Genomic DNA, 72,089 nt, shown 5'->3' on the forward strand with positions numbered 1-72,089 from the left:
TTCAAATTTTTTTTCGTTTCCTTATTCGGTTTCTTTTTCCTTATTCGATTTTCATTTCCTTATACAGTTTCTATTTCCTTATTCGATTTCCATTTCCTTATTCGATTTTCATTTCCTTATTTGGTTTCTTTTTCCTTTTTCAATGTTCATTTCCTTTTTGGGTTTCTATTTCCTTATTCGGTTTCTATTTCCTTATTGGATTTTCATTTCCTTATTCGATTTCCATTTCCTTATTTAATTTCCATTTCCTTATTCGGTTTCTTTTTCCTTTTTCAATGTTCATTTCCTTTTTCGGTTTCTATTTCCTTATTGGGTTTCTATTTCCTTATTGGGTTTCTATTTCCTTATTGGGTTTCTATTTCCTTATTGGATTTTCGTTTCCTGATTCGATTTCCATTTCCTTATTCGATTTCCATTTCTTATTCGGTTTCTTTTTCATTTTTCAATATTCATTTCCTTTTTCGGTTTCTATTTCCTTATTTGGTTTCTATTTCCTTATTCAGTTTCCATTTCCTTATTGGATTTTCATTTCCTTATTGGATTTTCATTTCCTTATTCGGTTTCTTTTTCCTTATTCGATTTCTATTTCCTTATTCAGTTTCCATTTCCTTATTGGATTTTCATTTCCTTATTGGATTTTCATTTCCTTATTGGATTTTCATTTCCTTATTCGGTTTCCATTTCCTTTTTCGATATTCAAATTTTGAAAAATATTACAAGTCCAAACTGAATTTTTTTCTCCTTCAAAATTGTTTTCCTCAAATTTTTTTTCCTCAAAATTTTTTTTTTCCTAAAATTTTTTTTCCTCAAAAAGTTTTTCAATTATTTTTTTTTCGTTTCCTCATTCGGTTTATTTTTCCTTATTCGATTTCATTTCCTTATACAGTTCCTATTTCCTTATTCGATTTCCATTTCCTTATTTGATTTTCATTTCCTTATTCGGTTTCTTTTTCCTTTTTCAATGTTTATTTCCTTTTTCGGTTTCTATTTCCTTATTCGGTTTCTATTTCCTTATTGGATTTTCATTTCCTTATTCGATTATCATTTCCTTATTTGATTTCCATTTCCTTATTTGGTTTCTTTTTTCCTTTTTCAATATTCATTTCCTTTTTCGGTTTCTATTTCCTTATTCGGTTTCTATTTCCTTATTGGGTTTCTATTTCCTTATTGGATTTTCGTTTCCTTATTCGGTTTCTTTTTCCTTATTCGATTTTCATTTACTTATGGTAGCAATACACAGTTAGGAAAAAAACTTAAAATTGACACTCATAATTTTTAAACATCCTCTTTCCCCTCCTGTCTAACAAAGAAGGCTTTATATGTGTGTTATGCATGTATATACTTATAGAAAGAGAATCTTCCATAGATTTCATTTCTAATGGTCATAAGGGTGAAATATAATCCCTCTTGGGTGTAACCATAGCAACAATCTGCATTTCTTGGATACAAAATATAGCAAAAAAGGGGGGTGAACATGTCACAAAAGTCTCCAACATTTGGTCTAAAGGAAAATTTCAATCAATTACAGTGATACCTTTCCTGAATCCATAGGTTTATATCTATCAAGTGGTCCAAAAAAAATCATATGCTTATCTGCTCGTTTTTCCATAAAATTGAATTGAAAAGATCGAGCGCAAAATCTTTGTTGATAAACACTACAATAATTTATGGACCTATGAACGGTACGGATAGGAAAATACGGACTGTCAATCATATAAATGGCCTATAAAACATGTTAAAAATAATCAAAATGTTCATATAAACCCACTAAGAAGGCTATATTATTCTTCAATTATCTAAAAATCAATTTTATTGTACAAAAACTTTCATATTTAAAAAATTCACAGGGGCCATAATGCGAAACTAAACTTCTAACTGTGTATTGCTACCTTAAGGATTAACAATTTTTTTCCCAATTCCACTTTAAATGGATTTCTGTTTTCTACTAGCTAAAACGAGCAAATTGGCCTGCTAGTTTTGAAAATCGGTTCAGAAATAAATATTTTATGAAGGTTAGCAGTTGACACTGAAATGCAACAAAAAAGTGATTTTATGAAACATGCCATGTCAAAGTGCATTTTCTACTTTTTTTGTCAAATTTCTAAAACTATACCTTCTAAGCCTGTCTTTTCTAGTTTAATAACTTAAATTAACCTTAACAGTAGACAAATTATACAAGTTAAAGCTATTTTAAAGCTCTATAATGTCAATTTTGTTGTGTATTACCATACCAAAGCCTTGGTTAAAATTTAGTAAATACTGAATTCATTTATAACAGCGGGAAAAAAATTAGGCTTAATTCATGCTAAATTGTGACTTTATACTTGCTAAAATAATAAATTTGATTTAGTCGCATGAAAAAATATAAAGCATTCCCTTCTAAGGTTTCTACATAACGCGCAATCTTCTTTTCCAAGGGGTAGCCAATAAAGTATCAATTTATGACGGAACCAAGTCTTTGTGTCAAAATGTCTATATTGGTTGCTAAGGACAATAAACAACAAAACTAACATATATTGTCATTCTAAAGGTTGTTTCTCCCTCAGCATTGTATCTATAACCTAATTATCAATAGATTTGTGGTATGATTTGTCTTAAAAAAAGCAATTCTTTGCTTTGCCAAATGCCATAAGGTAGCAATACACAGTTAGGAAAAAAACTTAAAATTGACACTCATAATTTTTAAACATCCTCTTTCCCCTCCTGTCTAACAAAGAAGGCTTTATATGTGTGTTATGCATGTATATACTTATAGAAAGAGAATCTTCCATAGATTTCATTTCTAATGGTCATAAGGGTGAAATATAATCCCTCTTGGGTGTAACCATAGCAACAATCTGCATTTCTTGGATACAAAATATAGCAAAAAAGGGGGTGAACATGTCACAAAAGTCTCCAACATTTGGTCTAAAGGAAAATTTCAATCAATTACAGTGATACCTTTCCTGAATCCATAGGTTTATATCTATCAAGTGGTCCAAAAAAAATCATATGCTTATCTGCTCGTTTTTCCATAAAATTGAATTGAAAAGATCGAGCGCAAAATCTTTGTTGATAAACACTACAATAATTTATGGACCTATGAACGGTACGGATAGGAAAATACGGACTGTCAATCATATAAATGGCCTATAAAACATGTTAAAAATAATCAAAATGTTCATATAAACCCACTAAGAAGGCTATATTATTCTTCAATTATCTAAAAATCAATTTTATTGTACAAAAACTTTCATATTTAAAAAATTCACAGGGGCCATAATGCGAAACTAAACTTCTAACTGTGTATTGCTACCTATACAGTTTATTTCCTGATTCGATTGCCATTTCCTTATTCGTTTTTCATTTCCTTATTCGGTTTCATTTCCTTTTTCGGTTTCTATTTCCTTATTCGGTTTCGATTTCCTTATTCAGTTTCCATTTCCTTATTGGATTTTCATTTCCTTATTCGGTTACTTTTTCCTTATTCGGTTTCTATTTCCTTATTCAGTTTCCATTTCCTTATTGGATTTTCATTTCCTTATTGGATTTTCATTTCCTTATTCGGTTACTTTTTCCTTATTCGGTTTCTATTTCCTTATTCAGTTTCCATTTCCTTATTGGATTTTCATTTCCTTATTGGATTTTCATTTCCTTATTCGGTTACTTTTTCCTTATTCGGTTTCTATTTCCTTAGTCAGTTTCCATTTCCTAATTGGATTTTCATTTCCTTATTGGATTTTCATTTCCTTATTCGGTTTCCATTTCCTTTTTCGATATTCAAATTTTGAAAAATATTACAAGTCCAAACTGAAATTTGTTTTTCCTTCAAAATATTTTTTTTCCTCAAATTTTTTTTTCCTCAAAATTTTTTTTTCCTCAAAATTTTTTTCCTCAAAATTTTTTTTTCCTCAAAATTTTTTTCCTCAAATTTTTTTTTCTCAAAATTTTTTTTCCTCAAAATTTTTTTCCCCCAATTTTTTTTTTCCTCAAATTTTTTTTTCTTCAAAATTTTTTTCCTCAGTTTTTTTTTCCTCAATAAGTTTTTCAATTTTTTTTTCGTTTCCTTATTCGTTTTCTTTTTCCTTTTTCGATTATCATTTCCTTATTCGGTTTCTTTTTCCTTACTCGATTTTCATTTCCTTATTGGATGTCTATTTCCTTATTAGAATTCCATTTCCTGATTCGATTTTCATTTCCTTATTCGGTTTCTTTTTCCTTTTTCAATATTCATTTCCTTTTTCGGTTTTTATTCCCTTATTCGGTTTCTATTTCCTTATTCGATTTTCATTTCCTTATTCGATTTCCATTTCCTTATTCGATTTCTGTTTCCTTATTCGGTTTCTATTTCCTTATTCGGTTTCTATTTCCTTATTCGGTTTCTTTTTCCTTATTCGGTTTCTGTTTCCTTATTTGATTTCTTTTTCCTCATTAAATTTTCATTTCCTTATTCGGTTACTATTTCCTTATATTTTCAACTATCAAACATCAACACACACCAAACTGGATGTAATTGAAAGATATCTAGAGGTCAATATACAGGCTCGAACAAAAGACAAAAAAGGAAAAATATAGCGAGCTTTTGGGGATGAAGATGTAGTAAAGACCGAACGTCAGTTTTAGTCGGATATACTTTAATGTTAGTCTTACATGTTGTTCTGGAACTCATTCCTCATTTATTCGTCAAGTGATCATCATTTTATATTGCTAACGTTCCATTGAGTACATCGCTTAATGTGCGCCAGTTTTAGGAGTTTTATACAGGACAGTGTAGGAATCCATGTTACTTTCCCCTTTCTCTGAATAACGAAAACTGCTCAGCGGGTCATGTGCACAACTACAAGGAACATTCAGCGGACAGTCACACGTTCTTCTTCTTCTTCCGGTAAGCGGCCACCGTCAACTGGTTGTCCAAAGGAACAATTCATGGCTAACCACAGCGTGAGTTACATTTAAAACATTACAAATTTTGTATTTACATCAGCCATGAACTGTTTTAATATCTTTTCTTATGTTATAAAGAAATTATGAACATTTTACCGTTCAAACTGTTCGTATCTGCGATGAGACAACTTAATTCCAGACAGAACCCGACATGTGCAAGAATATTTATCTGTTTATTATTATAAAGAACTTTAACGGCTTTATATATCTACGAACTGTTTATCCGTATATTTTATGGACTTTTATGGATTTTATGGCAGAATGTTGCCATGGATACACATAAAAGGAATTAATTTTCACCCTTTTCACTTTTGAAAATCAAATCTATGGAAGATACTGATTACATACATATGCACATGTACAACACAAACAGTTACGTTAATGTATTAGAAATCCAGGAATAGGAGATGATAAAACATTTTGTGGCTCATTTTTAATTTTATTTTTTAACTGTGGAGTGCTACCTAAGGAAATAGAAACCGAATATGGAAATAGAAACCGAATAAGGAAACAGAAATCGAATAAGGAAATGGAAATCGAATAAGCAAATGAAAATCCAATAAGGAAATAGAAACCGAATAAGGAAATAGAAACCGAAAAAGGAAATGAATATTGAAAAAGGAAAAAGAAACCGAATAAGGAAATGAAAATCGAATCAGGAAATGGAAATCGAATAAGGAAATAGACACCGAATAAGGAAATGAAAATCGAATATGGAAAAAGAAACCGAATAAGGAAACGAAAAAAAAAATTTGAAAAACTTTTTGAGGAAAAAAATATTTGAGGAAAAAAATTTTGAAGGAAAAAAAAAATTCAGTTTGGACTTGTAATATTTTTCAAAATTTGAATATCGAAAAAGGAAATCGAATAAGGAAATGAAAATCCAATAAGGAAATGAAAACTGAATAAGGAAATAGAAACCGAATAAGGAAAAGAAACCGAATAAGGAAATGAAAATCCAATAAAGAAATGAAAATCCAATAAGGAAATGGAAACTGAATAAGGAAATAGAAACCGAATAAGGAAATCGAAACCGAAAAAGGAAATGAAGATTGAAAAAGGAAAAAGAAACCGAATTAGGAAATGGAAATCGAATAAGGAAATGGAAATCGAATAAGGAAACGAAAATCCAATAAGGAAATAGAAACCCAATAAGGAAATAGAAACCCAATAAGGAAATAGAAACCGAATAAGGAAATGGAAATCGAATAAGGAAATGGAAATCGAATAAGGAAATGAAAATCCAATTAGGAAATAGAAACCGAATAAGGAAATAGAAACTGAAAAAGGAAATAAACATTGAAAAAGGAAAAAGAAACCGAATAAGGAAATGAAAATCGAATAAGGAAATGGAAATCGAATAAGTAAATAGAAACTGTATAAGGAAATGAAAACCGAATAAGGAAAAAGAAACCGAATAAGGAAACGAAAAAAAAATTTGAAAAACTTTTTGAGGAAAAAAGAATTTGAGGAAAAAAAATTTTGAGGAAAAAAAATTTGAGAAAAAAAAAATTGAGGAAAAAAAAATTTTGAGGAAAAAAAAATTTGAGGAAAAAAAAAAATTTGAGGAAAAAAAAATTTGAGGAAAAAAAAATTCTGAGGAAAAAAATTTTTGAAGGAAAACAAATTTTTAGTTTGGACTTGTAATATTTTTCAAAATTTGAATATCGAAAAAGGAAAAAGGAAAAAGGAACCAACTTGTGTCTGGTCTTAAAACAAACTACACGGACAATACTCGCGGAGATGCTTCAACTTCGTACTTTATTTGGCCTTTTTAACGTTTTTGAATTCGAGCGTCACTGATGAGTCTTTTGTAGACGAAACGTGCGTCTAGAGTAAATACAAAACTTAATCCTGGTATCTATGGTGAGTTTATTTTCTTTGTATGGTCTATTCTAATGTTTATTTATCAAATAAAAGAATAAAAATGTGCTATATAATTATGACAATTGATGAACTGAATAACTGCAACAGCCAGTCTAAACTTGTTGTCATCATAAATTCTTTGATATAGTACAACATTATGAACAGTACTTGTAATTTCGATTTTTGAAAGATAAAAAAAAGTAACATTGACCGAAGGAAGTGAGTAAGCATTACATATAACCGTTCTACAGTTAATACGGACAATATTTTCAGGAGTACCATAATTTGATACACGCGATAGCTATTATTTTGGAATAGAAAAATACATTTTAAATATCGCTAAGGAGGGCAAAGATATAACGGCAATTATATACAAACTATATACTTTGTCGCACCGATTGTTACCGAATTTGTGAGAATGAAATTGTTTTTTTTTAATGGAAATAAAATACATGTACCACTTTATAAGCTGACAAAACAAATCTGACAAATATATTCCCACATCTAATTCGCAATACTTGCACTATTGATAATCTTAAAAAGTTATTAGTGTTACCTAAAATTTGGAAAAAGGTATATATCAAGCTTTAAATATAGATTTTTATAGAAGAAGTGCGTATTGGCACCATTACATTATGGATAAACAATTCTTTAAATTAATAATTTTCAAAGGTGCGCTATACATTAAAGGCGTTTTTATTTTAGATGACAGAATTGTGACCTTTATTCATCCTTTTTAAAAGCGTCTCTGGCGATAAAGATGTAAGATAAAGTGAAAAATACACACCGGACGTATTAATATGTAATTCGATAAATCTTGTATTGTTACCTAACGTTTTCTTGAGATGAAAAGATCTCGTAATACAATTCGACACATCTCCAAACATTTCCTGACGAAAATGACACTAACGACCACACTTGAGACGTTGGAAAACCTTTTTTCAATTACATATTGATAAAAGTAATTCATAGTTAACTATGAGAAATCGAGCACATTGGATATGAAGGTTGCACATGAACAGAACAATGCATGGTTCACATCTAGAGCAGAACAGATTTTTGACATTGATAAAATTCTAAGTTTAAATTTTATGATGTTGTCGAGATCGTAGATAAAAAATAAATTGTTCGACGACTTAACTTAAAGTCTTTCAGCCCTTTTACTGTTTTTCCTAGTAAAAAAAATTAATCAAAGTATATTTCGTACTTATTAAGTTATTTATTGCACTAAAATTTATACTTACTATCACGTAGTAAACATACTTATAAAGAGAGAAAAAAAACAAAAAAACAAACTAAAACAAGACAAATGAAATGAAAGAATGACAGTATTATAAAAGTGAACCATTAATTATCAACTTCATTCTGAAAATCATGAAATATGAAATAGGCAAATGCATCATGTTGGAAACTCCCCTTTCCCCCATTGTTTTCACAGTAAACGTATTGCAAACAGTAAGCTCCTTTTACTCCCTGAAGTCGTACTGGCATGTTTTACGTGATCCATGTTTCTGATTTACTTTTAGTTGTCAGTGTCGATTGTCTTTTGATTGAATTATGTGTCTTATCTGTACTAGGATTTGTCTTTTGTTCATTTATTATCCTACTTTATGACTATAGTCTAAGTGTATTTTTTTATTTGTAAATGTCTGGTTTCGCAATTTTGCATGTCCACCGATGTCCAGACATTAAGCGAAAAAATATTTAAAGAAGATATGATGCTACTGAACACAGAAAAATGTTTCGTTTCTTCATGAAGAATTGAACTTTAACATTAAACAATATAAACCTGGCTCTCTTTTTTGTGTTTTGTCATATGGCCTCTTACATTGAAAGATTAAACTTGCATTAAGTCGTGTCCAGAAGAAAATAAAGGGAAATGGAGGAAACGTGTACGGGACTTAATCGCACACATAGTCAAAGCATAAAAAACTACAATTTATAAATGTTCAGGGTTTTAATTCCTGTTCATCTTGATAGTCGCTGGAGAGTCTTCAACAATTAAAGAATCATTAATACCATAAAATAAGGCCAATATGGTCCCTAGTGTCAAGGTATAATACTACACTTTCACTATACTTTAATTCAGTCATAAAGATTTTTGCTTTATTCTACATATTGGTCTTCTGATGTTGTCCCCTTAAACCTAAAAGTCTTAAATTGCAATGAATTTATCTATATTGTCGAAAAATATAGCTATAAATTAATTGCTTTTCAGAGTAAGAAAGAGTCAGGGAAGAGCTCAAAAGCACGATTTTGCGTATTTTTTCAGAGCTTCTGGGGGCCGACCGCCAGACCCCTCGCCATTTTTTTTTTGCCTCGCTCTCGTTTCGCTCGTCTAATATATTTTGCCTCACCTTTAAAAGAGGCTAGTAAATAACGGCCTTGCTTGGATTTAGTACTGACAAACTTGAAGCATTAACACTGAATGAAATAAATTTTAATCCGATTAAAATCAACTTATTTACAAATGGGGTTTTGTTTGAACTAAAATTTTCGAAGACCATAAGTAAATGAATATTTCGTTTTTCAATGTATTGTGCTAACTAGTTCAATTTCCCATATTTTCCTGTGCGAACTAAGATTTGTATGTACAATAATCATACGCTATCAAAAATAGGTAATTTTTTAAATCATTCTGTTCATTATGTGTATGAGGTGTGCTGTGGTAGTTATATTGCTGAGTCTTTAAGTATTCTTAATGGTAAACTGAAATGTTGACAGAAAAAATGTATATATTCATGAATACCATGCAGATGCTTGGGGTCAAAGGTCAAACATATAAATAAAAACTTTGGTCCTATTATATTTCTACCACCTATATATATATCTCAAAAGATTTACAAGAACACAACGAACGACTTAAAAAAGTTTTAGATAGAGTAAGAGAAAACAATCTAAAATTGAGTACTGAGAAATGTGAATTCAGAAGAAATCAAATATCGTATGTTGGACACTTACTTACATCTGAAGGAGTGAAACCTGATCAAGAAAAAGTTAGAGCTGTAGAAGCTATGAATCCGCCTGAAAACAAAAGCGAGTTGTTAACGTTTCTAGGATTTATAAACTATCTTACCAAGTTCATACCGAATATGTCAGAAGTTAGCGCACCACTAAGGCAACTTCTTCTGCATGGCATTGAAACGAGCAACAACAAACAAGCTTCCAAAAGCTGAAACATATGGCCACGAAATCGCCAGTACTTAAATACTTTGATCCAAAATTACCATTAACTCTTTCAGTTGATGCAAGTCAAAAGGGATTGGGTGCAGTGATTCTTCAAGAAGGAAAACCGATTGCGTACGCGTCGAGAGCTATGACAATAAGTCAGCAGAGATATGCACAAATAGAAAAGGAAACACTAGCAATAGTGTATGGTTGTGAAAAGTTCCACCAATATATTTTTGGACGAAAGGTACTTGTTGAAACAGACCACAAGCCGTTACAAGCGATATTTAAAAAGCCGCTATACCAAACTCCGCCAAGATTGCAACGTCTACTTTTGTCATTACAAAAGTACGATCTCAATGTACAATACAAGCAATGAAAACTAATGTTTCTAGCAGATCACTTGAGTCGAAATTACCTGCAGGAAACCAAAGAAGACTTGGTTCCTGATTTAACAGTTAACGAATTAACTTTATTAGCGTATTTGCCAATCTCACAACAGATGTATGATAGATTTCAAAAGTCAACAGCCGAAGATTTTGAACTCAAAGAATTAACAAAAACAGTTATCGAAGGATGGCCGCTAGACAAGTCAGAATTAGTAAAGATTATGACTCCTTACTGGACATTCCGAGATGATATTTCATGTGTAGATGGACTACTTTTCAAGTCACACAAACTCTGGGCTCTTAAAAGCAATATTTCCTTGCAAAGATATAGCAAATGTGCATGTCGACCAAATACGTATGATCACCGACTTCTAGATTTGTGTAAAAAAATGAATATATATGTAAGACTCTAAAGTCCGATGTGGACGCTAAAAGCCTGAAGTGCGATGGTCACGCTAAAGTGCGATGGTATACGCTAAAGTGCGATGCCTCCATACGCTAAAGACCGATGGTCCGCGAAAGTATAGACGTAAGAAATGTAGTTGGATTATGACGTTACAGTCGTTTATACATACTAAAAATGAACACGCCGGAAGATAAATTACAAATATTTGATTAACAACTTTAAACTAATTTGAAATGTCAACAATGACTTAATTAACTTAAACCTAATCGTACTTTGTCGTCTGTGGCAAATGTTTTCTTTTCTCTCGGTAGCTCGAAGAAAAACTTGTATTATGCAGTCGACCATTTTACTTTTTAGATACAAAATGGTCATTCGCATAAACCTCCTGTTTTCTTTTTTTTTTAAGTGAACAGATGCATTAAAATAATTGTTTATATTGCAGTTTACTTTACGATTCCCTTCAAATATTGTAACTTTTATTGAAAATCAGCATCCCTCGAACCTTATCCCATTGGTCCGTCGCACTTTAGCTTGATATACCTCCGTCATTTAGCAAACAAACAACCATCGCACTTTAGCGTAAGACACCATCGTACTTTAGCGTACAGATAGACCATCGCACTTTAGCGTGACTATCGTACTTTAGAGTACCATCGCACTTTAGATTCCTACATATATATTGCAAATTCAAGAAAAGGTAATGACAAAACAGTAGGAAAAATAACTTGTAATTACGTTAGTGTTGTTGATTATCTAATACTTAGTTCTGATCTTTTTCAAATGACAGAGAATTTCGAAGTAGAAGAATTTAATCCTATCCTATCAGATGTCCACTGTAACCTTAAGTTTACTCTGGAATTACAACCACATACTAATATCAACAATGTGAAAACCGTCGAGAAACAAGTTATAAAATGGAATAATAATAAACAAGATAAATTTGTCAAATTTGTTATTGGAAAAAAAGTCTGAAGGAATACGGGACATAACAACTATTCTTGATAAATTAGGTAGCAATACACAGTTAGGAAAAAAAGTTAAAACTGACACTCATAATTTTTAAACACCCTCTTTCCCCTCCTGTCTAACAAAGAAGGCTTTATATGTGTGATATGCATGTATATACTTATAGAAAGAGAATCTTCCATAGATTTTATTTCTAATGGTCATAAGGGTTATATATAATCCCTTTTGGGTGTAACCATGGCAACAATCTGCATTTCATAGATACAAAATATAGCAAAAAAGGGGGGTGAACATGTCACAAAAGTCTCCAAAACTTGGTCTAAAGGAAAATTTCAATCAATTACAGTGATATCTTTCCAGAATCCATAAGTTTATATCTATCAAGTGGTCAAAAAAAAAAATCATATGCATTTCTGCTCGTGTTTCCATAAAATTGAATTGAAAAGATCGAGCGCAAAATCTTTGTTGATAAACACTACAATAATATATGGACCTATGGACGGTACGGATAGGAAAATACGGACTGTCAATCATATAAATGGCCTATAAAACATGTTAAAAACAATCTAAATGTTCATATAAACCCACTAAGAAGGCTATATTATTCTTCAATTATCTAAAAATCAATTTTATTGTACAAAACTTTCATATTTAAAATGGGCCATAATGCGAAACTAAACTTCTAACTGTGTATTGCATTAATCGATCGAAATGATACTGTACAACAAACCGATATTGATACGGCAATGAATAAAATTTGTGAAATATTTAACAGCTCTTCCATCTCAGTGTTTGGAACAAAATGTAAAAACCAGAAATATGCAAAGCACAATGAAAAACCATGGTGTAAAAGAGGATGCAAAGGCAAAAGAAATTTATTTCATCAGGCTAGACAAAGATACGGGAACTTAAAGAGTAAAGAAAATAAAAAAGCTTTAAAAGAAGCAAGTATATCTTATAAAAAGAACTAAATCGGAGTTATATTGATTTACAATTGAATACCGCAAAAGATCTTAGAAAACTGGCTAAATCTGACCTAAAACGGCTATGGCAAAAATTAAATAGTATAAATACAAACAAATCAAATAAAACTGATGCAGTTAAAATTGAAGACTTATATGGACATTTTAAACGTCTAAGCCAAAATGAAGTCATTGAAGACAACTCAGACATAGATTTAACAAAGGTACCACCAGAGAACATTAACAGAATTTTAAATTCTCCAATCACAGAAGAAGAAATTTTGAATGTCGTCAAAAAACTTAAAAACAATACGGCTTCCGGATATGATGGTATTGTGAATGAACATATTAAACAAACGGTTAAGGAAATGTTGACCATCTATCACAAGTTATTCAACATTGTTTTAAATACTGGGAAGGCACCAGATTCATGGACAATGGGAATTATTCAACCTATCTTCAAGAATAGAGGCAATATATATGATCCTAGCTCGTACAGACCAATACCATAAGTGTCATGTCTTGGGAAAACTTTCACATCCATCTTAAATGAAAGACTTGGGGAACTGTCAACTGAGATCAATCTGATTTCCGAGGTTCTAACAGGTTTCAGAAAAGGTTATAGTACATTGGATAACATATTTGTATTATATTCATTAATATCAATTTATCAAGCACTTGGAAAAAAAATCTTTTGCACTTTTGTTGATTTTTCGAGAGCCTTTGATACAATCTCTCATACATCTTAATGGATAAAATGACAAATGGCGAATATTTCCGGGAAAATTTGTAAGGTAATATATAGTAGGTATAGTGATGTTAAATCTTGCGTAAGGAATGGGAACGAAGAAGACAGGGAGAAAACTTATCCCCCTTTTATTTACTGTTTATCTAAACGATCTGGAGTCTTTCTTTGCTGAGAATGATGTTCAGAACTTGCAAGTTATCGAAAATATTTTAAACTTTTCTTTCTTTTGTACGCCGACGACACTATAATTATATCTGAAACGGCCGAATCAATGCAACACGCCTTAAATGTTTTTGAAAGATACTGTGTCCGATGGAAGTTAAACGTTAATTTATCGAAGACAAAGTTTGTTGTGTTCTGCAATCGGAAATCAAGAACATTACCAAAGTTTCAAATATTTAACCAGTCTATTGAAATTCAAGATTCTTATCTATATCTAGGACTAACCTTCAATTACAATGGTTCATTTGCAACAGCGAAGAAACGTCTTAGCGAACAAGCACAGAAAGTTCTTTTTAGTCTCTATACAAAGATACGTAATCTCTCAATACCTGTCGACTTACAATTTTCATTCAACAATGGCATAGTCAAATTGACAACTCATGCAGAGGAGAATTTTATGGACTTTTAAAAAAAATCTTTGGCTTAGAAACTTTTCTTTTAAAATTAACACCATTCGAACGTAAATATATTTCTAAATTAAGATGCTGCAATGTTAAAATTCCAGTAGAGCTGGGAAGATGGTATAACATTCCAAAAGAAGAGAGGACATGTAATTTGTGTTTAACTGCAATTGGCAATGAATACCATTATTTATTTGAGTGCAATTCTTTATTAGTAAAAAAATATTTGAAATAAGCATATTCCAGAGTACTATGTGAAATATCCAAGTGAAGCAAAAATGAAAGGACTACTGTCATTGACTAATATTAACGCACTTAAAAATGTGTCTTTATTCTTTTCAAAGTTAAATAAAATATTATAATACAAAGTAAAGTAATTTTCTAAATATTTCATTTCTAAGTTGTTTTATTTATTTCTTTAATTGTATGTGATTGTGTTTTGTAATTTACCTCTTGTTACACATGTCAATGTGACGGAGTGTTTTTGAAATAAAACATATTGTATTGTATTACTTATATTAGAAAATCATGTTTACCTTTTTCTATATTTACATTTTGCAATACTTTATGATTTCTGTTTTCCAATAATTAATAAAAAGGAATGTAATTTAAAAAAGTGATAGCAATATGCTTCAGAAAAGCATTTGCTATATATATATATATATTATTGTGTGTTACCTTCCATCTAAACAATATTGTTTTTGTATTTAATATACTTTGTAAATTTTCCATCGATCTATCTTGAAATTATTTTTGTTCTAGATAGTATTTATACTAAAACAAATAAAGCTATACATTTATTTCAAATGCAATTTTGATAAAGTGGTCATACGTTCAACTATATATTTATACCAATCTGTTTTACAATTTTGTTTAACCAATTTATTTTATAATAACTTATTTTACTAAAACGAAATGTCTTTTTAATTACCACTTATTGACAAATATTATCGTTTTGAATTGCCTCTTCTTCTGGTGGTATTCTCTGATCTAAGACATTGTACCATCATTTTAAATTGCGTTTTAGGAATGTTAACCGAGAAATCCAGTTGGAGTTATTTTCTATTTCTTTGCAAAATTTAATCTTATGAAGTTTCCCATTTTTATCTATATCTTATTCTATTCATTTTTATTTTATATATAAATGTTATTACCGTTAATTCAATTTTTAATCATAGACTTTTGTATATCGTTGATATTATTTTTTTTGAATGAATGAATGACTTTATCCTCATAAACTAGTACATAGCTACAGAGAAAATAACAGTTCATATACATGTATAATACATATTTTGTTTCGCATGTGTGAAAATAAATAACAATATAAAAGTATTACAATTCCTCTAACCAGGAGGACAGACTTTCAATGATATGTATCGTATAAATCTACATATTTTTTTCTAGTTCTACAACATTTTCAGATGAGAATACATTTTTAAATTTAATAATATTAGCATTTTTGTTACAATAATGTGGTAAATATTTGTCTCTTAAAATGTTAAAAAAAAATGCATGACATACTGTAGTGAAATTCATCGCCAATATCGTTAGAGCTACAGAGATGACAAGACCTTTCCGATTTCGGAATAGTTTGCCACCTTACCGTCTCCAATGGCAAACGATGATTTCCGCATCTAAATTTACACAGAGTATATAAAAAAGTTAAAAGGCAAAATCGATAAATACTTTTTAAATTAATTCAGTCTTGAAAATTCTATAACATAAACCTTTTGAAGATTGGTGTAAATCTGCACACCACTCTTGTCGAAATTGGTCTTTAAACTTTTGCTCAATACTTAATGTTATCCATTTTTTGTTACAATAATCTTGGCAACGCCATACATTTGACATGCCACATTCATCAAAAAGTTTCTTAATACATAAAATCCATTAATTTCCAATACCATAATTGTTACAATTAATGTATAGTAATTTATATAGTATACAGGATAATTTATCTTCATTTGTATTATCAAGAAGACGACACCAAAAGTTGACCATTCGTAGTTTTGCATATAAAAAAATGGTGTATCTCCCAAGTTTTCCGTAAATCATAAAATTTGGAGTCGAGTTTTTAACTTTTAAAATGTGCTTACAGAATTTCAAATGTACTCGCTCAAGTACATAAAATTTTTCGTATCCCCAAATTTCAGTCCCGTATAGAAGAATGGGTACAACAGCTATATCAAACATTTCTAGTTGGCATTCAATCGATAAGTGATTCAATCTGCCCTTCTTAATAACACTATAGATAGCCTTAGTTGCTTAAGGTAGCACAATACAAAGATTTTTCATCCCCAATCAGATATCTTTAAACTGATGTAATTCATTTCATCCTTCTTTAAATTTTATAAATGAGGTACCAAAAGAAAGAAGAAGGATTAATCTTTCAAATTGTGATAATTTCATTATGACATAATTATAACATAATTAATTGTTATGTAATTAGTTGCCATTCTGTGATGTCCATACTTGAATGAATTTAGCTTCTTTGTTCTTCATAGCATTCTAAAAAAAAATATAGATTCTTGCACAACACAGTTTGACCTCCAAAACTGTGTCTCAGATTTTTCCTATTGTATTTCATTCTCTCATAAATCTTTAATGAAGTTTGCAACATCAATTAATTAGAGACCACTAAATTCAATTGGGTATAAAATTTGTTCTATTGATGTTTTCGAAAATCTGAGACACAGTTTTGGAGGTCAAGCTATGTTGTACAAGAATCTATAAAATATTTTGGGATGCTATGAAGAACAAAGACGCTAAATTCATTCAAGTGTGGACATCACAATATAGCGACTAATTACATAATAATTAATTATGTAATAATTATGTCATAAAGAAATTATCACAATTTGAAAGATTAATCTTTCTTCTTTCTTTTGGTACCTCATTTATAAAATATAAAGAAGGATGAAATGAATAACATCAGTTTACAGTTGTCTGATTGGGAGTGAAAAAATCTTTGTATTGTGCTACCTTAATCTTGTAAATATTTTTTAGTTTCGAAAAAAGATGCATTTTTAGAGAAAATAACACCAAGGTATTTACACCACTGGGTCGATACCCCTGCTCTTGGACGTTTCGTCCCGAGGATATCACCAGCCCAGTAGTCAACACTTCGTTGTTGAGATGAATATCAAGAATGCGGTCATTTTTTTTATTTTTAAATTTCCTGTTTACAAACTTTGAATTTTTTTCGAAAAATTAAGGATTAACTTATCCAAGGCATAGAACCTTAGCCGTATTTGGCACAACTTTTTAAATTTCGGATCCGCAATGCTCTTCAACTTTCTACTTGTTTGCCTTTATAATCACGTGATTAGAAAGAAAATGAAGTGTTGTTACTCTCTCAACAAAAATATGGATTTCGGTTAGTTATACAGGAGATTTTGGAGTAAGATTTCAACAACTGTAAATATTATACTTTTTGAACTTATTGTCTAAATTTCGGAGATCTTGAACCCATATTAGAAGTTTTTGATAACAACGAAACTATTATTTTCACTGAGACCTGTCCTGTATACCCTGGGGGATAAACAGTGTATATATTGAAAACTGTTCATTAAACATTGAATGAAAGTGGACTTTGGACTATAGTAAAATCAGCTGTTTTATAGTAAATTTGACCTATTCACCTATAAGAACAACCAATCATATCAAAAAGAATGTCGATGAGCGATACGTCGAGGTTGATTAAAGAGAGCCGAAGAATAGTTGACGCTTCCAATGATGTAAATCTGAACTCCGGCACATTGCTTAACATGATTTTGGAAATAGGTACGGGTATCAACTCTACAATGAGACGAATGGAAACAAGTATGGAGAAGCGCCTTGATGATTTGAAACAAGATTTCTTAACGGTGTCAGCTAGGGTTAGAACATTAGAAAACCAGGCGAGCGATTTCAACAAAAAGCTGTCAGACTGCGAGACTAGCTGCCAAGGTGTTAGCAATCTTTTCGATCAGGTATCTGGACAAGTAAAAACTAACATACGTAATATAAACAATCATGATACGAGAATTAAGAAACTTGAAGACAACACCATCGTCCGACCGGGTGTTCCATCAGTCATCAATTCAAAGGAAATTGAGTCCTTAAAGTCAGCCATTCTTGACTTGCAATGCAGGTCAATGAAAAACAATCTGATCTTTACGGGATTGCATAGAGTTCCGGGTGAAGATACGGAAGAGCTTTTGCGATCATTTCTATACGATGAGCTGAAGATCGACTACAGGATCGAATTCGGCAATGTCCATCGATTCCGAACAAAGGGGGACAACAGAAGAGCACCGATAGTTGCAAGATTCCTATATCACCGTGATCTTGAATATGTTTTAGCAAATGCTACCAGACTAAAAGGTAGACCATACGGAATACGGGAGCAATTTCCTCATGAAATTGAACAAAAGCGGAAGGAACTGTATCCGGTATTAAAACAGGCCAAACAGCAAAATAGACAAGCCTCTCTTGTGCGTGATAGGCTATACATAGACAACCAGCTCTACATTCCTAACACGGTACTAGAGGACACTAGAACGGAGCATACTGGCTCTTCATCAACAAACCATGACACGAGCCCAAAAGGTTCTTATTCTAGTGATACCCCTCCTAGCAAAAGACAGCGACAGGGACCGTCTCCTGGCCCACCGCACACAGATGATTCACCAAATTCTGGCAGATAGGGGAATGGTGCAAGAGGACAACCTCAAAAGAAATCGAAAAATTATAAAACTGTGAATAAGAAATATACAATTAACAATGATAGTTTAAATATTTGTTTCTTAAATGTTTGTGGACTTAAGAAAAGACTATTGTCTCCCGATTTGATTGACATTTTGCTTGAACATGATATCTGTATTTTTGTTGAAACGATGTTAACTGATTTAGATAATTTAAACTTACCAGACGATTATATTTATGTCACAAAAAATAGAAAAAAATTTAAAAAAGCATCAGGTGGAATAGTTGTTATTTATAGAAAGAGTTTAGAAAAAGAGTTGAATTTCTATAATACTGAGAGTCAATTTGTTTCATGGTTTAAACTTTCGAAATCAATTTTGTCACTTAATTCAGATGTAATTTTTGGTTGTGTTTATGTACCACCTGAAAACTCTAAGTATTCTACTATAGAAGCTTTTGAAGAATTGGAAAATGAATTGAATATCCTTACAAACACTGAAAATTTTTATATTGCCCTAGTTGGCGATTTTAACTCAAAAACTGGGTCTTTACCCGATTATATTATACCTGATGAGTCAGTTGTTAGTATGTTTGATTTAGATTGTGATGCTGATATATTAGATTATTTGTATGATTATGAGAATCTGACTCGAAACAAAATCACCTTACAAAGAGTGTCTCAGTGTACATGTCGACCTAATAAGTATGGTCATAGACTGTTAGAGTTGTGCAGAAAAAAATAATTTATATATTGCAAATTCAAGAGTTGGATCAGATAAAGATATTGGGGAGAAAACATGTAACGATTCAAGTGTTGTTGATTATTTAATTATTTCATCAATGCTCTTCCCGTTGATTGTTTATTTTGAAATTGCTGACTTTATACCGTTATATTCTGATTGTCATTCTTTTATAAATTTTAGACTTCAGGCCACATTTAGTAAATCAGATTCAATTGTTATCAACAATAGAAATGATAAAACTTTTGTCAGGTGGAAAAGTGAACAGAAATCTGAATACGTTGATCGAATTCACAATGATCCCAAAGGTATTTTGACCACTGTTATGAATAAACTGGACAAATTGTCCGTAAATAATGATGCAACTCAAAATGATATAAACAATATAGTTTTAGATATCAGCAAAAATTTTAAAGATGCGGCAGCAGAAACGTTTGGGAAAGTAAATAAACATAAACATTTTTACAAACATGAAAATTCAAAACCTTGGTTTAATAGAAAATGCTCGATGAGTAGAAAAAAATTTCATAAAGCTCGAAAGAGATATAGTTTTTTGAAAAATGCTGAAAACAGAAGTAAAATGAGACAAGCTAGTAAAGAACATAAAATAACATTAAATCAATCTTTTGCAAACTATCAACAGAGAGCTGCTGATGAGTTGCGTAACATCTCTAAAAAGGATACAAAAGCTCTATGGAAAATCCTTAATAATCTAAATGATAGTAAAAAAAAAGATAACAATGACGATATATCTCTAAAAGCATTGTATGATCATTTTAAAATATTAAATGAAACTGTTGAGACAGAAAATGATTTCGAACAAGATTTGGAATTTGATACTCTACCAGACGATGTTGGGTTATTTTTAAACTGCCCAGTATCAGAAGATGAAATTAAAAAAGTTGTTTCAAACTTAAAAAATGGCAAAGCTTCAGGTAGTGATGAAATTTTAAATGAGTATATAAAGAATACAATTGACGATTTAATGCCAATTTATGTTAAGCTATTCAATTTGATTTTAGATACTGGAATTGTTCCAGACAGTTGGTCTAATGGAATCATGATTACTATATTTAAAAATAAAGGATCAAGATCTGATCCCGAAATGTACAGAGGAATCACTTTGAATTCATGCTTTAGTAAAACTTTTTCTGCCATGTTGAATTACAGGTTAAATAATTATGCAGATCACGTAGACCTGATTTCAAAGGCACAAGCAGGTTTTCGTAGAGGATTCTCTACTGTTGACAATATATTTGTATTGTATTCTTTAATTACTATATATTTTTCATTTGGTAAGAAGCTATTTTGCACTTTTATAGACTTTAAAAGCGCCTTTGACACTGTATGGAGGTCAGGATTGTGGCAAAAAATGCAAAAATCAAACATTAAAGGTAAATTATTTAATGTGATCTATAATATGTATCAAAATATAAAAACATGTGTCAAGAAAGGAAATGAATTTTCCGAATTTTTTATATCTCATACAGGAGTAAAACAAGGTGAATGATTTAGAAAGTTATTTTGTGGAAAATAATATAGAAAGTCTAAATAAGATTTCAAAGCTGTGCTTGGAATCATTAGAAATGTATGTTAAATTGTTTATTATACTGTACGCAGATGATACTGCGCTATTGTCTGAAAGTGCAGAAGGATTACAAAAAACCCTTGTATGTTTTGAAGAATATTGTAAAAAATGGAAGCTAAAGATTAACACAAGCAAAACCAAAGCAGTGATTTTTAGTAAAAGGAAAGTAAAAAGAAATCAGAATTTTATGATATATGGTGAAAAAATTGAAATAGTTGATTCCTACTGCTACCTTGGTGTACTTTTCAATTACAACGGTAGCTTTTGTACAGCACGAAAAAAACTTCTTGTTCAAGCACAGAAGTCTTTGTATGCTCTATACCGAAAAATAAAAAATATATGTATTCCCGTCGATTTGCAGCTAAAACTTTTTGACTCATTGGTTAGTCCTGTTTTATTATATGCTTCAGAGGTATGGGGATTTGAAAATAAAGAAAGCATTGAGAAAATACACCTTCAATTTTGCAAAAACATTTTGAAATTAAGAAGCAGTACACCAAATTATATGGTGTATGGGGAACTCGGAAGATTCCCTTTGGAAACCATTATTAAACGTAAAATGGTGTTGTTTTGGAATAACTTGGTATCGGAAAATAACAAGTTATCTTCCATTATGTATAAATTAATGCTCAAATTACATTTTCAAAACCCCACAAAATTTAAATGGATTACGTACGTTAAATCCATATTTGATGAAAATGGAATTAGTTTTATTTGGCAAAATCAACTTCCATTGGATAAACTGGGATTAAAGAACATTATTTCACAAAAACTGAATGATCAATTCATCCAACATTGGTTTTCACAAATGAATAACTCTTCAAGAGGTGCATTTTATTCATTTTATAAAGAGGAATTTCGTTTGGAAACCTATTTGATAAAGTTGAAGCTGTGTGACAGGATTTATATGGCAAAACTCAGATGTTCAAATTTAAAAATTCCTGTAGAAACGGGAAGATGGTCCGGAATTCCAAAAAATGCACGAATTTGTCATCTTTGTGGAAATGGAATAGGGGATGAATTTCATTATCTTTTTAAATGTCAAAAACAGGAAATAAAACTGCTTAGAAATAAATATATTCCACAATATTATACTGCAAATCCAACGGAGTACAAATTGAAACAGCTTTTAACATTTTGTCATGTAGAACTTTACAAAAACTTAGCAATATTTTTAAAAATTCTTACACGATACTTGTGATTTATGTTGGTTTTTAGTTGAAAGTTATGGTAGTTTGTAAATTGACATTTGCTATATTCTCTCATGTATGTAGCATTATTATGTTTAGTGTGAATGTATAGAGTATAAACATGTGTATACGTGTATATGTGATGTCCTCTTGTACACCTATGTGTCTGAGGTTTATTAATAAAGTATTGTCTATTGTCTATAAATATTTTGATATGAGCGTCACTGATGAGTCTTATGTAACGAAACGCGCGTCTGACGTACTAAATTATAATCCTGGATCATTTGATTACTATTTATAATGTTTAATTATCTATCTATTTTTTCATTTTCAATACAAAATTTCAAATTATTGGATATTCTTCCTCTTGTAAAAACCATCACTTTGGTTTTGCTAACATTGATTCTTAATTTCCAATTATGACAATACTGTGAAAAAATATTTAAAAGTTATTGTAAATCTGAACTTGATTCAGCAAGTAAAATAGTATCATCAGCATATAATAATACAAACAGTTTTAGATATATATTTAGTTCATTTTCCATATCTAATGTTAAAGATTGTACACCACTTGTTAACATTTTCTAAATACTGCTGTAAATTATTCAAATATAAAGAAAATAACAGAGGAGAAAGATTTCCCCTTGTCTGACACCGATTTCACTAGCAAACATGTCAGATAAATTATTATCATGTACAATACGTGTTTTAACATCATCATACATATTTTGAACAACTCTAAGAAACTTTCCTTTTTCATTATTCAAAAGGAGTTTATATAGTAAAGAATTACGGTGTACAAAATCAAATGCCTTTTCTAAATCTACAGCTTTCTTCTTTTTTAAAACTGAGAAGTCAAAAAGTGCATATAAAGAAAAAATATGATCTGTTGTAGAGTAACTATGTCGAAAGCTGGCTTGATTTTCATTTAATATAGTCAATTCATCAACAAAAAAACCCAACCTGTCGTTAAGAATAGATGTAAAACTTATAATTAATTATACGGAAAAGATTATCTATCAAAATTCACGTAGAAAAAATCCAGTGTATATGCTGGGATTCGAACTCAAGACCTTTAGCATATCAAGCCACGACACATACCACTACACCAGGACGACTGGATACGAAATAACAGTAATTTAACATACTTAAAGGAAGCAAGTTCTTTTTATAAGTGGGGCGAGTTGGCTGACCTTTATTCAGTGGGGTTTAAACCTTTTTCGTTAATAAGTGAGTTGTCAGACTGATTGTTGAATTTGATTTTACACTTTTTCAAAAGTGGGACGAGCCGATAAACAAGAGTGGTGCGATTTTTTTTTAAAGTGGTGATAAAGTGTGAGCCTATTGGCGAGTGGGACGAGTTGACATTGTTTGATATCTATTCATCGTGTTCGGGGGTCATAAAAAATATAAAGGGTTAACATCATATAGTAATAAATAAAGTATATAATAATGGTTGTGTGGCGTTCTAAACTAGATTTTATGAATTGTAAATGGCTTTTCGTCTAATATAAAACAGCTGGGATGTAAAATAGTTATCACACTCGGACTTTGTGTGTCAGTGTTATATCACACTCTGGCCTCCGGCCATCGGGGTGATCTTACACTGACACACCGCGTCCTTGTGGGATAACTTTTAATTAGGTCTTTCCACCTTTCCGTGGAAAGACCTATTGCTTTTGTTCTGATTATTATTATTTTTCTTCTTCCGCCTAATTTTTTTTCTTGCGTAGTTTTGTTGTTTCGTAAGATGTCGCTTATATATTTGGAATCAAATCAATATATCAAATAGTTTATACGCTTTAAAAACTGACAACCGCGTAACCAAATACTTTTCGTTGTAAGAGTTATCTCCCCAAACACTGTTTTTCTTGTGGCCACTACTCCTTTGTAACCGTAATAGATAACGACAAATTTATTTTACCAAATTGCTCGTTACATCTTCAGGATTAGGATATTCATTTGGACCGAAGCTATACGGAGACTCCATATGAGAGTTATCCCCTTTTTTATTTGAATTAAGTGATATGCATTTCTTACTGGTAAACCATAATGCCCGCGTCACACTGTCCCGATTTTTACGCCGATGGCAACACGATTATGGAAATTTTCAAAATCGGGACTGATCGTATCCAGATCGGGCTATTCGTAGTGTCATCTTTAACCATCGTAGAACCATCGGCCACTTTTTCTAGCCTTCGGGGACAACTTCGGGAAGGGTTCTAAATTTTTTAACATGTTAAAAAATCCCCGAAGGTGCGTCCGATGTTTATGGTTCGTATTGAGTTCGTATCACCATCCTCACCATCGTAATGTCACCGGGAATGCATCTTTGAACATCGTATTGCATTCGTGTTTCCATCGTTTCCTTCGGGCAGTTTTGACATTACGATGTCTACACGAATGAATCACGAAGCTAACCGAAGGTCTTACGATGGCAACACGACTTCGTGAAGACCTCGTAATCCCGTCGTGATGCCATCGAATAAAAGTACGAAGGTGACAAGATGGAACTACGACGGCAATAAATCCAGCTAAATGTAAGTTAATTTTCGCGCTTAAATTCATTTAAAATGCCATGCTCGATATGCACTGGTCAGTCTAATACGACAGTTAAGAAAGACGTTCACAAAACATGGACCTCATATCATATGATTCTATGAGAACAAGAAAGGCGACAGCGTTGTTTCTATTAATTCAAATGGAACAAAAAGAGCAGGTATTACAGGCTCAGGATTTACTTTTACAAATAAAATATTATTTTTTGTCAATTTTTCATATCAAATAACATAATAAAAATCATAAACGCGCCTCGTATACCAACACTGCAGGTACACGTATAGGGAAACCAACTTTTTCTTCATTATTCTGATTTTTTATGTATCGTCTGAGTTGTTGTCCCACGAATGTTTACTCCATAAACATTTTGTTTTCTATATGTCATATTTTGCCGCATTTGTTGCTTTCCCCACATCCTTCCTTTTGTCTATATTATTATGATATTCTCCTGGAAAGAGCTCTTTTTGAATAAAAGGGATCAACGAACCCATTACCTTACCTTTAAGATAGATCAGTAAACATGGGCATAATTATGGGTGGTTATTCAGACTAGTGCACACATTTTACAGTTCAAACAAGGCAATGCCGAGCGTGGCATCCCCTCGTATGTAACATATTGGGGACAAATATGGACACTATATTTGTATATACACATGCAGAAAATGGTAAATTGAATACGGTGCATTACGTTTGCGCGCATTACCATTACATTTGCGCGCAAAAATCATTACGTTTGCGCGCAGCTTTTGATTACAATTGCGCGCATTTTTTTGACAGGTAAACTCAGGTAAAATACAGGCAATAATACTTATTTGATTATAATTTGGTCAATTATTAACAAGTATAAGTTCTCATTCCGTTAGTGTTAGTCCCCAGCTCACCAACGATGAGGTTAAAGTGGGATTTCGAGAAAGATAAGTCCGTTTTATTATGCACAAGCACTAAATTCTAGAAAAATATAAAGATAAAAAATTTTAAATGCTAAAACATACCTAATCGTAAAGGTTAACGTATTAAACGTAGTGCGCCCATTGAATATGCATATTTGATACATAAACTATTTTTCTAGAAATCAACCAAAACATTCAGTAACTGGAAATACCTTTAATATTGTCTTTAGAACCAGCAGATAAAAAAATGGGCAACCAATTCCTGTGTATTATGCTATTTCAAGGAGAAAAAACAAGTCCATCTGCATGACCTTGACCTTTGGCCTTGGTCAAAATGTCAGATCATTACAAGGAGGAATAATATACCAAATGTGGTTAAAATCTTTTGAAGCATATTGGTTTTAGAGTGTCCACAAGGGTGATATTGCCTTGTATTACAACTGCCACTGTCACCTCGACCTTTGAACTTTGAAGTCAATAGCGCTTAAGATATTCTTAACGAGTAACACCATACCAAGTTTTGAGCATTTTGGGTCTAGAGTGTCAATAACAATTTTATATACACGCAACTTACATGTAGTAGGCGAGGGGATAATAAACTAAGTTTTATAAGAATTAGACAAAAAGATCGATTTCCCGCCATGCATGGCAGACTTGTACAGAAACGATATGTTGTCGAAATTCTGTTCGTATCTTTTAGACATCGTATGGCCATCGCGCCATCATCGTAGTCCATCGTGTAGCCTTCGTAATCCATCGTGTAGCCTTCGTGATCCACCGTGAAGGCTGCGGCTGAGATATGAAGCTTAAATACCCGTCTTCGGTTAACCTTCGTATGTCCATCTTTTGCTATCGTATATAATTTCGGCACCATCGTATAGACTTCGTTATTCATCGTACTTTCTTCGGTCACTTTTTGGTATTTTAACGAGATCGGGACCAACTTCGTACGAACTTACAATTTTCGCATTCGGGTGTCCATCGTATATAAAAATCGGGACAGTGTGACGCGGGCATAAGTGATTGGCTTATTTTACTTATTTTCAAAAACCGTATAACATATCGAGAAATTGTTGCGACATGTCATAGCACTTAAATTTTGATTTCGAGGTTAAACCGGGTCTCTTACTCACAAACTTAACATAAAAGTTCTTCGGACTTTTATTCAGTCTGTGAGTTAATCGCCCCGGTTTACACATCAATAACCTCTAGAACAAATGTGTTTAATCCTATAACATCATAAAGCCATAGGAATTGAAATTTAAACTGAATTGCAATGTTTTAATATCAAAATATGTTGTAATTAGAACATACTCACCCCTTCTCGTCCAATGAAAAGTCATTTTTTTGCCCTCTAATTTTCATAGTACATGGTTTTCCATGCACTATGAAATGCTATACATGAATAACTTTTCATTGTCAGTTAATTATGAAAGTGAACTCTTAATAGCTGCATTATTGAAGTGTACAATCCCCTAAGGCATTTTCCTTGGGAAAATAGCCTACTGATTATAGAGGAAAGAGCAAAGATTAAAATAAAAACATTTTGAATTTTGCAAAATTTCATGCATTTTCTAATGGTACACATATATATAATACACAACATTTTTTTTGGTAAGAATAAATAAAATGACATTTATTTAATTTATATACCTTACATTTGAGGGATGTATTTTCTTTTTCTTTCGAAAAAACAAAACAATACCAGACTGATGATATATAAAGCAAGGGATTGTTTTCAGAGAAACACAATACATTTAAATTTATCAATAAAAAGTAAGCATTTAATGTTGAATGGTCTGAATTCAAATATTCATACAGAGAGTTTTATATTTATAAAAAAAAAAAAATTCAAAAAGGGGATTTATATAACATTGTGTTGCTTTTTAAAATAAAGAAAATCTAAAGATATATAAGAATTAGATTTTATCTGAAGCAGAAGAAAAACAATTTATCCTTCACAAACTATGTCGGTGCTATTTCATTTCATCCATTGAAATGAGCATTACCTATGTTTTATATTTAGTTCATTATAAAAAGTGAACTCTTATTTATGTTTGAATATATTACAATGGGAAAGGATTGTTTTGTAAGGTCACTCGAAAGTGTGAATATGTTCTAAATTGGTCAGACAATACTTGGTCATGTTTTATGAAGATTTAAGCCCTCGGCTTCGCCTTGGGATTAAATCTTCATAAAACATGACCAATTATTGTCGAACCTATAAGTGGTGGAAAGACCTTCAACTGTTCTCTGAACAATTGGTTTTTAATATAATTTTGGTATCACATTACCAATAAGCCAGGCTTCCGGCAATATACCCGTATCAATTTTGTGTATATATCAATCATACTGTCTAGAGATGAAGCAATGTATTCATTAATGATTTGATCTGCCCCAGGCGATTTATTATTATTCGCCTTTTTAAAGGGGCACTAGCTACGAGATATATAAAAATGAAAGTGAAATAGTGAAATAACAATTCGCTTTTTGCAGCCAAACAGGTTCAATTTTGTCAAATTACGCTAAGAAACATTGATTATTAGTAATTCACTTGCAAGTGAATGAGTCGATCTCTTTAAATCCGTATTCATGTGAACTCCAATTTAACCCCTAGCTAGAGATTGACAACGCATGCATTGTACGTGTACTGGTTATTTAAAGAAAAAGAATGTCAACAATGAAAGTGAAACTACGGTAAATCGTTTGATTACTAATTCGATGCACATAAAATCATTCTTATGCGATTAAAAGCAATGAGAAACATCTATTTTTAATCTATAAAATAATATCAAACAGACCTATAAAAATCCAATTGCACGTGTTGGTTTAATCTATTCATATCTTTATTTATGTTTACATCGCTTATATGGTCATCTGAGGTCAAATCGATAGTAAATTAGATGGCGTCTGGACTAAAATACACGCAAAACGAACCTATATATTATCTACCCCATGCTCTGTAAACTGTTTATTTTAGACTTTTGATAGTTTGGATAAATGTTTTACATTGTTATAAATCAAATATGAGAATTTGAGTCAAATCGGTGACCATGAATTTGACAGCTAGTGCGCCTTTAATTTACAGCTTTTAAAATTTTTTCTCGTGTTATAACACAATTAAGTCACTGGGGTAAAGCTGATGACCGTAACTGCATTCACGGTCATCCCAAGATGTCGGATGAAAAATTAGGTCAGTTTCTGTATTGTCTGTTAAAGTGTTTCTAAATCATTTTCTTTACAAATCATACATTGAAACGATGTAAATTTATAAAAGAATCACTCGAAAATCACTAATTACCTCCGAGAAATGTGCATGAAACGGGAAATTCGATTTGAAAAAATCGTTAAGATGACCGTAAATCATAATCAAAATATTTTCAAGATGACCGTAACATAAAACAAGGATGACCGTGATTGGTAAAAAGATGACCGTAACTTGTAAAGGATGACCGTAATTTGTAAAGACTGACTGTAATTTATATAGGACGACCGTAACTTTTATAGGATGACCATCAATTCTAAGAAATATCCGTATTGTATTCAAAGCTTTTTTGTTGAGTTTGTCAAACTCAATAGGGTCTCGGTTAGCGTATATAAATATGTTTCATAAATTTCTTTTTTTAAACTATAATATAATTGGCCATGCATATTTAGGATTTATAACAATGATAGTAAATTGCATATTTCTCGTAAACAATGAAATATTTATTGATATCGACGTTAAAATTTTAACACAAATTGACAGCGATACGACGAAAATTTGAAGAAACATGAATGTGTCCCTAATACACGGATGCCTCATCTACACTATCATTTTCTATGTTTAGTGGACTATGAAAATGGGATAAAACTGTAATTTGGCATTAGAATTAAAAAGATCATACCATAGGGAAAATGTGTACTAAGTTTCAATTTTATTTATCTTGAAGCTGGACAAACGGACAAACAAACAGACGAACGGACGAACGTACGCACAGACCAGAAAAACATAATGCCAATAAATGGAGCATTAAAAACATTAATAATACATACGAATATTTGGTAATCGAGCCCATGTGTATGGTTCCAGAGGAAGCAGACTAAAATCTTAATTTGTCTTGATATATGCAAGCGGAAACACTTTTGAAATAGAACAAAAGAATCGAAGCTCTGTGTTTATCGAGAAAGCGATAAATGTTAACTGTAATGTTTGATATAATAACAAAATTTTAAAAAGTTAATAGAAACAAATAAAACGACAATTTTCTTTATTTTAAAAACACCATTTGCATAAGTTTTCAATGTATCTATTACATAGTAATGCAAAACAATAAGATATCAAGTCGACGACTTGGTTCTTATCGGGGCCTTTTATAGCTGACTATGCGGTATAGGCTTTGCTCATTGTTGAAGGCCTTACGGTTACCTATAGTTGTTAATGTTTGTGTCATTTTGGTCTTTTCTGGATAGTTGTCTCATTGACAATAATACCACATCTTCTTTTTTATATATAGTATCTATAAGTTGGATGTAGAAAATGCATAACCTCCTATTTTTTTTTTATCACGGACGGAGAACATATTAATCTTTTAGTTCAGAAATTTTCCTGTCTGCCCTTCCATTATGTGAATCAAGAAAAAAATCCCCAAAACAGGTAACGATTGTATCGAAAAGAGAAAAATCGAGTGCACCTTTTTATGTTAGGGCATGTTTGGGGTGTATATTTTGTCTTTAAAACGTACAAAGCAAGAGTATTTTATATAGCATCTCGCTTCAGATTCTATCATTATTATATATCAAAGCTACAGGTTGATTTTATAACGTAAAAAAATGACAGTACGTAAAGATGAAATATATGGGTCAAGTGAAATACCTATCTAATGAATCACAAAAACAGAGTAGGTGTGTTCGAATAGCTATTTTTTCTAAAAGTACTTGACGACAGTCTTTTAATTTGGATGATGAAAATGAATATCTTCGAAAAAATATGATTTTCTTGTGTGTGATAACTAGGGTTTATAATCTTCAGCCACTGAAAATGATCTAAAATGTTTAGTCTGCCCTTCCAAGAAATATTTAATTAGAATTTTTTAAATGCTTAATTATTTTCAAAAATTCAATCTGACATCCGAACAGACAATATTTTTGAATATTTGAAAGTTGAATCAATGCAGACAAGATCATTAACTAATGCTCATTAGCTAAGTAGATACATTTGTCTTTTTAAATATAACTGACATATAACCTTCACTAGTTTATTCGAATGATATTTTCAAAATATTTCTGTTATTTTATTTGCACGACAAAATTAAAGACGATATAATATCAATGGGTGTACATGCAATTTTTTGGCATTTTTAAAAATGTGTATTTATTATATGTCATTAAAAGGAATCCCAGAAACAAACAAAAAATCTTTTGTCGAGCGGTTGAAGGCGGTGCACCGCTTTTTTTCATTATGCTTGTAAGGTGTCATTTTATCGCGTTTTTGTAGCATGTTTTCCCTTCCTGTTCATTTGCATGTCTTTTGGCAAATTCATTTTAAAAATTAAACCCTCTACTGTAAAAAAGATACATATGGTAATCTTTGCATTTGAAGCACTTCCTATTTTCTTCTACCTATAGGATAAAACTCTCATATTAATATGTGTATACCAACACGATTAATCATTTGATACAAAAAGATAGTTATATAAATACGGATATTTCTTAGAATTGAGGGTCACCCTTTAAAAGTTACGGTCATCATTTACAAATTACGGTCATCTTAAAAGCAGTTACGGTCAGCCTTGTTATGAATCGCTGATTCTGTTACGGTCATCTCGATTATGATTTACGGTCATCTTGGCGATTTTTTCAAATCGAATTTCCCGTTTCATGCACATTTCTCAGAAGTAATTAGTGATTTCCGAGTGATTCTTTTATAAATTTACATCGTTTCAATGTATGATTTATAAAGAAAATGATATAGAAACACTTTAACAGACAATACAAAAACTGACCTAATTTTTCATCCGACATCTTGGGATGACCGTGAATGCAGTTACGGTCATCAGCTTTACCCCAGTGTAAGTGTGTCATCGTGACAAGATGAGCGCACGTCATTTTTAAAAATAAATTCATCTTCAAACTTGTTCTTATTTAAATCTTTAAAAAAAATCAAATAATGTTCTAATAGATATATTGCTTTTTTTTTCTGTGACGTCCCTTATTAAATAATTTCCAAATTCTTTTGGATTTTTATTTTTCATTTTTTTCATGTTGTCACTCATATCTGCATTTAATTTCTTAATATTTCCATCCATCAATTTCTTATAATATATCTCACTCTGTCGTAATCTTTCTTTAAAAATATTTGACCCATAATGTTTATAAAGTCTTTGTGATTTTCTTAATTCTTTCTTTGCTTTGTTACAATCTTTATCATACCATTCATTATTGTTTTGTTTCTTAGAATTACGCGACATAGTTTTAGCATACACATTTGTACCAAAAGTAGGTTCTACAGAATCAATCAAGATATCAGAAACTTCATGTACCAAATTATTCAGTATATATATTTGTTTAGAGGCCAGCTGAAGGACGCCTCCGTGTGCGGGAATTTCTCGCTGCATTGCAGACCTGTTGGTAATGACAATTTAGCAGTGCGACTGTTAATTGTTTGCAAAAAGTCATAAACAACCTTTCAATCCCCAAAAACCTCGTGTTGAGTCACTAAAGTCGAGTGCACCTTAAAAGGTGTACTTGAATTGGTCCATATTTATATTTGTTTTAACCAATATCTAAATTTATAAATTTGTTTTAATGAAATCATTGCAAGCACTGCATGCTAAAATCCTCTATCTATCAAGAACTGAATTGCCAAATATGAGAGTACAAGGGGATAGCCTGTGGATTTTCTATACAACTTCCAAATGTTTAGCATTGAATCAACACAAGGGTACATAATCCTTGATAGTTGCCGGTTTAATTTTGCATATATCTATCTATGGTTTAAAATTGCTACTAATCAATATTAGAACTATTCTACTCGCCTGATATTTATCATTTCTCCTCCAAGTAAATTGTTGTATGTTTTGATGCATATCTCGCCAAGTATCAATATTTTCTTCAAACAGTGATTTCAAATTAGATACTGGTTTTTGTTTTGGTGATAGTTTTATGTATTAATTCTGTCAAAATTTTGTATGCTTCATTGAAATCTTCCCCAACAATTGGAGTTCAAAATATCTTTTCTTTCATTAAGTGATCAACTTCTAACATTTTTTGTTTTTGTATTTTTGCTGTTTGGTCCATGTTAATAAACAGCTGAACAATTGTGCCAATGATTTGCATAATTAATAACAGAAATTTTCATCTTTAATTATTCTTGAAAACATGATTTACAATATACTTTGGATGTTTGGAGACCTGTTTTTAACATACACTTATCTGTAACCACCAATCATTCGTAAAGAGGGTCGGCACACATATTCGCCGATATCCCTCAAACTAAGCCAAAACTTGTAATCAGATACAAAAATATATCCACACATGGTTGATACTACTTCACGAGTAAACAGTTTCACAGTATTTCTGAAGACCCTTTTTCACTACGGACAAAACTATCATGATGTCCTAATATTCTGTACGTGCTTTACTCCTTAGTTCTAGACGATTAATACGTTCAAACATTCTCCTGTGGGCGAATCATATTAAGCAATTCTATTTTTAGATGTTAAAAAAAGGAACGTGAAGCTTAATTTAAGAGGTCTTGAGGCTGTTATATGGCTTTTGTTTTTCGCTAAATACGTTCACTACTTCCCCCGTTTTGGCAAATTAATTAAGATTATTGGTTTTAGAAAATCCTTGAATTCGACGGAGGTGGCCTGTCCCTTTTTTTTTTTACCGAAAAATAAATCCCAAAAGGCAGTTTTTTTTGGTAAAATTCAAGATCTCTTCTGCATATAGCATTATTTTTAAATTTAATATTTAGAATAACAGGGACATAGGCATATTCTCACCAGTCATATCCAAAAGGCTGCCGAACTGAATCTAATTAAGAACTGAAGCTAGATGACTACATGTATATATTTTTTATTTCTAATATTTTGTTTTCAACTGCATACTATGACGCTTTGCTTGTAATAAACTCCAGTCCCTCATCAAAATGTTCGTGTTTTCATAACCAGGCGATGATACTCCATTTCGAATAAAACTCGTCAGATTTTTTTTATAGGCAAAAAAAGCCGCATGATGTTTCAGACTTATATTTACTGAGTGTGCTACCATTCCAATATATGCATCTTCTATTTGAATAACCTTTGTGTACTCTACTGCAACTGCTAAGGTTCGAACAGTTTTTTCATTTGTCAAGATAGTTCCCCCAATTATATATGGCGGATACCCTTCAAATGGATAGTCGTCTTGTGAAACATAAGTTTTTGAACTTTTATCTCTAACTGTTTCTGATCGATTAAGCAAATATCCAACCACTATCAAGTCTGCGGAGTTAATGGTTCGTGTTGCAATATCATAAATATGCAGTGGATCAACAAACCGATCGTCATCAACAAAATGAATGAATAAAGATGTTATGTGTATTCTTGATAGCCATATCAAAGCATAAATTGTTTTATAAACAACATTTTGATACTGATCACTCATATTTAACTGAACAATATCTTTGTACTTTTCTGATTCAAATTCAACAAAATAGTCAATGCCGTCTAGATATCCGATGATAAAAACAGTTTTTGATCGCAGTTTAGTCATGCCTCCCCAGGTCCTACGTATAGCTTCGCGCTGGCCAAAGTTTAAAACGTAGGATTTCACAATAAATAAAACTTGCAGAGAATCACATTTGAAATTTTCGCACAGTAACTCTGAAGGATTTATCAAGAATATGTCTTTATCTTTGAAATTATTTACTGGTTTTTTATTCAATATTTTTCTGTGATTTGTATCGAAAACTAGTTTTTCAACGTTAAGAATCGATAACTTTTTGAATTGTTTATGCTTCTTTAGATGTTTCATTTGGAAGAGCATATTTACAAAGCATATCCATAGCATACAGAAAAGGAACATTTGAAATCTGAAAAAAAGAACGATAGTTCTAAATAACAGTATAATCATGATAATCCTAATCAATTGAATTAATAAACAATTCCAAATTTTTTTTATATACATTCATTAGTAAAAGTTTTGCAATCACTTCCTAGGTTTATGTCCAACCTTAAATACGGATGTAATTCATATCCACAAATGCTTCTGATCTGTACATTCTTTTCGGAACAGTTAAACATGACATTTTCTAATATTATATCTCTCATCACAAAACGTTTATCTTAAAGAATTGATATGGTTTAACTAGTATAATGAGTTCAAGTATAGTATAGATGTACCTACTATGAATAAAATTAAACATATATGAACATTACTTGTCTGGTACAAATAAATAGTCAATCGTATATTGTTTACCTTGAATATGTTGAATAGAAGTATAATAATTCATGTGCACATTGTCAGATTGAAACACATTTTTGTGTCCCATCTAAGTTGTTTTGCTTTGCTATCTACCAATATACTTAGATAAAGGGAAAATGCCAGCTACAATGTTTTACCTCAGCTGATAAATTATTTTTCTTAATTGATAAATGGGAGGTTAAAGAATATAGACAAAAAACTGAGAATACATTCAGTTAGAATGTATTTTAATGCATGTGATTCAGTTGGATAATAAACTGGAAATTTGAAAACAATTGTGGCTAAGTTCAGATGAAAGCTTAGTTTTTTTTTATAATTTCTTATTATTCAACGAGTTTTATAGTTTTATAGTTTATAGTTTATTAAAGAAAACTCAGCCGCAGAAGACTGCGTAACAGGAGCATATTATGCACAATATAAATCACAACATATTTCATAATACATACAGTATACATTTTAAAATTATACATCTTCAGCGGTCCAACGATTTACAGAAAAGAGCGACGATTTACAGAAAAGAACAGAAAAGAACCGAAAAGGACCAAAAAGAACCGAAAAGGCCGAAAAGAGCATACATATAATTATTATTTAAAGTTAAAACAATGTATATATATATACACCAATTGTTTTCCACTCGTAATAAAGGAATGTATAATTCAAATTTAGATTGTACATTTATAGGGATATGTAGACTTACAAAAAAAGTTAGATTTCCCTGTATTAAGGCATTTATAAATGTTTTTGAACAAAAATCAAAGTGTCATTTCCTTGTTTTAGAAGATAGAATTGTAAAATACGTTTGAAGAAAATTTCAATTCCTGCTACATGTAAACCTTGGCAAACTTTACGATGTTCTTGATTCTTTTCAATTTCTTAATTCAATTTACGGTATAAAACGATGGGCTACATGTGAATAAAAGGAGATTAGTCAATAAAAAAAATGCATCATTATCTATATAATAAATTTTGTGCACTTTACAGTCATTTCATTTCGTGTTTCAGTAAATATAAATAAATGAAAAGCGCACACGGTTTCGGTATAATTGATAATTGTTTACTCTTTATATAGCGTATAGATTAAAGGGTGTGAAAAACGTTAATGGCCTGTTGATTTTTATTAATTTTATCTTATAAACCACTTAAAAGTTAAAACAGATATGCAGATTAGCTAAACGATGTCAGATGGTGATAAATGTTGGTCTGTGCTACATGTATCTATAGAGAAATTTGTACATGGAGATAACGGGTACCAGTCTGCTTATATTTTGAAAGCCGAGTTTTGTTTCAATTTGTTTGTTTATTTGTACCTGTTTAGTTATTTTATCGTATATCTGTCGTAAACATGGTAAGGAGAGGGTGAAAATACTTTCATACATGTCATAAGACAGCAACAATTATTGGTTTTTTTTCTGCATCAGATGAGACGACTTCTGTGTGCAGCAGTGTTAATGAAATTGGAGCCGAAATTAATGAATATGAATAAAACTACCATTATTTGTGTTTTATTTACATTTTTAATAATAATTTTGTAATAAATTAAGAACAAACCTTTCAAAAAACTTTCAAAAGCTTGAAAAAAATCCAGGTTTTTTACATCAGGTATGTATTTATGCATACCCGTAATGTACCAACTTTGCTGGCCGTTACCATGGAAACGAGTCTGGTGACATACTATTTTTAACTCAAATTTTTATAGAGGCCATTGCATGGTATATGTATGCAAATTTTAAGAAAAATTCAATGGGGAAAAAAAATTGCTATATCTGTAGGGTGGTTTTTTTTCTGCATCAGATGAGACCACTTCTGAAGGTTTTATATTGAAATTTCAATTGCAAAATTTCTAAAGAGTGTAAAATAAGTAGGACTTTTATAGCTAATTATAAATGTATGAGGTGATTATATCTTAATGGTTGTTGCACTTCAGTTATTTTCGACAATTAATTCATTTCGGAATATAAACTTAGGTAACCCTATAGTAATATTATATAATTTTGCAAGACTGTTTACTCCATTAATTTGTCTTTATCACTTGTAAAGATTGTCATCGGTATACTTAAAAGCAAATTTGACATATATTTAGATAAATATAACATGCATAAGTTGGAACATGGATGTGTAAAATAATTATGGATGGGTTGTTGTTTAATTTATAGTTTTACACTTTAATTTCTATTACAGTTTTTGTATTTTTGATTTTATATAAATGTTACAATCTGAAACGATCTTGACGCACCTTTTTCACTGACACAAGAATGCAAGACATTAGTTTGGTTTTAAATGATGAGTTGTTTCCAAAATCTTAAACGGTCTAATACAAGAAGAGATAATTTTTACAGTATTTGCTATACAAAATGTATTTTAAATAAAGGCCAATTAAACACAATCGAAAATTTTATTTAAATCTGTTAAAGGGACATAAGACATGTTAGATTCCATTTAGACAAATATCAAAATTTGATTTTTTTGGGGTCTCAAACAGTTATTAAAGGAGAATAATGATATACTATTTCGTTATTGGCAGTCAATTTGGTACAATTTGGTCAAAATCGAAAACATTTCAAATATATTATTGACTTGCAGGTGAATAATTCAACCTCAGTTGAACCCGTCTTCAAGTAACCCTAACTTGACCTTAATCTGAAGATTGATTACGCATGCCCTTAGCGTGTTCAGAAACTAAAACGAAAGGAATGTCAACATTGAAAAGTGAAACAAGTGATCCACCATTTAAAAAAAAAACTTTCTTCGACCGATTTGGTCAACAAGAAATCATTCATATCCAGGTAAAAACAATGATTTACATTTCTCAAATCTATGACATGAAATTAAACAGACCGCGTAAGTTCGTCATTACACAACTCCACATGCTTCTCAGTCTATTCTATATTTATATTTATGTTTAAATCGGGTCGAATAACTATCGGCAGTCTTCGGAGGTAATCTCGATAGTTAATTTGATGGCATCTAGTCTAAAATACGAACGAAATGCTTATACGTTATATCTTATTTCGTGTGTAAACAACTATACACCTGTTAAGGCATTTTGGACAGTTGAATGCAAAAGACAATTCGAATTCGAAAGTCAAATACTGAAATAAAATAAGATTTGAGGCTCACGTTAATGAAACAGCGGTACTACAAGAAAAATACACACACACACAGCAACCGGCAATAGATTGTCATAATGTACAGTCTCATAGGTACCAGTTTGCTTATAAAGCTGAGTTTTGTTTTAATTTGTTTGTTTATTTGTACCTGTTTAGTTTATCGTATATCTGTCGTAAAGGAGAGGGTGAAAATACATTCATCAGACAGCAACAATTATTTTTTTTTTTTTTGCATCAGACGAGACGACGTCTGAAGGTTATGTATAGAAATTTCATCACTAAAACTTCTAAAGAGTGTAAAATAAGTGCATAGGACTTTTAGAGCTAATTATTCACGTATGATGTGATTATATCTTAATGGTTGTTGTACTTCAGTTATTTTTGACAATTAATTCATTTCGGAATACAAACTTAGGTAACCTGTAGAAATATTATATAATTTTGCAAGACTGTTTACCCCACCAATTTTCATTTATAATAGACTTAAATAATTTGCAATTTGCTAACTAAATTTTCTTCAATTACAAAAAACGTCGATCTCCTTTTCTGTTCTTTTCGGTCCTTTCCGGTTCTTTTTGGTCCTTTTCGGTCCTTTTCGGTTCTTTTCTGTAAATCGTCGCTCTTTTCTGTAAGTCGTCGAACCCCATCTTCAGAGATAAATCTTTGTTTATTGCAGTTTTAAATCAGACAAGCATCTTTTCTACATTTTGAATAAAAATTGACTGCTTAGACAGCACATTATTAGTACAATATTTAAGCATGCCCAGTACTTTTTTAACATTTGGATATTTTAAATAATATGGAGGTATGAACTTCCCCCTTTAATCTTTAACTTTATAATTGGTACATATACATATATAGTGGTACACATCCCCAAGACCAGCTTTACAAAGTGGACAAATTCTCTCATTTCGTGGTACATTTCTCCATCTTCCTGTTTCAATGGGAAACTTTGTATTACATACCCTTAATTTACATATATTTACTCTATGACCCCGCCTTAATTTCAACAGATATGGTTCTAAGCAAAACTCTTCTTTAAAGTGTAAATAAAATTCCCCCCTTGATGAGTTATTTATATCAGAGAACCATTTTTGAATAAACTGGTCCTGGAGACGCTGCCTCACATTAGTTTTAATATAATTATAATCAACTTGCTCCGGAATATTGTATATTTCACAAAAGCCACAGTCATTAAACACAGATTTTACATAGTTAAACCATTTGAAATTATAACCTTCATGCTCATGCATGTATCAAAGTAACTTGTACAGTTTACCCGATAATTTTAGCACAGTACGTGTCAAATCAAGTTAGTACTGACACAATGACAAATGAGCTCAACATACCTCCGCAGACAGACATCCCACTACCAGTAATGTCACCATAGTGACACTAAATGACAATCAACCTTAACAAAATACATGCTTCATAAGCACATTCTTTAAGAAACATTCATCGGGACACTCAAAGAGAAACAAAACTTAATGTCACGATTTTGAAACGAGTGAAAGGAATAACTTTCCTTATAAGTACTGGAATACATAATGAGCTATATATCATATAGGAATCCGAATAGCCATATTAATCTCCCGTCAATTTTCCAAATGTACATGGTTAGAATGGTACACCTCAAAGTGATATCAGTACCGAGACTCTCAGAACTTAGCTCCTCATACACTCGGGGACAAGCAATCTAGAAGCAGCGGTAAGGACAACAACGGCTTTAATCTGTAATAAGAATCTTTTTAATTTTGTGCGCCCAATGCGCATTTCAAGATTTACCTCAAGTAAGAACGCCATATCCATTAACACAGATTTATATATTGCACCTTTAGAGAATTAACGAGAAAAGAATATTTTGCCATACGAAGACATCGTGCGTTATAATACAATGATATGTATATACTAACTAATAATCACATTAAAAACAGAGTGACGATCAAGATAAAAGACGTAATTAGGCCGTTAGTGTTCTCGTTTGAATTGTTTTACATTGTCATTTCGGGGGATTTTTATAGCTAATGGAAGCCGTACGGTGACCTATAGTTGTTAATTTCTGTGTCATTTTGGTCATACCATATCTTCTTTTTTATGTATATGCTGCTACATGCACTGTCAAATTATGCCTATTAAAAATGATTCCCCATATGCCATTATACAATAGAACTTTGTGTATTTGCAATTAACTGCTTGCATTAGGTAAACTATATGACATTTTTCTGGATTATAATAGAATTAAGATTTTCAGCCCATGGTATGAATTAACCCGTAATAATACGTCCTTTTGTCAACACATGCTGTTACCTAAAATCGATAAAGCTAAAAATCATTTATGACATTGTCTTAAATTAAAATAATAATAAGAGGTATAAGTAATTGAGCAATAACATTCATTATTAGATGACTAAGTTATCTTTCAAAGTTGGTTTATAAGAAGATTATATTTTACCTGTTTTATGGGATATTTTCTGTTTTATCTGTCCGTATTTTCCGTTTGTCCAGAAAGTTTGTAGTATAAAAAAGAAGATGTGGTTCATAAAGGTCACTTTACCGTAATTTTTTTTTTCATTCAAACTTTTTGACGTAATTTCACACAAAAAGGAGACGAAAGACAAAATGTTTTTTTTTATTTGGAGCGAATTTCTTTTTAACACTAACGATACACTGTTGAGCGAGCACACGTTTTGATCATTTGTTTCTAACATACTTTTGCAAAGTTTGCATAAACTTAGACAAACTATACACTGGCTGCAAATGCGTCTACAGTTTGTCGTTTGTGGTTTGTTAGTTTAAACGATGCATTTCTTCTAACTTTAATATTAATTCAACTATCTTAACGTGTTCTTGCTTGTTATATTTTAAAACAATATCCAAACTTACTCAAGTTTAGGTTTTACCCTCCTTTCTTTCATTAAAATAACAGCTATGAAAGAAAGGAGGGTAATACCGGATATCTAAAGTTGAGTAATTTTAGACAATATTTTGAGTTATGACACGCAAGAACATACCTTCTTTTCTTTAAAATAGATATAGGAAGAAATGTGGTGTGAGTGCCAATGAGACAGCTCTCCATCCAAATAGTAATTTATAAAAGTAAACCATTATAGGTCAATGTACGGCCTTCAACACGTAAAAAGCTTTATCATCACTATCTTCATACATTAATCTAATAAAATGAAGAACTGCCAATGAAATTAGATATGCATAGAGGAGCGATGTCCTCGGTGTCTATAACATCTTCTACGGAGGATATTTCCACGCCTAATAAATTCAAATAACAACAAAATGGAAATTTGAACAATCACGACCATCGAGTTGATCTAATCGGCAGTGTGAACCTAGGGCATACGATACAGTTTTGAACCTGTATTTACAAGTTGATGAAAATTTGCATATAGACTATTTTTTACCTCATTAAATCAAATATGTTATAAAGAATATACCTTCATGTGCTACTTTTTAAGTAAAATGAGGTCGAAATTTTGTATATTTGCTCCAAATTCAGATTTGTGTCCGTATTTTCTTTTTCGAAAGAAAGACATAACTTTTTTGTTGTAAAAGATAAACACAAATTGTTTTTTGTTAAATAATCGGTAATTTCTGTAATTTATAAGTATCATTAAAAATTATGCAATTTTGTATTCAGAAATATCTCATATTTATCAAATGTTCATGAATAGAGGAAAAAACGGCATTTTTTGCTGCATGTTTATCAAAATTAAAAAAATTGCGCTATTTACAGTTTTTTAAAATTTGGGTCACATAATTTAAATACAATTCTACTTGCTGTTCCATTAAGGAAATCAATAGGGCCAAAGTTTCATTTGCAACGTACCCCCTGTCCTTATTCCCTACACTCACATAATAATCATTCAGAATGAAATGAGGAAAAACATCTCCACAACATTACAGAATTACGACATATGCATAATTTGCAGGTCATTTTCTGCTGTCGTCATAGTTTCATATTCACAATTTACAACATTTGAAAATTATTGCATGTTAAAAACTCGACAAAAGAAATTCAATGCATGTGTCTCATTTTTTTTACTTTGCTAATACACATAACCGAGGCAATCATCATGACTGGACACTTCATCGATCAATTTGTCCAAAAACACCCATCTGTACATGGACTGATCTACTATAAGCGAACCTCTGCAACCTTGCCAAAATTGACATGAATCAATTAATATCACTCATAGCCAAATAACTTAATATTTTGATAACACAGAACTATACCTTTTATTTCATATTCGAACAAAAAAGCAGGATTTTGATTTTTGATTGTACCTCAAATTGTGACAATACAAAAGACTTTCAGAAACCATTACGACGATAGACATGCAACACAGGAACTAAAAGAAAAATGACAATAATTAATAATACCCAGAAAATCAAATTCTTAAATCATGTTCGGAATTCATTATGGATGAAATTGATGTATCTTTAGACCAGTTTGCAAAGAATAAGAAGAATAGAACAAGAAAAGAAATCTTCTGAAAAGTTTATACTCACAATTGTGCATTCTGCAATCTCGTCATACTGATAAAATCTTCTCTCAAATATGCTAAAAAATAATCACAATAACTTGAATAATATTGAAGTGCGTACGTTGTTTCAACTAACATAATACTGGATCTATGATTTCACCTCATCAAGGGTTTCGAATTTTAAAGGAGTAGGTCCAGTAAGGGCCGATTTTGGCCTCAAATTTCAGCTTCATCTAACGAAAGATTTTAGACACTTTTTAAACACTCAAGTGTCTGTTTAAATTGATTCAATCAGTTTTTGTGAAAGATTTTAATTGATTTATTCATTAAAAATGCTCCGATTCAAGCTTAAATGTGAACAATCTATCAAATCTGCCAAAAAAGCGTCACTTTTCAGATGGTTTTTGTCAAAAATGAAAGTGGCCGCATCCGTGTTCATCCTCAACCTTTATATATGTTATGTATTATCCCCAAATACAACTTACATTTCAATATTATGAATGAACACGAATGCGGCCACTTTCATTTAAGACGGAAATCGTCTAAAATTTAACTAAAATGCTCAAATTGTGAAGATTTCAGCAATTTAGCATGATTCAATGATGCTAGTTCCCGATATATGTGTACTGTATTGTCAATAACAGCCCATATTTATGTAGCAGAAGCATTCTACTGTCCAGTAAATAGCTAGAAGATTACATTTTCATAATTTTGTAAAACTACTATATTTTGGGGCCAAAAAGGGGTCTTACTAAACCTACTCCTTTATCTGTTTATACCGATCAAGTTAGCATCAAGCAAAAATGCGGTGCTTAAAAGTGGCGTTAAAACACAAAAAAATCAAGCCAGATTATTGTAATTATACTTATGTTCAGCTTAATATTGTTAACTTAAAACGAAAACAATTTGATAACCTAATTTACCAATCTATTTGTTATCTGAAGCAAAATCCGTTCCATTGCTATATTTGCCTTTTTATTATTAAAGAAAAAACACGTATTTCAAGAAATTTTGTCTTATTATTATTACTAGACAAAGAGGGATTAACTTTGTATTTTAAGAGCCAATCCGCCAGAAAACCATGCAATATTGAAAAAATCCTCCAAATAAAAAATCACAACTTGACAAATTCTTTTACACCATCTTAATCCTTGAAATAAAATAAAAGAATTTTACGACTTATTTTTTCCCAAATTTATATCTCTTTCTAGTAACAGCTTCATTTGTATAATTCTGATTCTTCATAATGAAACTAAGAAAATATCCAACTTGTTTATGCCTTTTAAGAAGGACACAGGAGCATATTAAATGGGGTAGTTGAGTTTTTAGAGTAATGTCAGGAACCCATCAATTTTACTATGGTATGATCAATACCAATGAAAATGTAAACGATTTGGCACATTGCCAGGAGCACGGACACAAGGCATTTTTTCTATTTAAAGAATTTACGTGGTTTTCATTTGCTTCTAATTTGGAAAACCCATTCCGGATTTGTGTGTAACTTATATAAGTTATGGGGTATATTTTATATCAAAACACAATATTACGCTTAACAAATGACTATTATATGTACATGTTTATGTATGCTTTAGAAGAATTGTGTTTTTAGTCCCAAATTGACACATTTTGATTTCGATTTTAATGAACGTCTAACCACAATTGAGAATAAATGGCTGATAAAATCATTTGAAAAATTAAAACCAATTTCACTAAAAGAATGAAATAAACGTTTTTTGTACTGCAAGTCCAAAATTCAATAAATTGTCTGAAACTAGTGAATCCATCTTTTATGCTGTTCCATTGACTTATTTCCCTTGGTTAAAATCTCAAACATGTCAGCGTTTAGTGATGGTTTGGCAGAGTACTCATATTATGAACTTTTTAAAATATCTGACTGCTCTACAGACCAGAATAGCATTTCCAAAAAGATTTAATACCAATAAATTTGAAAATTACCAGACAAAAAATTAGTGAATAAATATTGATTGGAAAAACAAGTCAATCAAATAACAACAATACGAGTTTTGAGATTTCGCCAAGCAAAACATAGCAATATTCTATATCATTCTGAGTAAGACAGTGATCGAGTGGAGCCACCTTGCAGACACTGTATTATGTATAATATAGCTTGCACCAGGAAGTGAGATTTGAGATTGTCAAAAATGCACCGTCAATAAATCAACGACACTCTCTCCACCATTGTATTAAAACCCGTATTGGTAACCAAACATATTCATACAGATACTACAGACTATCGTTCATCTCCGAAGTCTGAATAAAACCGAATTTCCTCCATAACTCCTTATTTTATATAAGACTAGGAGTGGTTTATTTTCCCATGGTGGTAACATAATATTGTCTTAAAATATGCTCGAAAAATAATAGTCCAGCAAAATATCAACATCACATCCAACCATCTCTCAGCAAAGCCAAGGCTGATTGAGGATATTCGCCCTTTATAACGGACACTAGCTATATATAGACGAAGTAATTTGTATTTTTTTTTAATGTTTTAATGGTTTGCACGTCATTAAATAAAATGCATTGAGTTTCGATATTTTACATGTTCTAGCCTAGGCTGATTTAAAAATAAGGCAAACAGGATGATTTTCAATGAAAAGAAAATGTAGGACAAGGTGTTAAGCATATTTCATTTGAGAGAAGTATGGTGTGTCTGTGTAAATTGGATGAAATATGTTTATCGTTACAACACTTGCTACATATAAGGTGTTAACTTGTTATTATATCATAAAATTGAGAATGGAAATAAGGAATGTGTCAAAGCGACAACAACCTGACCATAGAGCTGACAACAGCCGAAGGCAACCAACGAGTCTTCAATGTAGCGAGAAACTCCCGCAACCGGAGGTGTCCTTCACCTGGCCCCTAAACAAATATGTATACTAGTTCAGTGATAATGGACGTCATACTAAACTCCGAATGATACATAAGAAACTTAAATTAAAAATCTTACAAGACTAACAAAGGCCAGAGGCTCCTAACTTGTCCGAGTCCGATGTCAGAATATGAAACAAAAGAAAATAAACAAAATAGCAGTAATAAATAAATAACAACAGGCTGCTAACAGTTACTGACATTCAAGCTCCAAACATCAATCAAACTGATTGACAGATTATGTATATCATATTATTATCAATATCAGGCACAATCCCTCTCGTTAGATGTTTATTATTATACCATCATGAAATATATGAGAAGAACATAACCCTGCATTATTTCCTTTTTTATGCAAATTTTGAGTGACCACTTTTTAATGAGCTGTGCAGAAAAGAAAGCTCGAACCCCATTAGGAATTTACTGACCCGGTATATTTCATATTAGGTCACTAGCACACTATGTAACGAATTTATCTTACCGAATATCTTTATATGTTGAATTTAAACTAGAGTTGTCTCATTTGCTATCATAACACATCTTCTTATTTCTATATTAAAGTGTTCAAGTGATCAATTTAAACAGACATTTATTCAAATAGAAAACTCTCTAAAATCAATTTTTCTCACATTAATACTCATTTATCAGAATTAAAGTCTTAAAGAAATCACTGTGTATACTCTAAGTTTTTCTTTACTATACATTTTATACCCCCTCCCCTGTTTCAATTTTTTAAAGAATTTGAAAACAAGACTTTAATTATTGCCAGCTTACCCTATTTGCATATTTTCTGATAAAAAATGCCTAGAACCTGTTAAAAACTGTTTTTATAACATACTGAAAGCATATCAGAATATCATAAATGTTATGTTTAGCAGTCAATCATTACAACATTCAAGATTATATAAAGTATCCAATCCAGCCTCTATCTCCAGTCCACATCTTACTGTATGCCTATTTGTCAATTAAAGAACACATTTTCTACCTCAAATGGTCAATTTAGAATTCTTGTCACAACAGTATCATCTGTAATCATATATCTGACACAATTTAGCTACTATATATACTAGAAGTGTTCAAACAAAGCCATATTTGCAATAGTTGTATGTATGCAGATACCAGTCTGAGATATAAATTCACTTAAAATGTTGAAGAGATGACTGCTAACATCTGATTTTTACATAACTTCCAAGCATAGTTATTGTTTTCTATATCAAGAACTTTAAAATCATAAAATCATAGCATTTACAAGTTGAATTATTTGTTTTATGACCTGAGGGGTAGACAATTTTCTATGTTTTTTGCCCCTGGGGCCTCAAATTTCCTAAATCATTCTGCTGTTTCTAGCAATTTGGAATATTTAGTACATATTCAGGATAGAACACACTATTGTAAGTTTTCTTGAGATATTTTTGTTTTTCTAGCTTGTATTTATTATGCCGTGGTGACAAAAAAGCAGACTTAGGTGTTGCGGCTTACTTTTGGGTTATCGAAAGGACACAAATACCCCATAAATAATATTCAGGAAGGATCTATGAGTTTCAATGACTGCGAAGAGTAAATATAAGCACTTCTTAACAATTTAACTTACAAATATGCAAATATTATGATTTAATTTTGTATCCAGGACTTTAAGTAAACTATGCATACTGTAAACTGTGAATTTATGCTGAGTCATCATATTTAAGGCCCAGGATTCTATCAATCTTCATTAAATATTTATAAAACTTCTTATTTCAGTTAATTTCTTTAAAATCTGTGAAATAAAGCAAATTTGGTTAAATTCTGAATGTTCCCCTTTTTCACCCTATATAGGTTGCATTTCTGTAAATATTGACAATGCAATTTCCCATAGGAACTCCTTTTACGGCTAAAACTGTACCACTTTTACTATAAAGTTTTGAAAAAAATCTTATCCTAGAATTGAAAGTTCATATGCACCACAATTTTTTTCAAAGGTCAAAATATAGGGCTGTGCGGCATATTTTCAACGTTTATATGCCCTGAACTTCTCAGAGTTTAAACTTACACTAATTTTCTTAACTACCCCTACCTCGAATGAAAGGTTACCACAGATTTCAATCTAAACAATATGCACGTGTTTATTTACTGGTAACATTCCCAAGTTCTGTCTCTGCGATATGGAACACAGAGAGTATAACTGGGAACCAGTATGTAAACAAAATCAATTTTCTATGAATATTCAATTACTCCCCAAAAGAGGCGTGTTTTGAGAAACAGCTGTATTTACAAAGTGCAACCTATAGAACCTTCTTAAATTGGTATGCACTAAAAACCTAATCTCAACGATGACTATTTATTATTAACAACCTTGATATAACAATATTAAATAGAACTTTCAATAATTTTAAATACTCAAACCGTACCAAAGTCGTAACTCCATTACTAGCCGTGTATGAAATAAGCCCGCCTCCCTTCTTACCTAATTTGGAATATAAAGGGACGTAACACCACTACTAACTGTGTATGAAATAAGCCCCGCCTCCCTACTAACCTAATATCAAATATACACGGTTTGCACGCGGACGCTTTTTACCAATCATATTCCTAGAAATGTATAGGAGGTTAGATAATTCACTATATTGTAACTTGATAATTATTACTGAAGCTTATATCTTAATTAGAATATAGCTAAGTGCTCTCTACTAATGAAATTGTCGGATTTGGTGGTTCTTACTTCTGAAGAAAGAATGAAAATAATGTTTTCAGTAAGGAATTATCAATTGTTTGTGTCAATTTACAGTTCAAAACAAAGAATTTCTAGAAATGAGTTACAACTGCTCCAAAACATATTGAAATGATGTATAACACAGAGATTACTGCTGACTAAAGGGTAAATAATTAAACAAAGAAAAAAAGTTTACCGGTGCAGTAAAATTGGTATCGTGAATGTTATTATGAAATATCAATCATTACAAATTACTTAACAAATTAAAGTTATCAAAAGAAAAATAACAAGCTTTAAATTATTTGAAACTTGAGCACTGTACAATATTGTAAGTTTGTTTGCTAACGCTCGTACTTTATCACGAAAAAAGGGATAACCATTCTCTTAGATAATATACCAATTGTTTTAGTTTTTATTTATGTTACAAATGACTAGTAGGCCGATTTAAATCCAGAATACATCAGAAAATAATATCCCATTTTAGTGTTGTCTGTAAAGTAGTATGCAAAGTTTGCAAATCTTTGCAGTGATTCATATTGTTTCACGGTATACAGGGTTAATGCGGGGTTCACACATTGCCGATTATTGCTCCCGTTTGAGATCAGACAGCGAGACACCACGAAAAATGAAAAAGTCGGATTAGTATCCTCAATTATCTTGAATGTCCTATCATTGTCTGGACGCAGTCGTTTTAGTTCGTAACAGATTCCTACGGGTCGGGAAGGGTCAGAATAGTTCGGCAAAGCACCCCGACAGTTAGGTGCGTCCCGTAACATTCGTGGAAACTCAACCGATTCTGTCTAGTCGGATTACAATCGTAGTTATGACGTGACAGATTCTGTTGTATCGGATCGAATTCCGAACAATGTTCTGTGTATTCTGGACGGTGTCCTATGGAACTGAATGATCTGGAGAATTTTTTCATTGCTGTTTTTCTGCCGATTGAGTCCAGATTACATCCAGATCTTGTCGATTGCGAACCGTTTTTGCCGAAACAGTCCCGTTATTAATACGAAATTCGTCAATGATACTTACGTCTGAGTACCGACAATTACAAAATTCAAACCGACTGAGACCAGCCAAAAGCCGTTTGCAATGCGATAGAGCGGACCGGGATAGGATTATGTTCCGACAGTACCTGATCATCCCGAATATGCCGACAGTTTTCGAACGGATAACTTCCGTCAGCGTCGGTTCACTGTCTGATCACTGTCTGATCTCTGTCGGATTACATTCGGTAGAATCGGGACGCAGTCGTGACAGACTCGGTAGAATTTTACCTGGCGAAAAATACAAATCGGATTAGAAGCGGATTCAGAACGGGATTATCGGGATAAATTCTCTTGGAAACGGTTGAATATCGACGCTTCCTGAACAATATCTGATTGTTGTCGAGATTAAATTATTTTCTTTTACAAATTTTGATTAAAGTTTGAATTTCCATCCACGATTCACAGGATCTTGATCAGACTTTTAATAAGTTTTAATCGGGAATGGTTCTGTCAAGGACAGTAGTAAAAATCGTGAATATGTGACCCCAGCTTTAGGGTGTTATCGTCGTATAACACACATCAGGGTGTGAGGATTGCCCAAGGAAAGACATCCCTACGGTTGTTGGTCTTTCTTGTAGTCAACCGGGACACTCCTAGGTATGTTATAAGAAAAACCTTCAAAAATGGGTTATCTAGAACAAAAACGTTTTTTTATTGACACAAATGCAATCCCAAAATAACCCATTTGAGACTATATGTTCTTACCATAATGATATCGTAGTTTGCCTTAAGGAGTCAATGGTTGACGCCACATTATGATTTTTACTTTTCAGCACAATCAGAAACATATTTTTTTTGTTTTTTTTTTACCACATAATTACCATTAATCTCCAATATAATACTCCAAATACAAACATTTTTATAATTCAATATATAATCAAAAGGCTTGAATTGTATATCTGAATAATGTATTTAAAATCAATCATGCTGAAAAATAGAAAGAAAAACATTTCAAAGTGCTTGGAATTTTGTGCAAATTGCAAACTGCTCCTCACATTTAGGATCTACAACAGTGTATGAAACAAAATATGTGTGAAGTGCTATTAATCTTGTTTCATTGTTAACAAGCAAATGAACGTGACCAATTTCGATACTTCAATTTTATACAAAGAGCTAAATCTTGAAAAAAGTAATTGTGTGACAAAAAAATACTTTATCCCGAGAAGTTGCATGACAAAAGGACTGTTGGTTTTTGCAGATGGGACTATCATACGTTGCCCGACAATTTTACCTCAGATGCCGAACTGTCAACATGAACCATCATCTATTCAAACTACCGCTTTCCTGAAATGAATTGTGCATCTTAATCGAAATTATCTTTTGAAGAAGTTTTCAGTCTGATTTATAGATTACTGCACCAGATGATATTATCAAAAGGATAGGATGATGTCTTTTAGGTATAATAACACCATATCATACCACATGCGGTTCTATACGAAATTGGGTTGAAAAAAATATTTCTTGAATTTGACAGTGGTAGGAAATCATTCCTACATTTAATGGCAATTACCAAAAAGTCTGTCATAGACATATATCATGTGCGTTTTAAAGCACCATTATTTATTTATTTGGTGTTTCTATTGCATACTTTTGAGGTTACCTGTTTACTAACGATTTAAGACCAGAGAAAAATGTGAACATTTTACTGGTTAACTTTCAGTTATGTTTATATTCGTATATGTAATGAAACGTTATGTGGAAGTTTGTCTTTAGTACCGGACAGGATAACACCTTTCTCATGCCAGTATTTTAATTATTTAAAACAAAGATGAATTCATCACAATATTTGAGTAGGGGCATTAAGGCCTAGTTTTCGCCCAAGAAAATAAAATGTTTGAAAACCATTTCAAATTGGTACATAATGTTTAAAAATGCATCGGGTCAAGAAATATAAATGAAAAACATAAAGATTTTTATCTGATGACGTCACAATTACGTTTTAATATGTACTGTTTTCACAAAACGATGAAAAAATACAGAATTTATGCAGTTTTCTATCTTTATTTTCGTTGTGGAAACATCCTGCGCAGCCAAGAAACAACAAAATAATTTAACAGAAGCTTTAATATAACTATTGGCATAATCTTACCAAATATAAAGTTGTTGGGTGCGCACATACCTTTTCAATCTAAAATATACTTAAAATTTGATGAAAAAACAAGGTAAATCACGAAATTGAACATAATATGCAAATTAAGTCAGGATGTGTTGCCATGGTAACTTGTTGGATGTCAAATTTTGTTTGTTTTTCTTAGTACTTTATACCTTAGTCAAGTTTTCATTTATTTAAGAATATGTATGATAACTTTTAAATTTGCAGTTATTTTTGGGCCAAATAAGGGCCTTAATTATTTTCCCTACTCCTTTAACAAAGACTGATGGGGAAAAATCAATGGTGATATTACACCCAATAAATACCTAGTTATTACATTTGTTTCAAGATTAACATTACACTATCAATAAAGATGGGCTACATTTGAAATATAGAACTGGAACGGAACTATAACATTTCTTTTAATCACAATAACAATCTGTGTTCACGTTAGCAAAGTAGCACAATACAAAAGCAACTAAATTTAATCAAAATTTCGTTTTCAGCTGTTTTGGTTACCTCATTATCTTCCAAAATCACAGAACAAAATTTATTTACTTATCTTGCACTGTTATTGAGTATTGATGATATATAGTTTTATAAACAAATGTACGTGTCTGACTGATACAAGATGAAACAAGTAGATTTATAATCGCTGACCAGCAATAAAAATAATAGTTATGAAAGAAGGTAGATTGGGAATTTATGAGAAAAAAAAAGATAATGAAGTCCAAATAAAAATGCTTTTTAACATTGGGGCTGCTAAGAGAAAAAACAAATAATACAACTATCTGAAGATATTGGGGGAATCAAAATAGAAATGTACAAATATTAAGATTGTAGAATTGTACTGTAATTAATGTTGCTGGTTTTATACGCGAATTTCTTTAAGCGAATTATAAAATATAATTTACATTTTAAAGAAAATGCAAATTAAATACTGTCAATTCAGCTCCAGACCTCAAGTAAACTGACTGAAATATTATGTCTATTTAAAATCAAGCAAAATCCCTTCTATTAGGGGTTTAGTACCATATCATCATAAAACATATGAGAAGAACATTAACCGTATCATACCATCATAAAATGTATGAGGAGAACATGCACTGTATCATACCAACAACTGGTTTTAAAATAAATGTGTTTGTTTCCGACCTATAAGCGAATCAATATTAATACCGAAATATGCCATCTTAAATTATCTGACAACAGTATCGTAACTATTTCCCGACTGAATATGTCTGTATCATCATTTAAAATATTTTCTTTCTTCCTTGTTTTGGTACCTCATTTATAACATTTGAATGTGGATAGAAGAAATATCATCGGTTTAAAGTGGTCTAATAAGGGATGAAAAAATGTTGTATTGTAAACCAAGGGAGACACATAATGACGTTCGCATCAGTTTATAGAAGTTTCTAAGATAGAGAATATTAATTTTCTAGAGGAAACTTAATAAACAAGTATTTGTTTTTAATGAATTTTGATAAATCTCCACTTGTGCATAACGTCGCAGTTAAAATGCATTCTAGACTTTATTAGATACACTTATTATCGGCATTGCACAATTCGTGTCTCTTTTGACTGGTCATGACGTTAAAATACTAAATTCCTGGGATGTGATTTAGTTGATTTTAGTCTCGGATATGCATGATCTTTATTATTAATTATTTTTTTGCTTTTAACTAGCTGTGAGTACTCTCAAATCGTACTTCATTGTTGATTTGACCTGTGGATACTATTTTTAATCCTTTTTCGTTATTTAATGTTCGCTTATTCAGGGTTGTATCTGGTCTATAGAAATAACTGCAACAGCAGTATACCGCTGTTCGAAATAAATAAATAGATTGAGAAAAAAAATCCGGGTAATAAACTTAAACTGTGGGAAACGCATATACTAGCTCTGTATGTTTTGTATTACTATACATTTTCTCTTATTTGTACAATGGACATCAACATTAGTTATTTTGTAAAAATATTTCCTTTCTCCCTCATTACTGTGTACCTAACGGCAATTATTTACATGTACCGGTGTATAATATTATTGTAAATGGCGGATTTTTCTTCAATGTTACTGTTGTTGAAGTGGGAATGAATGTTAAAAACATACCGTCTGACGTTTAAAGAGAATGGCTATTCCACAAGAACGTTACGAATGGCCTTGCTGGACTCGAACAAGAGAAAAATATGTTCATGTTAGCAGTGCTTCCACCTTTCTTTTGTTAATTTTTCTTTTCGAGGGCATCCTGAAATTCGCTAAACAATTATGATATAAACTAATACGAAAAACGTCGTTTTCTTGGACCAAACTTATAATAACACCATATCATACCACATGCGGTTCTATACGAAATTGGGTTGAAAAAAATATTTCTTGAATTTGACAGTGGTAGGAAATCATTCCTACATTTAATGGCAATTACCAAAAAGTCTGTCATAGACATATATCATGTGCGTTTTAAAGCACCATTATTTATTTATTTGGTGTTTCTATTGCATACTTTTGAGGTTACCTGTTTACTAACGATTTAAGACCAGAGAAAAATGTGAACATTTTACTGGTTAACTTTCAGTTATGTTTATATTCGTATATGTAATGAAACGTTATGTGGAAGTTTGTCTTTAGTACCGGACAGGATAACACCTTTCTCATGCCAGTATTTTAATTATTTAAAACAAAGATGAATTCATCACAATATTTGAGTAGGGGCATTAAGGCCTAGTTTTCGCCCAAGAAAATAAAATGTTTGAAAACCATTTCAAATTGGTACATAATGTTTAAAAATGCATCGGGTCAAGAAATATAAATGAAAAACATAAAGATTTTTATCTGATGACGTCACAATTACGTTTTAATATGTACTGTTTTCACAAAACGATGAAAAAATACAGAATTTATGCAGTTTTCTATCTTTATTTTCGTTGTGGAAACATCCTGCGCAGCCAAGAAACAACAAAATAATTTAACAGAAGCTTTAATATAACTATTGGCATAATCTTACCAAATATAAAGTTGTTGGGTGCGCACATACCTTTTCAATCTAAAATATACTTAAAATTTGATGAAAAAACAAGGTAAATCACGAAATTGAACATAATATGCAAATTAAGTCATGATGTGTTGCCATGGTAACTTGTTGGATGTCAAATTTTGTTTGTTTTTCTTAGTACTTTATACCTTAGTCAAGTTTTCATTTATTTAAGAATATGTATGATAACTTTTAAATTTGCAGTTATTTTTGGGCCAAATAAGGGCCTTAATTATTTTCCCTACTCCTTTAACAAAGACTGATGGGGAAAAATCAATGGTGATATTACACCCAATAAATACCTAGTTATTACATTTGTTTCAAGATTAACATTACACTAGCAATAAAGATGGGCTACATTTGAAATATAGAACTGGAACGGAACTATAACATTTCTTTTAATCACAATAACAATCTGTGTTCACGTTAGCAAAGTAGCACAATACAAAAGCAACTAAATTTAATCAAAATTTCGTTTTCAGCTGTTTTGGTTACCTCATTATCTTCCAAAATCACAGAACAAAATTTATTTACTTATCTTGCACTGTTATTGAGTATTGATGATATATAGTTTTATAAACAAATGTACGTGTCTGACTGATACAAGATGAAACAAGTAGATTTATAATCGCTGACCAGCAATAAAAATAATAGTTATGAAAGAAGGTAGATTGGGAATTTATGAGAAAAAAAAAGATAATGAAGTCCAAATAAAAATGCTTTTTAACATTGGGGCTGCTAAGAGAAAAAACAAATAATACAACTATCTGAAGATATTGGGGGAATCAAAATAGAAATGTACAAATATTAAGATTGTAGAATTGTACTGTAATTAATGTTGCTGGTTTTATACGCGAATTTCTTTAAGCGAATTATAAAATATAATTTACATTTTAAAGAAAATGCAAATTAAATACTGTCAATTCAGCTCCAGACCTCAAGTAAACTGACTGAAATATTATGTCTATTTAAAATCAAGCAAAATCCCTTCTATTAGGGGTTTAGTACCATATCATCATAAAACATATGAGAAGAACATTAACCGTATCATACCATCATAAAATGTATGAGGAGAACATGCACTGTATCATACCAACAACTGGTTTTAAAATAAATGTGTTTGTTTCCGACCTATAAGCGAATCAATATTAATACCGAAATATGCCATCTTAAATTATCTGACAACAGTATCGTAACTATTTCCCGACTGAATATGTCTGTATCATCATTTAAAATATTTTCTTTCTTCCTTGTTTTGGTACCTCATTTATAACATTTGAATGTGGATAGAAGAAATATCATCGGTTTAAAGTGGTCTAATAAGGGATGAAAAAATGTTGTATTGTAAACCAAGGGAGACACATAATGACGTTCGCATCAGTTTATAGAAGTTTCTAAGATAGAGAATATTAATTTTGTAGAGGAAACTTAATAAACAAGTATTTGTTTTTAATGAATTTTGATAAATCTCCACTTGTGCATAACGTCGCAGTTAAAATGCATTCTAGACTTTATTAGATACACTTATTATCGGCATTGCACAATTCGTGTCTCTTTTGACTGGTCATGACGTTAAAATACTAAATTCCTGGGATGTGATTTAGTTGATTTTAGTCTCGGATATGCATGATCTTTATTATTAATTATTTTTTTGCTTTTAACTAGCTGTGAGTACTCTCAAATCGTACTTCATTGTTGATTTGACCTGTGGATACTATTTTTAATCCTTTTTCGTTATTTAATGTTCGCTTATTCAGGGTTGTATCTGGTCTATAGAAATAACTGCAACAGCAGTATACCGCTGTTCGAAATAAATAAATAGATTGAGAAAAAAAATCCGGGTAATAAACTTAAACTGTGGGAAACGCATATACTAGCTCTGTATGTTTTGTATTACTATACATTTTCTCTTATTTGTACAATGGACATCAACATTATTTATTTTGTAAAAATATTTCCTTTCTCCCTCATTACTGTGTACCTAACGGCAATTATTTACATGTACCGGTGTATAATATTATTGTAAATGGCGGATTTTTCTTCAATGTTACTGTTGTTGAAGCGGGAATGAATGTTAAAAACATACCGTCTGACGTTTAAAGAGAATGGCTATTCCACAAGAACGTTACGAATGGCCTTGCTGGACTCGAACAAGAGAAAAATATGTTCATGTTAGCAGTGCTTCCACCTTTCTTTTGTTAATTTTTCTTTTCGAGGGCATCCTGAAATTCGCTAAACAATTATGATATAAACTAATACGAAAAACGTCGTTTTCTTGGACCAAACTTATAATAACACTGAATAATATTGAAAACAAATGGCAAATGGCACGCAATAAATCAGGTCTTCTTTATATATAATAGTAGTCCGGATTTAAACGCGATTCAAAAATGACCCACAAATGTTGTACGACAGTCGAATGACAGCGGCAAGACAGTGACACGACAGTTACACATGCATCCCATAACATGAAAACCTGAAAAATAGCCCAAAACAACTCACAATTGTCGTATTACTGTCACACGACTGCTGCACGGCCGACTTGCGACAAACCCACGACAGTACAATTACAATTTCTTTTCTGTCGTGTACCCATTGTGGAACCATCGACGACATGTCGTAGCTGATGTGACCCATTGAAATATTTTTGACAGTTTGTACGACAGTGCCACGACAACTATTTTATAGGTCGTCCACGACAAGAAATCTTACGATATGTTGTGACCGGGGCTTAAATGCATAATTAACAGTTGATTTTATCACTCGCTAACGCTCAGGATAAAATTGGAATTTATCATTGCCGAGGCATGTGTGAATTCCCAACAAATATATGACTTCCATGAATCATTTCTTAAATAATACTCATACTCTTCTTTGCATAGATATATTTGAACGAAAAATTAGTTTTGAAGGTAATAAAACAGATGAAATGAATGATGTTAAGTACATATGATCTGACAGGATATATCAAAATCAACAGGCTGCAATTTAACTAAAAGTAGTGTATCATCTTATTATTATGAAAAATGTGCATTTAAAATGGGTTACATTCATTTGTCACTGGTCAAACATAAGTAATAGAGACCTATAATCTCTTTATTTAGGGAACCTGGTAAAAAAGGAAAATTAGATTAAGCCTTTAATTTCAGGTCAAAGGTCAAAGACACATTTTAAACTTTGAGATTGACTATTTTTCACTTCTTAATGTAGGAACCATGTCAGTAATCAATTACTCAAATAAAGTCCAACCTAATTTTTAGAACATGCATTGGTATACATATTTTATCGTGTCATCAGTTAATAGTTTATACATGAAATTGAGAATGGAAATGGGGAATTTATCAAAGAGACAACAACCCGACCATAGAACAGACAACAACAGAAGGTCACCAACAGGTCTGCAATGCAGCGAGAAATTCCAGCACCCGGAGGCGTCCTTCAGCTGGCCCCCTAAACAAATGTATACTAGTTCAGTGATAGTGAACGCCATACTAAACACAAAATTACGGAGGCGTCCTTCAGCTGGCCCCCTAAACAAATGTATACTAGTTCAGTGATAGTGAACGCCATACTAAACTCAAAATTATACACAAGAAACTAAAATTAAATATAATACAAGACAAACAAAGGCCAGAGGCTCTTGACTTGAGACAGGCGCAAAAATGCGGTGGGGTTAAACATATTTATGAGATCTGAACCCTCCCCCTATATCTCTAGCCAATGTAGAAAAGTAAACGCATAACAATACGCACATTCAATTTCACTTTAAGAGAAAATACATGTCTACACAATATGATTATTTTCTCTAGCGTATAATAATAGTGATTCATATATGCATTCGAGCGTTATCTTTAAACACATCTGAAATTATTTCGAGGAGGCATGTGGATCTTTATTTACACCTGTTTCTAAAACAACTTATTTACTTCCTATGGTAGAGTTCAAACACGTAATGTCATTTTTACTTACTATTAATTTAGAAATTGTTGAGTGCATTTTTAATACCGATTGATTTCATTTGTTCATGTAAATAGTTTCAAAATGCGATTTTAAATTATTACGATTATACTTCTGTCGCATTTTCCACCCAACGTTTAATCTAGAGCATTTTAGATTGATTATAAAGGGGAAAAAATGAGATTGTTATATGTGCACCTGTTCCTGAAGGAAAACAAAACTAGTTTCATACAGTTTCTTATAAATGCAGATCAGGGTGAATATCCTCAGTCAACCTTGGTCTTGATAGAAAGGAGAGGTCTGGGACTTGGAGTGTTGACATCTTGCTGAACGTCTAATACTAGTTGATGTAAAATATACCACTCCTTGTCCTTTATAGAATAAAGCGTCATGGAGGAAATTCACCACCCCCGTTTTAAGTACTATTTAGACGTATGAGAGGAATGGTAGTCTGTATCTGTATAAATATGTTGTGGGTCTCCATACTGGCTTTAATACAACGGTTGCAAGTGTACCATTGATTTATTGATGGGTTATTAAGATTGATTTCAACGCTTGGTGCACGCAATATAGTGTCCTCAGGGTGGTTACATTCGCTACTGCTTTACGAAGAAAGAGATACAATTCACCACAAAAGGTTTCAGTACTATTCAGACGTATTAGAGGAAAGGTAATATGTATCTGTATAAATATGTCGTGGATCTCCATACTGGCTTTAATACAACGGTAAAAAAATGTTACATTGATTTATTGATGGGTTGCGAGATTAGTGATGAAGATTGATTTCAACGATTGGTGCACGCAATATAGTGTCCTTAGGGTGATTAGACTCCTTCCTGTTTTACGAAGTAAGAGATACAATTCACTACCAAAGTTTTCAGTGCTATTCAGACGTATGAGAGGAATGGTAGTCTGTATCTGCATAGATATGTTGTGGGTTGCCATACTTGCTTTAATACAACGGTTGAAAGAGTTCCATTGATTTATTGATGGGTTGCGAGATTAGTTATGAAGATTGATTTCAACGCTTGGTGCACGCAATGTAGTGTCCTCAGGTTGGTTACACTCTTTACTGTTTTTACGAAGAAAGAGATACAATATTTCTGTGTTTTTATTATTTTTGACTTGTTTTGCATAATATTTATTGTCGTGTAATTTGGAATTTCTTGGCATTTTTTTATTTCGGACATTTTAGGGGTCTTTAGTGAATTTGGATATTTTTAATAGTTTGTTGTATGTGGAAGTATAATGCTCGGATAGCCCACATGCTACTCCAAGATTGAAAACTTTGCAAACTTATCTGTAGTCATCGTCTGTCAACTATGTTATATCTCAAAAACACTCAACTCCGAGGAAAATTCAAAACGAAAAGTCCCTTAACAAATGGCAACATCAAAAGCTCAAACACATCAACCCAACACTGGAAGCTGATATATTTGAGAGATATTGTTAAAGGGACATAAGTTAATGGAAAAACATAAAAAAGATGAACTCACACGTTTCGACTAACTGATTTTTGCACTTGCAATACATAAACCTCTTATTACTTTTTTTTTTTTTTATCAAATCCATTCACTTTTTTTAATGATTATAGATGCCCTTTTATGTTTAAGGCCGTAATAACCCAAAACGCCATGTACAGTAAACATGTTTACAATTAGTTTAATGTAATGGACACTGGTTTCACATTACACTTGTTTAATTACGTGTACATAATATGTTATTTAAATGTTTATTACGTAGAACCGAATGCAAATTTTACGGACTAGTTAGGGAACGACCACTTGACTTAAAAAAAAGGGGGGATGGATTTTTCCTAGAAAAATATTCTGATTCCCAATTTGATAAAAAAAAATTATTCTGGTCAAACAGATGATTAAAACATTTATTCTGAATCCTGAGTTTCCCCATACATTATAGTGTTAAATATTGAACAAAACAAATTTAATTGCTAGCATCGAAAAAAAAACCTGAATAAAAACGTTCGCGCGAAAAGAAATCTGTCTCAGAAAAAAAAGACAACATAACCCCAACCCCCCTTTTTTGAAGTTAAGTGGTTGCTCCTTTATGAAAGCCGTTTTGATGATTCGCATTAGTTTTTAGATACTACAGATGTCTCGACTACGCATTCGAAAACATAGGCTGCAACAGCGTACTTACAGACGAAGAAAATGGATTTAGATGTTAAGGATCAGTTTCATTTTTATCTTTTCTGTTTGTTTCAAATGATATTTTTCTCTCCAATGAGTATTTGGTAAAGGGAGGGGGTAATGATTTTGTTTTTAATTTCTAAGTGTATTTTTACGGATCTGAGATACTAGACAAATAATACATTTACCTCACATTTTTTTTAGTAATGCATTTATGAGTGAATCGTTGTTTGAGTAAATACCAGTGGCAAATATTTTTGTGTACGTCCAGTCGATTCGAGAAGACCTTTTCAAATGAATTATGTATTCAGCAATGATGATGCTTTGAGTCTTGATAAGGGGTTAATAAAGCTACGTAAAGTTGTATTTATAATAAATAGATGTATCAAGTTTAGACAAATATTTTTGTAAAGAACTTTATCAATAATAGTTAAAAAAAAAGAGGGACGAAAGATACCAAAGGGACAGTCAAACTCATAAATCTAAAACAAACTGACAACGCCATGGCTACAAATGAAAATGACAAACAGAAAAACAATAGTACACATGACACAACATAGAAAACTAAAGAATAAAAAAAATATCAATTTTATTCAAAAATCGTTTCTTCGTTGAATATATATGGCAAAACAAATGTTCTTGATGCCTACTTTTGTGTACACTTAACCTACACAAAGCCTACATTGACTATCGACTGCATGAAAACAGATTTCAAATACATGCAACCATTGAGTTTTATCAATGGGAACGTAATTGTGTTTAGTTTACGTGTAAGTTACACTAACCCAACACGGAGTTTAGGTCAATGTGAACACGGCCTAATTGATTCAAATCAAATTCAAAAGGTGTTAATTTATCACTAAAATTAACTTTTTTCCAAGGCACAAATGAACATCTAATAATCATTGACAAAGCTTAACTTTTTGTTATGATAGAAAACATATTCATTGGTTAAAACTGATATAAGTTGCATACATATCTTGAACAGGTCTAACAAGAAATTAAACGAAATCCATTTAAAAATGAAAACGAAAAGTCTCTTATCAAATGACAAAATCGAACGCTCAAGCACATCAAACGCATGGATAAGAACTGTCGTAGTCCTGATTTGGTAAAGCCATGTCCGTATGTCAAACTTGAAATGTTGTCTTTAACTTGTTTTATAGCTAGGTAAATTCATGAACAAAAAAAAAAAAAAAACGGAGCTTCTGGCATTGTGCCAAATCGTTTAAACTTTCATTTCTATTAATCATATTATAGAAAATATATGGTTTCAAGCTGACATTACATTAAAAACTAATTAAGAAATAATTCATGGAAGGTATAGATTTGTTGGAAATTTACACATGGCCTAGGCCGTGATATTTGAATTTTATCCTGAGCGTTAGCGAGGGATAAAATTAACGAATATCAGGGCCCAACCCATGTGTAAATTTACAACAAATCTATGATTCCATGAATTATTTCGATTCTAATATGACAAATAAGTTCTTTCAAATACTGAAGCGAGGGTGGGTATGCCGTGTATGTAGATGTTCTGTTAGATAAGACTAAAATATTCTCATAAATCTCTAGCTTGCATTGATTATTTCGATAGTAACCGCTAGAAAAAATATGTTTAATTCTCAAACCCAATATTTCCGAATTTTAATTTACATGTTTTCTCGTAAATTACCGTCAAATCCAAAATTGACATTTCGTAACGAAGGAGCTACCATGTTGACTCCCTGAAATCAAATGCAATAGAATAGAAAACAAAACAAAACCTACCTCAAAATTCCATTTCAATACAATATTATACGAACTTCGATGGTTACAAAAAAGTTTATATTTTTGTGACCATGACTAAATATTGTTTTTATACTGCAACTTAAATTAGTATATTGATAGCTTTTAAAATCGTAACATAGATATCAAGCTTATTTTCATCCATTAATGAACACCTGATTGTAGAGAAAGAGTTCCATGATGAAATTGACATTGCACAAAATATAGCTGTGTTACTATATTAAGCCTCGGTCACACCTTAACGGATAGCTCGAACGGATGCCTAACGGATATTTTATTTTCAATCCGTTCATGTCCGTTAGACGTCCGTTCTTATCCGTTAGACGTCCGTCCATATCCGTTAGACGTCCGTCCATATCTGTTGCATGTCCGCTTAGCTACGTTTTATCCGTCGACGTCCGTTCTGTCCGGTGGAAAATTTTGAACATGTTCAAAACTTTGAACGGACGTCCAACGGATGAAATGTCAGTTGAACGTCCGGTAGCCGTCCGTTTTGTACGGTACTCGTCCGTTTCGTTTCCGTTTTATATCCGTTACGTGTCCGTTATACATCCGTTGGAGGTCTGGCAGATAAATTCACCAACGGACTTGTAACGGACGTCTAACGGATAAAACGGATTTTGAACGAATTTTAAACGGACTTCTACCGGACGTATAGTTAGCAATACACAGTTAGGAAAAAAACTTAAAATTGACACTCATAATTTTTAAACACCCTCTTTCCCCTCCTGTCTAACAAAGAAGGCTTTATATGTGTGTTATGCATGTATATACTTATAGAAGGGTAATCTTCCATAGATTTGATTTCTAATGGTCATAATGGTGAAATATAATCCCTTTTGGGTGTAACCATGGCAACAATCTGCATTTCTTAGATACAAAATATAGCAAAAAAGGGGGTGAACATGTCACAAAAGTCTCCAAAATTTGGTCTAAAGGAAAATTTCAATCATTTACAGTGATACCTTTCCTGAATCCATAGGTTTATATCTATCAAGTGGTCCAAAAAAAATTCGTATGCATTTCTGCTCGTTTTTCCATAAAATTGAATTGAAAAGATCGAGCGCAAAATCTTTGTTGATAAACACTACAATAATTTATGGACCAATAGACGGTACGGATAAGAAAATACGGACTGTCAATCATATAAATGGCCTATAAAACATGTTAAAACAATCTAAATGTTCATATAAACCCACTAAGAAGGCTATATTATTCTTCAATTATCTAAAAATTAATTGTATTGTACAAAAACTTTCATATTTAAAAAAGTCACAGGGGCCATAATGCGAAACTAAACTTCTAACTGTGTATTGCTACCTTAAGGATTAACATTTTTTTCCCAATTCCACTTTAAATGGATTTCTGTTTTCTACTAGCTAAAACGAGCAAATTGGCCTGCTAGTTTTGAAAATCGGTTCAGAAATAAATATTTTATGAAGGTTAGCAGTTGACACTGAAATGTAACAAAAAAGTGATTTTATGAAACATGCCATGTCACAGTGCATTTTCTCATGTTTTAGTCAGATTTCTAAAAATATACCTTCTAAGCCTGTCTTTGCTTGTTTAAAAACTTAAATTAACCTTAACAGTAGACACATTTTACAAGTTAAAGCTATTTTAAAGCTCTAGAATGTCAATTTTGTTGTGTATTACCATACCAAAGCCTTGGTTAAAATTTAGTAAATACTGAATTTATTTATAACAGCGGGAAAAAATTTAGGCTTAATTTATGCTAAATTGTGACTTTATACTTGCTAAAATAATAAATTTGATTTAGTCACATGAAAAAAATATAAAGCGTTCCCTTCTTACACTACAAAAGTCAAAAACTCTGAAAAGACCAGTTTTTGTCTGAATTGGCATGAATTTTTACTCGACATTCTTAATTTGCCCGAATAATTTTTAAAAATTCTTGACATAGTATGAATTTGTCTAATAAGGTTCTTGATTTTTCTTGACAAGTGTCTTGACAGTATGAACATTGTCTTAAAATTTCTCGACACTTCCTGTATCATCTGATAAGAGTCTGGATTAGTCTCGACCAATTCTTGACTGTCTTAAATTTGTCTCGATATGTCTTAACATATTCTTGACATTCTTAATAATGTCTGAATATGTCTTGACATATTCTTGACATTCTAAATAATGTCTGAATATGTCTCGACATATTCTTGACAGTCTTAAATATGTTTTGACACTATCTCAACAGTATAAATTTCGCCTGAAATGTGAACAGATTTATTATTCCTGGCGTAGATAATAATTTATTTTTAATCTTTGGGAATTATTCAATTTTTTTTTATGTTAAAATAATTAACTTCATAATTTTGATGAAGAAAATTCATTTTAATTCAATTTTTCATCATCAAAATGATGATTTTCATTTTCATCTATCAACAAACTTTTTAAATTGTACTGGCATGGTCAGTCAAATGATAAGTTGTATGGCTGATTACAGGTAAATCAGTAATTTCTATTTGATAGCTGCATGTACTCTGGGGTGTGGAATACCTTAATTTTATGGGGAACATCCTGTCCATGTGTATTCCAACCGGTGACATTACACAATTTGTTTTTTTTATTAAATGAATGATTTGTATATCATCATGATTTGCTATTTATATAAACCACATTTTGGTACAATAATTATTTACCATATAAACATTGAGTATTATGAATGTTTAATGAAATATGTCTACAGTATAATTGGTTTTAATCATTTAATTTATAAGATTTAGGAATCAAAATTTGTAATTATTTAAAACCCACATTTAAATTATTTCATACTTTAGATTTTCATAGCCATATTTGCATTTTTAAAAATATTTATATATCCAAATTTTCAATTATTTTACATGCCCAACTTTTATTTTTTGTTGTAAAAAGTGTAACTTGAAACAACAATATATCATGATATATCATGTAAAGAGAAATAAAGATAAAGTAAGTATATCATGTATAATGATCATGATTTGTAAAACTCAGAACTGTCAAGTAAATTTTAGACACAATTTAAAATGTTCAGAATATGTCAAGCCATACTTATAAAAAATAAGAATGTCAAGAATATGTCAAGAAATTTCAAGACAATATTCAAATATCAAGAATTTGTCAAGAAATTTTAAGACAATATTCAGAATGTCGAGAATATGTCGAGTAAATTTAATACAAATTTAATATAAATGAGAAATTGTCAAGAAAAATTAAGACACAAGTCATACTTTTGGAGAATGTCGAGTAAAAGTTCATGCAAATTAAGACAAAAACTGGTCTTTTCAGACTTTTAGACTTTTGTAGTGTAAGGTTTCTACATAACGCGCAATCTTCTTTTCCAAGAGGTAGCCAATAAAGTATCAATTTATGACGGAACCAAGTCTTTGTTTCAAAATGTCTATATTGGTTGCTAAGGACAATAAACAACAAAACTAACAAATATTGTCTTACTAAAGGTTCTTTCTCCCTCAGAATTGTATCTATAACCTAAATATCAATAGATTTGTGGTATAATTTGTCTAAAAAAAGCAATTCTTTGCTTTGTCAAAGGCCATAAGGAAGCAATACACAGTTAGGAAAAAAACTTAAAATTGACACTCATAATATTTTAACACCCTCTTTCCCCTCCTGTCTAACAAAGAAGGCTTTATATGTGTGTTATGCATGTATATACTTATAGAAAGGAAATCTGCAATAGATTTGATTTCTAATGGTCATAAGGGTGAAATATAATCCCTTTTGGGTGTAACCATGGCAACAATCTGCATTTCTTAGATACAAAATATAGCAAAAAAGGGGGTGAACATGTCACAAAAGTCTCCAAAATTTAGTCTAAAGGAAAATTTCAATCATTTACAGTGATACCTTTCCTGAATCCATAGGTTTATATTGTAAGGCACCAGCCCCTAATCATTCTTACATCTATATACGAATTTTGTTGTTGATATTATTGTGTGTATTATATGACAAGTACATGCAGTGTTTGAAATGAGTATTTTGAATTGTGCATAGATTTATAATGTTATTCATTTGAATATGAAATGTGTTGTTTAGACAAGCAGCTGTAAGTATTTTTAATCTTTTTGTAATTGTTCATTTTAGAACAGAAACAGTGACATAATAGTAATAGAACATATTTTATTCAATTTTATTATTGACTAGAAAATTTCATAACTGTAATATTCTCATTTTGAATGATTTATGGCACATAAAGTTAACTTTTCACAGTTTTAAACTTTGAAACTGCTTTTAACAGAAATAAATTGTCATCACATACTTCCTAATATCTGTATTATATCACAAACTCTTGTTTAACATAACTTCCATGTTAATTCATTTGAAATTGTTGAAACTTTTTTCCTTCTTCGTGTTGTTATCTAAGGCTAAAGTGTCGTCTGCTGCCAGTGCCTCGTTCCAAAATTAATTTGCATTTGTAAATATGTGCTCATGTCAATCCACATAGAGTTACTGTTAGAAAACGCCATTTTTATGCGTGTTGTAAATAAACTGTAGTTGTTGTATGAAGAAATGTTATTCCTGATATCAGTCCTGTTGATTGAATCGTTGCTATATGAAGTTTTCCATTGTAAACTATGAAATGTAAATATCACGAGCACTTGTTCTGAGTGTTCATCTTTATGAATGAATGTTTAAATTTCTGCTCATGCGCAGTAGTTATAACATGTCAAGCTCATCGTTGATGATTATTAGTTCGATTTTTAATTTAACGCTTTCACAGTTGTACTCACCGGCATTTCGTATATCCATGAGTTGTATAAAAAGTATTCACATAGTTTTTATAAGCTGTCAAGTTGTTTAAGCGGCGAATTCTGTAATTTTGTCAGCCGTTAACACACACATGTTTTGTTCTCATAGACAAGCCGCTACTTCCGGTGGCGCAGTTGTAACTTTATTTATTGTTGCCAAGGAGAATTGAAATAAATAACATAGTAGAAGCTCTTATATAAAAATAAGATGAAAAATATATTTTGTTTGAATTTACGAATTATTTTTATAAATAATTATTTTCTTTAAATCTAACTTCCGCGGGAATTTCCTACGTCCCAACATCCAACTATCCAACTTCCCACATATCCAACGGTGACGCAAAAAACGCTAAAAACGTTAGTCTTGCTTAAAACTTTGGCTTGTTAGGGCAGATTTTTGATTGAAAGTTAATTTTAGACGAAATTTCCACATTTACTTTAACTAAATTTATAGTTATTTAATATAAAAAAGATAAAACAATGTCTTTTTAGTTTTTGTAAAGTTAAATCTTGATTTTAGCGGACTTTTAGGAGCCGGGCTCTTAAGATTTTAATCTTTTATTCTCATCAGTCATGTTAAGTTAAATTTAAGAAACTGTAGCAAATACTTTTAAACCTTTTGTTAATTTTACGGATTTTGCAGGCAGTGCTTTAGTTATATAGTTATTTGATGTTTGTAAATTTTAAAACACTTTAAATAGGAATAAATAGGCAATCTTTGGAATTAGGGATTATGGTTTCCATAAGGTTTGGAAATCATATTTAAATTCGTTAACAGTTAGAAAGGATCTAACTGTTAACTTAAAATAGGTACTGTTTCAGGAAGGACCTGGCAGTTGCCTTGATTTTATGGAATGCTGTCTAAGTAAGGACTTGACAGTATTGCTTTAAACATTTTTTTGTATTTATATCATGAAGGACCTGATAGTTATTTAACATATTTTGAACTGATAAGGAATCAGTTTCCTAAACTTATTTATCTAAATCAGAAAAGGTTTCTGATTAACTTCTGCACAAATTATTAAACTTTATATTTATAGAAATTGTAGTTAAATAAGTAATTTATATAGCAAGACTCAACCATGTAAAGGTTCACGTATATATCAGTACAAATTCTTATATAGTACTACCGACAGTACTATATGAAACCAGAGATCACAACCTCCTATTTTTCCATGTATTTCAACACATTTAATAATACCTGATAGAATTGATAAATTGTCAAAAGATTAGAGTTCTTCATTTTTATTGAGAGCTCTGAGACTGGTTTAGAGGTGCTAGAAATTTTATTATGTAATTACTGTATACTTATATTGTATTTTGAAATACATATTTGATGTAAACTTCATGACCTATAGTATATAAAAATAAATAAATATATGGAAACTTCAAAACTTGTTTGGTGTTCTTTTCACAAGGACAGCATAATCTGAATGTCCGGATTGTATCAAAACAGGAGAACCTTTAGTCATAGAATATTCAGTCTTGTCAGTAATAGTCATATAGTCTTGAGTTTTATACTTTTCCAGATGGTTGGAATTCAGAGATTTAATTTTGTTTTCTGTTGGGTTAGTCACCCCTGGCTCGCTACAGATTTTGCCATCCTCGGTGGGATTCATTTAAATTAGTGAATCCAGTGATACGTACTCGACTAAAAAAAAAGAAATATGGTACGGAGAAAAACTCAGGCTCCTGCCACTGACACTGAATATTCTGATGAATTTGATGAATATATAACAGAACAATGTGACACAGAATATGACCTAACATCCGGTCAATCAGATTATGAACATGAAGATGAAACGGTCATCTTATGACCTAAACCTAGCACCAGTTCAGCTGTTAAGCACTCTAAACCAGTCAAACAAACTCAAAGAAAGAGCTTACGCTTACTCCAGAAAAAGCAAATAAATAAAGCTCATGAGACTGACATGCCCAGTCAACAAATGAATCAAGGTGATTCAATTGAAAAGGGTGGATTAAACAAAAATGAATTTGTGGACATGACCACACAGATAGTTTCTGCTGTTTTGACTGCCCTCCAGGGGAATGCCAGTCATATGGCTAAATCTTATACAGATAAAACCCCTAAAATACAAAATCCCCGTATTAAATCCAGACCTAAAGCGCCTCTATGACAAGGCATACAAAAATAGGGATTTTAAAACTAGACAAGAAGACCTGCTTCAAAAGTTTCTTTTGGGCTTGCAAGACTACAAAGCCCGTATACACATTGAATTGAATAAAGACCCCCAGACAATAGAAGAGGCAGTTCATGAGGTTATAACCTATTCTGAAACAATGAAAAACCCTAATCCAGATGAAAATAATAAAAAGACAGTTAGACAAGTTAAGAAAAATTTTAGACAACTTAACGGTAAAAAGACCACTGATGATAGCAAACCAAATCCTATTCCAAATTCCGATAATGCAGAAGTTACTGAACAAAAGTCAAAAACTCTGACTATAAAAGAAGATGAACTGAAATCCTTATTTGATAGAATGTTTGAATGCAAACAGTCTGAAATACAAAATAAGCAGTTTACAAAGCCAAACCCTAGCCAAATTCCTCATCCAGGTTATAATAACCAAAATAATGGACTGTTTCTATCTATCCCTAGTCCAGATGAGAATATGTTACGTAATTTAACAAATAAAATGTATGCTTTTATCTGGGATAATAAACCAGATAAGGTCAAGTGAGATCTTTTATGTCAAGATTATTATAAGGGTGGTTTAAAAATGCTAAATTTAAGAGCATTTATACAGGGACTAAAACTTACATGGGTAAGACGTCTGTATAATTCGAACTCAAAGTGGGTGAGATTAGTCTCTATTGTGGAGCAAATAAATTTTATTGAAATAAGTTATATTGGGCTTATTAAAAGGTCAACAAATAAATTTGGGCGAGAGGTGTTTGATGCTTGGAAAACCCTTAATCAAATTAGAAAACCAAGATGTATTGATGAAATTCTATTATATTCTTTATGGGAGGTAGAAAACTTTAAAATTGGTGGTTCAAGAGTCTACTATAAAAACTGGACAAATGCGGGAATTTGGACAGTACAAGATTTTTTAGATGCCAGGGCAAAGTTATGTCATTTCAAAATTTCCAACAATTATATCAATTTAGGCCAAATATTTTACATTATTATGGAATAGCGCACTCGCTTAATGAGTGGTTAAACACGATTAATATTGAAATAAAGGAGACAAAAATTCATGCAATACTACCTTTTAACATAAGTATCTTTTTTTAATAAAAAAAAAAGGTTCAAGGGAAATGTACAAAGTATTGAATGAAAAATGTGTTACATTTGCTGCAAAGGAAAAATGGGAGAACCATCTTAATATGACTGGTATTAACTGGAAAAAAAACACACTTCGTGTACAAAATATAGTAAAAGCACTAAGCTTTGCTGGTTCCAATATAGAACTATCCATAGAATTTTGGGAACTAATTCACTACTTTACAAGATGAAAATAAATAGCAACAACATATGTACATTTTGTAAAGAAGGACCAGAGACCATAGAACATTTATTTTGGAGCTGTCCGATGGTTGCCAGTCTCTGGCATGCACTTAACATCTTGAGTTTAAATGCTTTAAAAAACTATTTAAAGGAACAATTGAACTTAGAAAAATACATTTCATTTAAAAACCTCTCTGTAGAGGAATATATCAAATACTGGAGTCCCTGGGCCCCTATCATAGAATAAATAATAAATGTTAAAATTTGATTGAACCACCACTTATGTATACTGCAAGAACACATAAGATTTCAATGTTATAAGATATTTATTTATTTTCAACCTATTATTGTACCATCATATATATTCAATTGTTGTTTTATTATTTAATACTTCCTTTGTGTGAAAATGTCATTCTGTATACCTTTGTTCATACATGTTGTGCTAATCTATTTGTTACAATAAAGAAAATTCTTTATAAAAAAAATAATGGCCTCAGAGGTCCTCTTATATGTTTTCGCTGTGGTCAGCAAGGCCATATGGCCAGAAATTGTACTAATAAGCCCAAAAGGAATGACAAAATGGACATGAAACCACCACCACCTTTTAATTCCCAACCACCACCACCATTTAATCCTCCCTGGGCTCAAAACAAACCCAACTTTGATCCGAGAGGAGCTTATTCTTACAATGGTCCCCCATCAAAAGACTTTGGGTTAAACTAGGAAGGGTCGACTCTGGTGACCGGGAGAAGACCTCAAGGGTTGAATTTAAAGGTCAAAATTTGGTAGAGGAAAGTATTCCTATTGACAATAGATCTCCTAAAGTAATTAATAAAGAAGTTAAATTTACAGTGGGCATTGATTCATCTGATGTGAAAGATGATAGGTCCTTCGTTAAAATTAATTGTAGTCAGGAGGAAGAAAAATCATTAGCTGTTACTAATGAAAAATCTCCTATACCCGAAAGTGATGAGGAAGTTGAAACTTCATCTGAAGTTAAAGATAAAAACAAATTGGACATAATTGGTCGTCAAGTCGTACGATGCGACGGTGTATATTTAGACGGCAGTATTCAGTGAGTCAAAGTAACTTTTACAGCAGACACAGGTGCTGCTCGAACTGTAATTTCTACTCGTATTTTCAAAAAAATTCCACATTCTGACAGACCTAAACTTGAAAAGTCGACCACCTTGGCTAGTGCCAATGGCCAACCCTTAGTTGAAAAGGGAAAAGCTATTTTTAACCTTGAATTGGGAAATTTGTCCCTAGCAAAAGAAATAGTAGTGGCTGAAATAAAAGATGAAGTGTTATTGGGATTAGATATTTTGATGAAGGGCGAGACGGGCCCTGCTGATATAAAATTAACTGAAGGAGTTATATTGTTAAATGGAGTAACTATTCCATGTATCCAAATAGGACAACCCGAACCTGTTAGAAAAGTCAGAGC

At 31.5% G+C, this 72,089-nt stretch overlaps 2 protein-coding genes across 2 annotated transcripts; one reads left to right on the forward strand and one right to left on the reverse strand.

Annotated features, from left to right (window-relative positions):
- The first annotated feature begins 17,722 nt into the window (after positions 1-17,722).
- Positions 17,723-18,739, forward strand: LOC139486489 (uncharacterized). The gene has a single exon (XM_071271425.1). The coding sequence runs from the start codon at positions 17,723-17,725 to the stop codon at positions 18,737-18,739; it is 1,017 nt and encodes a 338-aa protein (XP_071127526.1).
- A 13,981-nt stretch (positions 18,740-32,720) lies between these two features.
- On the reverse strand, positions 32,721-50,273 carry LOC139491897 (beta-1,3-galactosyltransferase brn-like). The gene is made up of 3 exons (XM_071279816.1): positions 50,096-50,273; positions 42,780-42,831; positions 32,721-34,759 (listed from the first exon to the last, which is right to left on the reverse strand). The coding sequence occupies exons 2-3, from the start codon at positions 42,803-42,805 to the stop codon at positions 33,769-33,771; spliced, it is 1,017 nt and encodes a 338-aa protein (XP_071135917.1). The 5' UTR covers positions 42,806-42,831; positions 50,096-50,273; the 3' UTR covers positions 32,721-33,768.
- Between the last annotated feature and the right edge of the window lie 21,816 nt (positions 50,274-72,089).

This window comes from Mytilus edulis, chromosome 1, assembly GCF_963676685.1.
Source record: "Mytilus edulis chromosome 1, xbMytEdul2.2, whole genome shotgun sequence".
Lineage (NCBI taxonomy): Eukaryota > Metazoa > Mollusca > Bivalvia > Mytilida > Mytilidae > Mytilus > Mytilus edulis.

What these genes read in the sequence shown, in the direction of transcription:
- LOC139491897 (XM_071279816.1), bottom strand. Translation starts at nt 42,805, where the DNA reads ATGACGAGATTGCAGAATGCACAATT. An exon ending in AGATTGCAGAATGCACAATT is followed by an intron (nt 34,760 to 42,779) that starts GTGAGTATAAAC and finishes TCTTTTTTTCAG; the next exon opens with ATTTCAAATGTTCCTTTTCT.
- LOC139486489 (XM_071271425.1), top strand. Translation starts at nt 17,723, where the DNA reads ATGTCGATGAGCGATACGTCGAGGTTGATTAAAGAGAGCCGAAGAATA.